Raw genomic sequence first — 72089 nt, 5'->3', positions numbered from 1 at the left:
TCACCAAAGCACATACCCTCCCCAACAAGGCAGATTTGGGCAGTCTGAGCTGTCTGGGCTGCTTTGGGCTAGATTCCAGGGAGATTAGCAAAGAGTGATTAGCCAGACAGGAAGAGGGAAATGGGCTCCTTCGGGAACATCTGGGGAACTGGAGCAGCTGTGTGGCCAAAGCACTTTGGGTAGGCAAAGGCAGATCACAGCCAGCTGGAAAAATGTTGGGTGAGGGATTATGCATCAGACATATACAGGACAATGGTCTGGGTCGAGGTTACAAAGAGGAGAAGAGATGGCCTCTAAGTGCAGTCACCAGCGAGCATTTCAACAAATTATGGTACCGCGTGGTAAGTCCTGTAACAGTTATCTTCAAGGGACTGCTGAGGGACAAGGGAGTGTCCCACTGTCTGAGAAGGAAGAGGGGACAAGGTCTGGGGATACTTTTGGCAGGGAGAAAGCTTGAGCTAGGTCCCGATGCATGAGTTAGGGAGGAAGAACATTCCTGCAGAAGTGAGAACACTTACAAAATAACTAAAGTACCAGAGAGCACAGCTGTCGTAGAGAACGGAAAGGAGCTTCTGTGAAGGGAACTCGGGTTGGGAAGAGGCAAACAATGAAGCCGGATGTCAGAAAGGCAGGTGGGGACTAGACTGGGAAGGCCTGCTGCCTTGTCCTGCAGAACACATGCCCCAAAGACATCTAAGGAGGTCTTAGCCTGGATTGTTCCAATACAGGGCATACAAACCAACCCAAAGCAGATTAGGTAAAAGGGAGTCTATGAGGAAGAACCAAGGATTCTTTCCTTCTCTCCCTTTCTTGTGGGGTACGTGGGCTGTGTGCATGCTGCACTTTTATCCCTGAAGGTTCATTCGCTCTAGTTCTCCCAAGGCATCAACATGTGTGCCATTTGGAGTTTCCATGATGCCAATTAGGACTGTAATTCTGCATGATTTCTATGCCCTACTTCTCAGTTCTTTTGGGCTCAGAATCTCAGTCTCTGATCGTCTGGGACACAGTTTTAGTGGGTCTAATACTTGTACAATCCTGATTCACAGATCTCACTTAGGGACCCTGGGGAGCACCCCTAAAGAAGGGGGCATGAATGAGGAATGCACCCCATATGTATCTACATAATGACAATGTGCCAGGGGTATTCAATATGCCCTAGGGGAGGAAAAAAATGGCACATCTTCTTGGAATGCAAATTTCCTCTTTAATTCAACAAAGATTTACTGAATTATTGTTTGCTAGGCATTGGTCCAGGCTGTAGAAATACAGCAAAGACAAAACAGTCTCACATCTCAAGGAAAATACGTTCTAATTAGGAAGACAAAAATCCACATCACATAAAAATAAGTGTATTATTGGGGGCACCTAGGTGGCTCAGTCAGTTAAGTGTCTGCCTTTGGCTCAGGTCATGATCGCAGGGTCCTGGAATGGAGTCCCACATTGCACTCCCTTCTCAGTGGGGAATCTGTTTCTCCTTCACTCTGCCTCTCCCCTCCACTTGTTCTCTCAAATAAAATCTTTTAAAAAAATGTAATGTAAAGCAGGATAAGGGGGATTGAAAAAAAAAAAAAAACCAAGCTGGAAAAAGTTAAAGTTTCATTTTTGCTTTCATAATATCTGGAGGTGGTAAGTCCAACACTGGAAGGATACCTCATGGTGTCAGGAATTCACATTCCTTTTGGGGTGGGTCTGCCATGTATGCCTACCAGGTTGGCTGTTGGAACTCCAACCATGACGTACAACTTCATCTAAAAAGAGAAGGCCATCTAACCCATCTCATACTACCCATATGCTACTTCCTTTTATATTTCACTGGCTAATCGATTACCTAGGTCCAAGAAAAGCTGGGAAGTGGGTTTTATCTTATGCAGCCATGTGCCTAGGAAAAGGAGTGATGTAATTATTATAAAAGAAGGGAAGTGTGAATATTGGTGGAAACTAGTGTCTGTTATAAGGTCAGTAAGAACACAAAGGGGACAAAGAGGTCATGCACGATGGTTATGGGACGGTCTCTCTGGTAACATTTGACAGAGCCTGGGAAAGAGGGCAAACATGTTCCTAGATGAGGGAAGAACAGGTCGAATTCTGGGCAGACCCTCCTGCTCAATGCATGGAAAGGATAGCCGAAGATGAGGCTGGTTGGCTCTCCAAAAAGACCAGAGTAACTTACTGATCAAGCAAGACCACTGCTTACTTACCACAGTAAGAAATATTATCTAGATAGTCCTAGAGTCCCAGAAGAGAGAAGAGAGTGCATTTACAGGGCTTTAGGGTCTGGGCTTGAATAGTTTTATGAAGGTTTCAATGTGGGGACTTAATTGGGTTTGGACAACATTAGTGATGTAACAGTTCATGAGTGGTAGACACAGGTAGGCAAGGACTTCTGAGCAAGTCTGACACACCATCGGTTCTTGGACAAGCACCCTGTGGAGTAGTTTTTCCAGAGAGGGCCATTTACACAGATGAGCCCTCGGCTGTCCTGAAGAGGGTCTGGCTGAGCAGCCCATTGTCGGTGTCAGACGAACACAGAGATTCGTGAAACAAACAAAAAAGTTACTTACTGGTTTACAGCCTTATCTTCCCGGCAAGAATTTCCTGTTACAAAGAATAAGGTCAGGTTGAGGAGGGTTTTGTTAGGTCACTCACAGCTGAAACGCAGAGACAGGCCCAGCCACCCTCCATGTGGTCAGGAGATGGCTCCTGGGGGCTGGTGGGCCACAGGCAGGACTTAATTTGGATTTCCTTCAAGATGGAGGATCGTGGGCAGAGTAGTAAGTAAATGATCACCTTCCCTGCTGCATTCATTTGCTGGGGCTGTCGTAACGAAGCAGCACACACTGGATAGCTTACACAGAAATTTGTTGTGGCACAGATCTGGGGCTGAAGTCTGCGATCAAGGTGTTGGCAGGGTTGGCTCTTTCAGGGGGTCAGGGCGGAGGAGAACAGGACCCAGGCCACTCTCGTTGGCTGAGAGGACCATCTTTACCCACCGGTCTCTTCATGTTCCCTCTGTGAAAGAACCTCAATATCCCCTTCTTCTATGGACACTGGTCATAATGAATTAAAGCCCCCTGAAGGGCCTCATTTAAACTTGACTATCTCTGTTAAGACCCTACCTCCAAATAAGGTCCTATTCTGAGATTCTGAGGGTTAGGGCTTTACTCTATGAATTTTGAAGACAATTCAAATATAGTGAATAGAAATGTGAGAGGCAAGAATATGAACAGGGAGACTACATGAAGGCTCTCACAGTGGCATAGGTAAGAGGGGGGCATCTTAGATAAGGATGGTCAAAGAGGTAGAGAGAGGGCATGGGCTCTGGGTGTGTTTTGATGGTGAGGTCAGTAGAGATTACTGATAGATTGCATGCAGGATGGGGAAGAAGAATCTAGAAGGACTGTAAGGATTTAGCCAGTGAGAAATTAAAACTGGTACTTACTGTGCTCCTTCCTGCCTCAGGACCTTTGCACTTATTTTTCCCTCAGCCTGAAATCCCATTCTCTTAGATCTTTTAATTCCAATTGTAACTTAAAGTCCTCCTCCTTGGGGAGGCATTCCATGGCCTTGCCATGTAAAGGTGTCATGTCACCATTAATCACATCACATTATCTTAGCTCACTGCTTGCCCTTATAACTCCTTGACATGCGATTATCCATCTCTTACCACAGACATGGAAGGTAACACCAAGACAGGGATCTTATTTGCCTTGGTCATGGCTGTATTACCAGGTCCCACAACAGAGCCTTGGACACAAGCATTCGGTCGCTGGTGGAGTGAAGGAAGGGGGCCCTAGAGCCAACAGTGAGCAGCAGAGACATGCGGAGTAACTTTGTTTCTAGTGTGGAGGACTGGGTAGATAACAGAGGAGACAGAAACCCATATCAACCTGCCTTTCAGGGAGACTTGTTTGCTCCTAGAACCCCAGGGTTGAGGGTGGGTTTCAGAGCTGGTTGGATTCAACAGCTACCCAGCCTGTGATGCTTTGTTATGGCAGCCCCAGCAAACGAAGGCAGCGGCCAACGTGATCCTTTTGTTACTCCTCTGTCCAAGAACCTCCCATCTTGGAGTAAAATCCAAATTAAGTCCTTATCTATTTCTCTGCTGGGGGTCAGCACCATCCTAAAACTGACTTTCCATGAGACAGCAAACTGGCTATGGAGCTCCAAGTGTCAGCCCAGTCGAGTCACTCAGTGGAGAGAGAGAGGAGCAGTTCTTCTGGTAACTTCTTTAGCAGAGTGGACAGGATTGTTTTCCAGAATACCCCAATTGTCTTTGGGTCTCAGAAACCCTTAGAGGTTCATCCCTAAACCAATTTTTGTAGGAACACAAGTAGGCTAGTTATAATAGACTGATGGTGTAAGAAACCATTAGACAAAGCTTAAAAAAAAAAAAAAAAGTTCTATCTATTGATATTTACTCTTTTGGAAATTAAAACAAGAGGGCGCCTGGGTGGCTCAGTGGGTTGAGCTGCTGCCTTCGGCTCAGGTCATGGTCTCGGGGTCCTGGGATTGGGTCCCGCATCGGGCTCTCTGCTCAGCAGGGAGCCTGCTTCCTCCTCTCTCTCTCTCTGCCTGCTTCTCTGCCTACTTGTGATTTCTCTCTGTCAAATAAATAGATAAAATCTTTAAAAAAAAATAAGAATGGAAATTAAAACAAGAAATTTAAAAATATTTTATCCCTTTAAAAACACTTTAAAACCCATTGCATTTTAACAGTATTTTCGTGAAAAAAAAAAAAAATGGACTTCCAAATGTAAATTTAATAAGAGTGGCCAGTTACAGGTGGTCTTGCAAGTCTCTCTACCGTTTGCTTAATTGAATACAGCTGGATTCCCTGCATTCACTGTTGCCATGTTTTCTTGGTGGAGGCAAACGGAGAGACTGCAGCCTCCATCAGATATGTAATTGGAAGAAAGGAGTGTATTAGCCTTTATAGAGAAGAAAGAATACACACATTAGAGTAAAACTCTGCAACTGGTAATTTCTGAGAGGTTATTAGCATCGTGGAACTTAATATAGGAAAGTTTTGTATCCTATTACATTAAAATCCACAGGTTTCCCTTATACTTTGGAAGAACCTCTTGCCCATGCAAGGACTTGGACATGAAGCAGTGGCTTACAGATTATTGGTTCACTTATTTTTGCATATCTTCTAAAATATTGACATACAATATGGAAAGTCACGATGGTTATTACCGCAAAGTTTTATAAGAGTCTGAAGTATTGAGAACGGGTCAGATTCCTAGGAGCAAATTTAAGCTTTCCAAAATTATCATTTTCATTTGAAAGCTCAAGTTTTATTACCAACAATACTACCCATTGTTTTCCTTGAAGTGACATTTTGTTCATTTTTGAGAAAATATGCCAGAATAACCATAATTTGTTATTCTTTCAAGTAAAAAGGATGTTCCTTAAAAAAAGAAAAACAAAAACAAAAAAGGTAGCTATTTCAGTCTGAAAAATCAAAGTTTTCCTCCAGGGAACTACTGTACTCAGTGAAATCATGCATGCTTCACAGATACTCCCCATTTACCCACACACAATGTTAATGGGTAAGGATTTAATAAGCCTGGGGTTTTTTTGTTGCTTCATCAAGGATATTACCTGAAATGAGGGTGTTTTTGCCACAAGTATGTGGAGATGAACACGTGGGCGCGTGGTATTTTGGCTCTGATGCATGCTAGGGTGCTAGTGGAGTTACCCAAGGTCATCACTGAAAATTCGACACAGTAAGAAAGGCAAGTCCCAGTTCACTGCCATTAAGAAACATTTCACCCTGGGGGCAACCTTCAGGGGCTCAAGGTCCACACTTCAGACACCATTGTCCGATGGCCCACCCCAGAATCCGGATTAAAGCCAACTTCCCCCAAACAGGACCTTGGTTGGGGGAGGGATGGACATCTGACTCAAATGAAAACCTTCAATCAGGTCAAGAGGCGAAAAGGACCATAGATGCACAAACATCCACTAACAAGCACAGGCGAAGAGCTAGAACACTTTTACAACTCTAACCTCTAGGCAAGACAGTGGGATTTGAACAGCACTGAAAGAGACATCCAGATTTCATTCTACGTACATATATATATATTTAAAGTATTATTTAAGTCTTTTGGAACAAGGATGCCTGTTTTAGTTTTACAAGTAAAAAATAAAGGCTTGCATGGTAGCTGACCAACAGAGGCAGAGTACTGGGCGATATAATTTTAGGTTGTTGTTGAATTGAAGGCGTTCTTGTTTGGGATCTTTCCAGCACTCACACTGAGACAAGTGCTTCTGTTTGTTTCTAATGGCATCACAACCAAATCAGCACCCTGTTAGCACCTGGACCGTCAACTTACACACTTGATCAGGTTATAGCTTTAATGACATGCCACACCTGAGTTCATGTACGTTCCTCAAGGGCCTCAGGGACACCGTGAAATCTCATAGTATTCAGGATGAATATTCTGTAGTTTGTACAGAACATGACTATTTACTCAACTCTGCTGTCAGATTATTCTGTGGAGATTCCAAGATCTCTTGAGAATATATACTTTAGGAGGACTGTTCTAGGATCATCCAAATAAGACCTCCTCCATCTGAATATTGTAGAAGTATTATCGTCTGTTTTTTCTACTATGTCCATGTTTTTAAATTTTTTGTTAATATTTTTATGTTTCAATACCATCTGACTTTTATTTTGGTGTTATGTTCCTTTACGACATTTTCCAAAAACACAGACAGTTGTACTAACATTATTTTTTGACTAACTCATTCTTTTTACTCTGGTTTTAAATGCCACTTTCAAGAAATACAAAATTCACAGTGCATGGATTTGGGGGCTCTTCATTTTGCTCCGCTGAGTCACCTGTCTGTTCACTGGTGAAAATACTACTACTGTAGCGTTAGAGTAGGTTTGCTATGTACGGGAGAAAGCCACCCCCCTCCCATCAGTGTGTTTCTACTGCTGCTGTAACAAATTACCCCGTAGTAGCTTAAGTAATGTAAATTTGTTATCTCACAGTTTTGGAGATCAGAAGTCCAAGATGAGCCTCACTGGATTAAAGTCAAGGTGTTGGCCGGGCTGGTTCCTTTGGGGGCTTAGGGAGGCGATCTGCTCGGCAGCCTGCCCCCCATCCTTGGCTCCCAGCGGCTTTCCTCCTTCAAAGCGAGGGAACGAATGTAGCCCTCTCCAGCTGCCTCTCTCTGAACACCTTCTCCGCCTCCCTTTTCTATTTGAAAGGGCCCTGCTGATCACATGGGCCAACCTGGATAGCCCAAGATTCTCTCAACGTGTGCTGATTAGTAATCCTCAATTCCATCTGAGTCTCACATTCTCCTCTGCCATGGAAACTAACTTATGCACAAGTTGCCGAAATTATATTGGTATCTTCGGATGAACGTCATTCTATTAATCAGTATTTCTCCTTTAGAAAAATTACTTGTTTGCCTTCATGAGTTTTAGAACAAATTTGTCAATGTCCCACTACACTGTTCTCTTGCTCCTTCACACCTCCCCCAACAAAAACAAAAAACATCTAGTTATATTTCTATTGAATACGCATTAAAGCCAGAGTGTGATGTTGAGTATGTCATACATCCTAACAGTGACAAAAACTAAATTTCTATTTATCGCCCTAGAGGAAAGACGATTTCTCTTGCTATATGTAGCAAACATAAAATGTTTTTCATAATCAAAAGAAACGTAGGGGCACCTGGGTGGCTCAGTCGTTAAGTGTCTGCCTTCAGCTCAGGTCATGATCCTGGGGTCCTGGGATCCAGCCCAGTATCGGGCTCCCTGCTCAGTGGGAAGCCTGCTTCTCTCTCTCCCACTCCCCCTGGTTGTATTCCCTCTCTCACTGTGTCTCTGTCAAATAAATAAATAAAAACTTAAAAAAAAAAAGTTTGCTCTACAGATACACAATATACTTAAATAATGTTATTTTTCTGGATATTTTATTTTTGTGATCTGCCAGCTATTTTTTTCTGATTTCTTTTCCCATTCTAAATAAATACTACTTTAGTATTTGTAAACTTGTGTTTTTTCTTCAAAGGTTCCCACTCTCCCAGCTAATTTCCATACCCCACAGAGCCTGTTTCCACTCCCATCAGATGAAATTCCACCTGGTGACTCCAGCCTGAAACTTGGAAGGCATTCCTCTCTCCTCCCTTTCTCATTTATCGCCACCAGTCAATCAACTCCCGTGGATCACACCTGTCAGCTATCTCTTACTCACCTCTCTGCTTATTTTTATTTGCCCAGGTAGTAAGTAAATCTCATACTTCCTCCACACACACCTCACAAAGGTCATGACCTCCATCCGCTCTTTATCTTTGAAACCCAACAGAGTGGGTAGGATATACGACTAGCAGTGGATATACATTTGTTGAATCAGTATTTCTTGGTAAAAACCTGAAACAATGCAGAAAGTCCTGCTGTACTTGATCTGAGCTTACTCCCCTCTCCCTGCCATGAGATACTGTCATCAGTAGTTTCTAGACATTTGCATGTAGAAATACATTTACTTTAGATTACTCAGCAACCTTTTTTTTTTCCTTTCACCTAATGTGCTGGAGATCTAGGGGAATACTTTTCAATCTGTTTGTTTCTTGCCACCTACAATATAGCATTTCACTTGTCATCTTTGTGAATTCATGTAATCATTTTACTACAGACGCTTATTTAATTAGATTGGGTTCAAAGGCTATCTGTCCACATTCAGCGGACACTGTAAAATTTCCCTCTGAAAAGGCTGCACAGGAGGAATTCATGTCTTGTTCTCCACACGGGGTCACCAACGAAGTCCAAGCCAACATTCTCTCTAGTTGAGATGTCGGAGAGTTAGCAACATCTCCAACCTGCTCCAGATCTACCTGCCAGGCTGCCCAGAACAACTTTTTAAAAACTCCTTTTTAAACCTTTCAGTAGCTTTCCAGACCTTTTGGGAGAAGGTCTAAGATCCTTGACATGTCTCCTAAGTCCCACCATCCCGTGGTTCCTCCCCCATCTTCCCTTTCCTGATTCAACCGCTACCATCTCTGTCACCTTCCCTTGCCCCACTTACTTTCTCCACCAACAGTTTTCAAACGATTTCACGGGGTATCCCTGAGAATATGTAAAGATGTGGTCATGAGTAGTTCTAAAGGACCTGAGTTTCAGAATCTTAACTTTCCTGAAACTGATCTGCCTATGAAGACTCCCGGGAGTCCAGACCCACCTTGCATTTCACAACGGTCCCCACCACTGGGTCCACCTCAAATCTTCACTGCACAGCACTGCAGAGGTGGAAAGGTGTAATAAACTTGAGGACACCAAAAGATAACTTAAAATTTATTTTAATTAAGGCATCATTAAGACAGGCATTGTCAATAAAACTTTATTTACAGTAATTAATTATCAGATTTTGTGATACACACTGATTCATGGTATATTGCTAACAACAATAATAGCTGAATACAAGAAAAATTTTTGCTTTTAGATACTTGATGATGTAGTTTGAGCAATAAAAGACTTTGAATCATAAAAGGACAGTTCATTAAGTTAAATTCTGTGGTACAAATGGAATGAAATGTTTTCAAGGAGAAAAAGAAAGGATCAATGTAAAATTCTAATTGGTTAAAAAACTATATTTAAACAGATGATGATGGGTAATAAATCACCATGGTATTCATAATCTATTCAGACCATTTAAAAGATTTCTGTAACCACTTTATTTTAAAATGCCATAATTCATTAGAACTTACTTTTCTAACTAAACTTATAATAAAAAGAGTTTTAGCTATTAACTTAAAAACGTGTGAGGGAAATACAATTCTTTTAGGTGGCATCCAATTTTTTTTTTTTAAGTGTGGCCCATTCTATGGGGCACCTGGGTGGCTTGGTGAGTTAAGCATCTGCCTTTGGCTCAGGTCATGATCTCAGGGTCCTAGGATGGAGCTGCTCAGTAGGCAGTCTTCTCCGGCTTCCCACATCTCGCATCCCAATGTCCCCGCTCAGTTGTGCATGCTGCCTCTCTCTCTCAAAAAAAAAAAAAAAAAAAAAAAAAATTGTCCCCCATTCCAACACTCCACACAAGGCTTTTCAGGGCTTGGGTACACTGCACTCTCAGCTTCTGTCCTCCAGATATGAAGGTCTCACTGGGAGGTTCTTCCTCTTCCTCTGATCTCTTGCTGTCGCCTAGCTAACTCCACTGTTAAGTTTCACTTTAAGTGTCATTCTGCTGGAGAAGTATTCTTTGTACCCAGACTAAATGAAATCTCCTTAATAATGTTCCCATAGTACTATGCATTTTCTCTTTATGTAAAACTTATCCCGCGTGAAACCCTTCACTGCACCTAACTAAGCATCAGAAAGTCACAAACAGAACCGGTCTTTCCACTGCTCTATCCCAGTGCCCCTGCATGCAGGCTAGGGTAGCTGGACTTCCCTAAAAGAACCATTTTTCTAGAGCGGTAGAAAAGGAAGTTAGACTGCAAAAGATTAAAAAAAAATGTAGAGGTAAAGAGGTAGAAACAGAGAATGTGGGCTGACTATCACTTAAGGAAGTAGTTAAGTGACCAGAGGGGAGAGTGAATCTGCCACTCCTACTAGGAAGGGAGACAAGCGGGGGTCTAACCAGGGAGGCAGGGCTGGGACTGGATATAAATGGAGACAAGAGGAACTTAAGCTCTATGTCTCCACGCCAAAACACTGCACAGAACTCTACTACTTGGTGACCAACAGTAACTGGAGCATAACTCACAGAAAGCAACGTATTTATATCCACCACACATATCTACTGACTTCATACATACAGATCGTGATGTGAACACTGAGCCTAGTTTATCTCTTCAAACATTTTTTCCTAATTGTAGGCATGTCTGGTCTCAAAGGAAGCATGAATGGCACTGGAGAAGCCCACTATCCACACCCAGGACTTTTTCCTTCCAAAAAGGAATCTAGCTCTTCTCACAGTCCAGGCCATTACTTCCCACAGAAAGAGAGGGGAAACCTTGTTGAAAATCTTTCTTTTGTGTAATGCTTCCTGTTGGCAATACACTTGTCCAAGTACTGGTTCCTTGAGAAGTCTATTCACCTGGCCGTGTCTCCTAAGATAAGCATCTACCAATCGTGTTACACGATGTCGATTCCCTACAGTCAGAGAAAGTAGCCACCGTTCTGGCCCTGATTAGAATTTTCCATTAAAATGGCTCCCATCATGTGGCTCAGTGGGGTAAGCCTCTGCCTTGGCTCAGGTCAAGATCGAGCCCCATATCGGGCTCTCTGCTCAGCAGGAGCCTGCTTCCGCCTCTCTCTGCCTGCCTCTCCGCCTACTTGTGATCTGTCAAATAAATAAATAAAACCTTTAAAAAAAAAAAAAAGGCTCCCAGCATAAAGCTACCCCACAGGCTTCCGTTAAAGGGACAAAAAAAAAAAAAAAAAAAAGGAAAAAAAAGAAAAGAAAAATGAAAAGAAATCTTATCACTTAAAGCTTTTGGCATCCTTTGGAAGTGCAACTGTCCCCAGAAAAAGTTACACATTAAACCACTTTTACTGAAGCCAAAGGGCAGGAGAAGGATCCAGAGGTCACTGGATCCGTCTTCACACCCACAAAACAACGGCCCCGCCTTCCTAGAATTTTGTTTCGGTCACAAAAGTGTGTCCGTACTTTATATATCCTGTGTGTACAGTCCAGGGGCTTTTAAGTACGACCCCCACACGAGGCTCCGTATTCAAACAAAATGGGAAGAGAGCCCCAGGCGCCGGGGAGGTGAAGCAGGAGTGAATCCCAAAGGTCTGACAGCAGCTGGCGAGAAGGCGGTGCAGCCGAGCGCCAACAGGCAGTCGCCACCGTTACTGCGCTGGGGAAGAGCGGGCCGGACCCCGAGCCTCGCCAGCGGCCGGGCGCGGGAAGGGAGTCCTGCGCGCCGGCGGGGGAGAAAGGGGCCGAGCGGGGAAGGCGGGCGGTGGGGGCCACCTAGAGACGGAGGGAGCATCTCGCCCAGCCTAGCGCTGGGCTGATAACCCGGGCGGAGCTCTGATAGCGCTCATCGCACCCCCGTCCCTCCCCGGCCCGCCGTGGGTCCGCCCGGACGGAGCCGGGACGGATCCGCCGCTCGCACGGGTGCTCCCGACTGAAGACCGCGCTCCGCAGACCCGCCGTGTTGGCGGACATCTCGGCATGACGGCGCATTCCGGGCCCGGGGCCCACAGAGCGTGCGGGCAGAACGTGGGGCTGCCCTCCCACCAGGCCGGGCCCCCTCCTCCCGCCCGCACCCACCTGCACCCACCGGGCCTGCCAGCCGCCACCTTGCTTCCCGCGTCTGCAGCGAGACCAAACTTCGGAGCATGCGTAGCGGACAGACCCAGGCTGTCCGCGCATTCGACCAATCAGAGGATGTGTTAATTTCACGGAATCCCGCCCCCTACGGGGGACTATGGCAACCGGAGGCCAATCAGACGGCGCGTTGTTGCCGCGGAGCCCCGCCCCCGACAGGGGCGCTGGGTGACGGGCGAGGGTCATGGGGTGTAAACGCTTTTGAGCTCCGGAGTCTCGGAGGCCCGCGGCATCCCCTTGCCCCGCGGCCGCGAGCAGCGCGCCCGGCCCCGCACTCGTCGGCCCGCCCAGCGTCAGGCGGCGGCGCGGCCCATGCGGCTGGGGGCGGAGGCCGGAGCGGGCGCGGGCTGGGCGTCTCAGGTGCGGCTGGCGGCCCGGAGAGGTGAGGGGGCGGCGGCGCGGCCCGGCCCGGCCCGGTGATTGGCCGCCGGCTGAGGGCAGCGGGGCGGCCTGGAGGCGTCCCGGGCGCGGAGCGGCCCCGGAGCGTTCCGCGAGCGGCGCCGGCAAGATGCTGCTGTCCCTGGTGCTCCACATGTACTCGATGCGCTGCGTGCTGCCGGCCGCCGTGCTCCTGGGCACTGCCCCCACCTACGTGCTGGCCTGGGGGGCCTGGCGGCTGCTGTCCGCCTTCCTGCCCGCCCGCTGCTACCAGGCGGTGGACGACCGGCTCTACTGCATCTATCAGAGCATGGTGCTCTTCTTCTTCGAGAACTACACCGGCGTGCAGGTGAGGGGCGCGGCCCGCCCTCCGCGCGCGTCCGCCGCGCCCGGCGCCCCGCTCTCCGCCCGGGTCCCCGCCGGGAACCTTCCAGCCCGCGCCCCGCCCCCCACCCCAGGGTACTTTTGGATCGTTCCGCTCTGCCTGGCAGATCCGGCGCCAAGAACACGTGCCCTCGCCCCATCCTCCCACCGCCGCGGGAGGGTTCATGTTCTTAGGTAGGGTTTGGTCCGATGCTTCCTTGCAGGTACCCCCAGGTCTCCAGGGAGCTGTGGCTATGTTGTTCGGAGGCCACAAGTGCGATCAGCCGCCCCCTTCTCCCCATCTTTTACTGTCTCGGTGCTTAGCTAAGTGGGTGCAGATGAGCACTTAAGTAGGGCAAGCAGTTGACAAGTTTGTCGGCGTCTGGTCTAAGAAGATTGGTAAGGTTTCAAGTCAAAAGGGCGCAGTTGAAAATCGGAGACCTTCTCTTGAAACCGATGAATGCTGCTTTTTGGACAATAATTACAACTCTGTTTTGCATTCTTCCCCAGTATAGGTGAAAGCTGGTCGAGGAAATTAATACGTTTGTTACTGTAGACGCCTTACGGTAGATAAAATTCTTGCCAACTTAAACTGGGCTCAAATGTGTGACTGATGTTTTGTCTGATGACTTTCTGTTACTTTTTCTGTAGAGACTGGATCTGTGGATTAAATTTATATAAAAAAATAAAAAATGTAGAAGGTCCCCTTAATTTTAGTTATTTGAATTCTCTTTTACAGAAATAACGTTTGCAGATTTTCTCTGTATTTCCCAATTTGAATAAAAGAGCTTGATTCTTGGATATTCCTTATATCCAATTAGTCCTTTTTTTCCTCCCCTTTTCTTAGTCGGGGTTGGGTTGAAGGGAATAGGATGGCATTGGTTTTGCCTTTTTGTCTTTTTTTTTTCCTCAAGCAGCTGTTTTCACCCTGTTGTCAACCAGCTACTATTTTCAGTTTGCAGTTGCACTGCTGTGGATCCCTGATGACTCTGAGTTTGCCCCAGTTGGAGGTTGTTTGGGGGAAGGGAAGTAGGAGAAGCCAGGGCCTACATTTAAACCAGTATCTGTAAGTGCTTCCTAGAAAAGAAAGAACGCTCTTTCAGATCATGGTTTCCTGTTAATTGGCTTTTAAAAAAATGGTCTTCATTTACAATTTTTACAAATTCAGACCAATCATTTGCCTCCCTTTGCTCTTCACCGTATTTGTCTAAATGTATGGTTTTGTCATAATTAAATAGTTAATTTTAATCAGATGATAGCTGACCTGGGCTAGGGTACAGCCAGAACATAGGACAAAGTCAGTTACCTTTTAGAAAAAGAATACTGCCTGTGGTGGGTTATTTCATTTTTGTTCAAAGAATATAGCATGTTCCATGCAATATAATGGATAATATACCAGTGTGTTTAGCAAGTTTCTTATTTTAAAAATGATTATAAAATTCCAGTGTTTCTAAATTGTATGTCTTATACCCTGTTCAGTGTAGACCTCCAGTTTAATTTTTGAGTTCTCAGCACTTGGTTTTTTTAAAAAATTGAATCTATTGATCCTCAGTGGGCAATCAGTTCTAGAATTCCTAACAAACTTTAAGGAACACACATTAAATAAAACTTTGAATTGTACTCAAGGGCCATTAGATATCCTTTTATAGATGCATGAATGACAATATCCAGGATAATAAAGGAAAGGAAATGTATTTATAAGGACATTCTATCACCTAATTTATAGTATTACTTACTAGTTTTCATCAGTGAGTGTCATTGTAAAGATTTGATTAACATTTTAGTTTTTCTTCTTTTGCTAGGGGACTTTTTTTTCCCCCCCTTGAATTGTTTTTCACCTTTAGTTTGCAAAGAACAGAGATGATCCTCATCTCTGTTCTGAATATAAGAATGTTGATTCATTTCTGAAGAAGTGTTAGTAATTTTGAGTTTTGGGATGAAAGGAAGTTTGCCATTAAATTATATAAATTGTAGAAGTATATTTAAATTGGAATTTTTTCCACCCCCTCTCATCAGGCAACCACCAGTCTGATCTCTGTGTTTATGGGTTTGTTTCTTTTTTGTTTGTTTCGTTTTTTAGATAACACATGAAGTGAAACCGAATGGTATTTGTCTGTCTGACTTATTTCGCTTAGCATAATATCCTCTGGGTCCAGCCATGTTGTCCCCAATGCCAAGTATTCCTTTTTCTGTCTCCGTGATATTCCTCTGTGTGTATGTGTGTGTGTGTGTGTGTGTGTGTGTGTGTGTGTAGCACATCTTCATTTATCAGTGGACACATAGGTTGCTTCTATATCTCAGCTATTGGGAACAATGCTGCAATAAACATAGGGGTATATGTATATCTTTTTGATTAGTGTTTTTGTTTTCTTTGAGTAAATACCCAATAGTGGAGTTACTGGGTCAGGTAGTATTTCTATTTTTAATTTTTTGAGGAACCTCCACCGTTGCTTCACCAATTTACGTTCCCACCAGCAGTGCACGGGGGCTCCCTTTTCTCCACATCCTTGCTAAGTGTCTTTCTGATACTGACCATTCTGTCAGGTGTAAGGTGATAACTGATGATTTTGATTTGCATTTGCCTGTTGATGAGTGATGTTGAGCATAAATTAGAATAATTTTAAATGAAATTTTTAATGCTTTTTAATTCTAAGTTTTAAAAAAGAACTGGATGGAAGTAGTTGCTTTGGAATCTGTTAAAAGTTAATGTATTTTTTTCCTAAATGTCAGAATTCCTTTCTCATTATTAAAAAAAAAATTTAAAAAGTTCTGCTTTTTTCCCTCCTTCCAATGGGATGAACTAAAAACTGATCATGACATTTGCAGAACAAAAATATCTAGTGATATAATACATGCCTCCTCATTAACATCTAATAAGTATTTTAGTCAGATTTTTTTTCTGCTTAAATCCTTTTCTAACATTTGGAATTTACTTTAAAATGTATTTTACATTACAGGCCCTATCTTCTAATTTGCTGTTCCTCAAATGCTAACATGATAGAACAACAAAATGTGGACTTTGAGATAAGATGAATTTAATTTTTCAACTGACCTACTTCAAATATAAAGTAGTCCAGAAAACACTGGAAACAAGATGACAGAATTTAAGCCTAAAATTTTGATTTTTTAAAAATGTATTCAGTTAGAATACTCTTAACTTCTCTAATTCATACTTTTAATTGAAACATTGTTTCAAGTTCTTCCGGAACAACCAAGGCATTCATATCTGGAGACCATTTATAACTGGTTCTTTTTGTAGCACTGTCTCTTCAAACATAGTTCTAGACTTTTAGTTAAATTTGTGTCTTATAGCTAAAGGCAGCTAAACTATTTGAATAAAACATGTTTATTTAAAATGGGAAAAGGGACCTTGCAAGCCCACCTCCTTTTTACCACATCTGGATTCTGTCTGCATTTCTGCTGAAATGTTGCCCAGAGTCATCTTGAGTATCAGTAGTCCTAAAGAGAATATGAATACTTTGTATCCTTAATTTCATTTTCCTCTGCTTATTTATCATCCATGTGAAGACCTTAAAAGACATGAGAGGACTTCCTTCAGTTTAGCTGGGGCCTGACAGAGCCCGGCAGATTCGGTTGTGCTTCTGCCTCTGTGTGTTTAAGAATGACTCCAGCCTTTCATAGGGGAAATTAAACATTTCCCAAATCAAATAGGATTCCAGTCTAACACATTTTGAGTCTGGATAGGGAATAGACTTATAAGAAAATCTTAGAGGGGCGCCTGGGTGGCTCAGTGGGTTAAAGCCTCTGCCTTCAGCTCAGGTCATGATCTCAGGGTCCTGGGATCCAGCCCCGCATTGAGCTCTCTGCTCAGCGGGGAGCCTGCTTCCTCCTCTCTCTCTGCCTACTTGTGATTTCTGTCAAATAAATAAAATCTTTAAAAAAAATCTTAGAGAACTGTAATTAGAACTTTCCTATAAATAAAAATTGTTGTACTTTCTTATAAATAAAAATCCCTGATTGAGCAAGCAAGTTTTTTGTTTTGGTTGCATTGGTCTAAGATTCCTTTTAATGTCTTATTTTTCTATTTTAAATCACAGATGCAATAAAACATTCATGCACTGCCAAAATATTTTGAGAAAGTTAAAGTTCCCTCTGCCTACACATACCTTTCCCAGGTATGCAACAATTTGGTGTGTAACTTCAGATTCCTTCTAAGAGTTTTTAAATAAACGTAAATTGTGGGAATAGTCGCACCCAATATGTCTGTAACCTGTGGGGACACCGCTATACTCTTATGATGAGGATAGGAAAATATGAATCTACAGGCATAATTTACTTTCCCTCTTCGTGAATTTGTCTGAATTTGTCGAGCCGAATGAACTGACAGCTGACTCTTCCTAAATGGACTAGAAATTGATTTTTCCTGGGACGCCTGGCTGGCTCAGTCGTTAAGCGTCTGCCTGCTGCTGCCTGCGGCTCGGGGCATGATCCCAGGGTCCTGGGATTGAGCCCGGCATCGCATCAGGCTCCCTGCTCGGCAGGAAGCTTGCTTCTCCCTCTCACACTCTCCCTGCTTATGTCCCCTCTCTCGCTGTGCTTCTCTCTGTCAAATAAATAAAATCTGAAAAAAAAGAGAGAAAGAAATTGATTTTTCCTTTAATATTTTCTTGTTTTATTATGGTTTCTCAAACACAGGTTGATAATGTAACCCAAAACTAAGTAGTAAGTTCTAAGGAAGCCCCCAAAACTACTCTTCATTCCTTCATTCGTGCAGTGTCGGAGTGGGTACCTTGTTCCAGATCCTTAGCTGGATGCTGCGGGACCCAGTGAGGAGAACTGGGGGCAAGATCCCTGCCCTTCTGGAGCTCACCTTCTAGTGAGAGACAAAGGATGACAAGAAAACTAAAATGTACTGTGCTCTGTGAGATTGTTAGGCTAGTGGTTGAGGAAGTGTGCCCAAACCGATGACATTTGTATTGAGCTCTGAAAAAGGGCCAGTCGGAGCATTAGTAGTAAACCAGGCGAGGGATGGTGGTCAGAGTTGTGGACAGAATGGACACGGAGAGCATGTAAAGACTCCCCTCCCTCCCGGATCTGTGTTCGAAGTAGCGGATAGGGCTTTGTGACTGGCTGTGGAAGAGAAAGGAGAGGGAGGGCCTGTAACAAACTTGGGGCTGACTGTGTCAGTCGTGTCCTAGCGTGTCAGTCGCGTCCCTGTCACAAGGTAGGTGCCGAACTTCCCATGTTACCGATGAGAACGGAGGCACCCGTAGTTCACCTCTGTAGGAGTTAAGGCAGGATTCAGTACAAGGCTCTCTGGCTTCAGGATCCATTTTCCGAAGATGCTTTGCTTGATGGTGTGATTATATTGGTTGAAATGAGATTCCTGCTCTCAGTTTATTCGTGCTAGGAAAAATACGGACAAACAATTCCAGTAGAGGATAATACTGAAATTGGAGTGTTTGTTAGCTTTGTGATATAAAGATGACCTAACTTCACCTGGATTCTTCAAGAAGGCTCTATCAATTATTCTGAGTTGCTTTGAATCTTTACTTCAAATGGGAGAAAGTATCATGGTGTGTTTAGGAAAGAGGCCATCACCGGACAACTGAATGCAAATGAAGACAACTAAGTGTGGCCTTCAAAGCTGTCTAAATTTTGCCCTGGCCAGTTTTTCTGTTTATTGGTTTCACTGTAGCCCAATTGCTGCTTCTTCCCCAGCCTCTCCAAATCACCAGTGTCTTTTCAAGCATGTGCCTGTGGACTCCTGTGTATACTTTCTTCTAGCGGAAGCCTCAGCTTTCCCTCACCCACTCTCGGTGTCAGCATCACACATGAATTAACATATGAAATAATAACATAACATTAGCGTCTTTTAATGTTTGTATTATCCCTTCTACAAGTTTGTAAACTTGTGGAGATGGCATTAAAGGGGACAATATCTTATTTTTTCCCTTTTAACAAAAGGGCAGAGTACAGGGAATACTGGTTTGAGTTTTTGTGGAAATGTAGATGCATCTCACTTTTAACGGGAGTGGGTTCTTGAATGAGCTTACTGGTTGACAGGTTTTGATTTAATAGGGACTACAGGTCTAGTGAGTCTAATTGTATTTTTTACTTAAATAGATAAAAGGGAAAGAAACGTGAACCGCACACTTAGAAGTAAGACTGTGAAAGAATAAGGTCAGAGACCTTATAAAGGAGGCAGTTCTGCAACAGCCAGCAAAATAGAGAAACCTTTGTTTGCTTGTCCATAAAAACCTGTAATTTTTGCTACTTTTGAACCTATGCAGTTCTCTACGGCTTATTTTGTTTCCTCTTTCTGTATGGGAACTAGCACTGGAGATCCCAAATAACCAAGTGTTGTCTGAGTATTTTAGAGGACTGTATGCTTCTGGAAGTGAAAGTGGTATTTGGAAGGCTGCTTGGTTCTGCCTGGTCTTCAGGTGGAATTCGGGAGGAAGAAATCAGGAGTGACACCTGGAGCATTACCTAAAATGCTAATCATATTCTAGGCGTTCATGTTTTCTTTCATTTTTAAACTTAATTTAATTTTTTAAAACAATTTTATTTGAAAAAGAGCATGAGCAGGGGGCAGATAGCAGCAGGAGGAGAAGCAGACTCTGCGCTGAGCAGGGAGCCCGACTCGGGGCTTGATCCCAGGACCCCAAGATCATGAACCAAGCCCAAGGCAGACGCTTAACGGACTGAGCCATCCAGGTTCTCTCCCTGGGCACTCATGGTTTAGAATGAGAAAATAATCTGTACTCTCAACACACAGTTTAGCAGTGTAGAATAAAGTCAGTTTTATAAAAGCATGTATGAGGTAAGTTACAAAAGAAAGGAATCAAGAGTCATGGGAAAACAAGAGCTCTGCAGCTGAATCCCGCGCTTGGCACGCTGCAGGGAGCTTGTGCGGCTCGGTGGAGGCCCCGGGGACTGCAGGGCCCATGGAGCGAAAGGCCACTGCTCTTCGTGTCCCGTGTATTGCTTTGTTCCCTGCCTTCGTTTGCCTTTCTGGAGGAATATTTTTTGTGTCTATTTAATTTTTTTGTGAGTTTCTTATCTCCTTAGTGTTCAGACTGAAAAAAAAATCACATAAGCTTCTAATAAATGGGAAGTTTCCTCATTCAAAGTTCATATTTGGAATTTGTGCAGAGAATACTTTTGTAACGTTCGAAGGAATTTTGGATCTTGGTGGGAGAAACCTGGGCATAATTCCTAGCTCTCTGACAGAGTATGTGTCAGCTTGAGTTCATCAGCTTCCCAGCTCCATATTCTGCTCCTTCAGTGAATACTTAGTCATGCCGTCTGGAAGACTGAATGAGGCAGCGTGCAGAGCTGCCCTCAGTGACCTGCACGTCACAGGTGCTCAGCGAAACACCCTGTAGGGTAAGGACTGTGCCAAGGGACACACATGAAGAATGTGTAAGAAAGCCTTGTGTTTTGTAAGGTTCCTTTTAAATGTTGCATGGTCCTTATAGCATACTGCTTATTAGACAAATGACTACGTTTCTACTTTAATCAGAGGGCATTGTAATTTTCCTATTCAGTGAAGTGTTTGAGATTGGGCAGAAAAAGACCATCATGTTTGTATGTGTTACAGTAGATACCTTATGCTGGTTAACTTGTGATATATTTCATTGGCATAAAAATGCATTTAAAAATTCATTTCAAATGATTATAAATATCATAGAGTATAAATTATATATCTAATTGTATTAAAACAATTTATAGTTGCATTTTTATGTATTACAGACTTTTTTCCCCTCTTATCCATTAATCACATAGCATAGTTGTGAATAAAAAATTTCAATTTATTGGACAATAATAATAGCTAAGTTTTGGGGAGATGGTTACTATGTTCAAGGCATTGTATGAAGTAGCTTACCTGGTCTCATTAATTAGGAGTAGTTGCCATTAGGACATTCATTTTACATGTAAAGAAATAGATGTGTAGAGGTAAGGGACTTGCTCAATTTCACACAATTAGTAAGGTGATGGACTAGGATTCAAATCCAAGTCTTAAATACTTTAACCTGTGTTCTTGGTGAAATAATTATGTTGCAGTGGAGGAAGAAAAGCTTTTCCTCTACTCTTAGGTTCGTAGCTGAGATCTGCAAATTGAACTGGCAAAAGTCAAATTAACAGCAGAAAAGACACATATTTTACTGATGTTAATATTAGTTTCTTAGCTGAGATCTGCAAATTGAACTGGCAAAAGTCAGATTAACAGCAGAAAAGACACATATTTTACTGATGTTAATATTTTTACATGTTGGTGCCTCACAGAAAATAAGTGAAAACGAAAAGAAGTGAATAGACTCAGCTTGAGGGTTTATATGTCATTTTAACAAGGGCAGTAACTCAACATGACAGAGAAAGGGCTTTTGGCCATTAGGGCTGGTAAATTGTGGGCAGGTCACTAGGGAATGGGTGAGAGATCAGAGCGGTTTAGTAACGTTTGCCATGCAGACTTATCTTGTGCTATCTCTGTTTTTTTCTGGCATTCTAGAAGGGAACACCTTTAGGAATGGGTATTAACATCACCCTTACAAAGGGAAGCTTAGGACTCAGGCAGAATGGGGGTGCAGAGAGGTCTTCCTGTGTTTGCTGCTTCTCACTTGTCTTCACCTCAAATATGCTTATGCCATGTGGCATATTTTGGGGTAGCATATTCTGGTCACCCTGAACAGAGTCTAGATCTAAGGGCAGTGAAAACTTTTAAAAAAAAAATATTTCATTTTGCATACTGAAAGAAAATGGTTATTATTGAGATAAAGAATCTGTCCCCCCCCCCCAAAAAAAAGCTGTCCACTTACGTCCTGGTGGGATTATTAGATACTCTGCTGTGTTAAACACATGGTCACTATAGATTCCATTTTACTCCCTTTTTTCAGGATATAAAGAGTTTTTAGGTTGTTTACATATCATGGGAGAAAATTAAAAATAATATAAAGATACAGTCAACATGAGGTAAAAGAAGTCTGCCTCTACATCCAGGCCACCTTCTGAGAGCCGGTTTGTGCAAGTTAAACAAGTTTGTTTGACGAAAACATAATAGTAACTAGAGGATCAGTTGCAAAGAAGATAATTTATTCAAAGAGCATTTTTATTGTCCCCTTCTGAATTAATAAAATGAAAAGGAAAAATTGTTCTTTTTTCTATAGGGACTTTCTTTTTTTTCCCACAAGATTTTATTTGACTGAGAGAGAGAGTGCACGCACATAAGCAGGGGGAGCAGGCTCTCTACGCCGTGGGGCTTGATCTCAGGACCCTGGGATCATGACCTGAGCCGAAGGCAGACACCTAAACTGACTGAGCCACCCAGGCGGCCCTCTGTAGAGACTTTAGATGAGCTTTTAAAAAATGGATAACCTAAAATTAAACAATTATGATGAACCTAAAATTAAAGAATTAGGAAGAAGAAGAAAAAAAGCCATGTTTTTCATGTGCCTTGTTTTGAAGGAACAAATTATCTGCAGAAGACCTGACTAATGTGATTCAAAATATATGTACTAGAAGATTCACAGAACGCCTTAAAAAGTCATTGGTGCATTTAAAGTGTTTTACTTACATTTATTCCAAAACCTTTTAGTGCTGAGAATGAGATCTAGCCTTATCTACTTGTGAAAAGTAAAAGTGCAAGTTAATAATTTAGTAAACTTGTGCTGAAAGCCATCTGAGTGCCAGGCTCGGGGGTAGAAAAATGAAGACCGTGCCATGGAAGAGCTTATGAGCCCCCCACACGTGACTTGCAGATAAATCCGCACAACATGTGGTTGATGCTCCCATAGGAGTGTGAATGGGTTTGTTCCAGGGCAAAATGGGAGTGTGTGTGTGTGTGATTAATCCCGGGCTCTGGGTTAGAAGGCGGGAACGCTTCAGAGAAGAGGTGAGTGCGTGCTGAGGAGTGGATTTAAGATGATTACACTGAGACAGCGCTGGTAGGCTTATAGGTCATCATATAAAGGTCAGGGAAGAAGACCGTCTCCTGCCCAGTGGTCCTTCTAGCAGGACTAGAACCAGATTGCCATGAGACAGATTCATGGGAGATAACCAAATTTAATGGTGTGTGTATGGGGACTCCACACCCACATGAGATTCCAAAGATAGTCAATGGGAAGCGTGCCTGAGCTAAGGGGAGGGGGTTAGGATACAACAAGGAGAAGGCTGTTAGCAGGAAGGTGAAAGGAGGTGCCTTATGATGTAGTTAAGTTTCTTAGGTAAAGGGGAGTCTGGTTAGAGCTCCATTCCTGGAACAGGCTCTCCTTTTCAACACAAATGTAGGCCTTTGAGAGCCAGGCAGATAGCTTTTCCTGCATCTGCTGGGTTTTGATTACTTTTAACTTAATCTTTATGCCAGAGTGGACTGTCTAGGGGCAGCCTGCCCTTCGTCCCTGTATAATCATTTAATAATTAATATGTTAATATGTATAGGTATTTTGTAAGTTCTTAGAACTCTAATTTAGAAACTACGGCTATCTAATTAACCATGTATTTGTGAATAACGTAGTAATAGCTGTTAAATATTTTGAGAATCTGCATTCTTAAAGAGTAAAAATTTTTTGTTCTCCTCCTTGTTAGTAAATTTAAAAACAGACCTTCCACTTAAATGAATGAAAGAAATTTGACAATTTTAAATTAGAATGAAATGCTTTTTCTTTGAAACCTTTTTCGTTTGTCAACATTATTCAGAATACTTAATAAAGATTTTCAACTATTACAATAAGATTTATAGTTCATAATTTCATTTACTTTTCTTTTAGATCTTTTCAGGTTTTAATTACGAAGGGTGCCTCTTTTCTCACTTACTTCTGATGAATCCCAACCAATTTATAGTGGCAAATGAAAAAAATTTAAATAGGCAATCAGTCCACATATTTACTTTAAGATAACTAAATTATGTTTTGTGAGGGGCCTTACCCTCTTTTTTTCCCTATCTTCGTGCATTTTATTTGGAAATGCCTTTTATTTTGGTGAGATACTATGCATATTGAAGAATAGTTTTTAAAAAGTTTGGAAGGATGCATGTATATATTTTTCCTTCGGTAGCTATGAATTGGGTTTTTTTTTCCTTCAGAGTGATCTAGCAGTAGAACTATGTTTTTGCCATCTGTGTTGCCCAATTAAATTCACTACTGATTTTCTGTAGATACCGTTGAGGCCACTTTTAGGCAGCAGGCTTCAGCAGTGGAAATGTGAGCAAGGGAAAAGAGCCCACAGGGACCACTGAGCTGGATGCAAACAGGCTCATTAAGCGACCCACCTGGAAATGGCTATAGGCCCTCACCTACCAAAGGGCTGCTTACAACCAGGCGCAGTTACCAAAAAAGGAAGAATTCCATATGTTCCTGCACCTATTCTACAGTCCCTCGCCTCTGCCTAGATAGACAGTCTCTCCTTGGCCAGCCTGCCTGCTCCTCTTCTCGCAGTGTATTCTGTCAACTTCTGTCTCCTGTGCTCTCTGCCTTGGGTGATTTTTTTCACAACCAGTGCTGCCGGCCCCAAACAGAGTCAGAACATGCCAGAATTACCACAATCAAACTTAAAAAAAGCCTTTTAATCTACCTTCAAAGACTTCAGCCTGACAGTCTGTTATTCAAACTCAGAGTAAGAAAGGAAAGGGAGACCCTTTTGTTGGATGGTTCAGGTGCTGGCTTCAGCTTGGGGGCAGCAGGTCTCCAAGGAGTGGCCATCAGGTTGAATCAACTAAACTGAAACCCTTAAATGTGAATCTCCCATCCAGGGACCTTAAGCCAAAAAATAGAAGGTCGCGTGGCTGCAGTATTGTCAGCGCAGTGCGTCATACCCAGTGCTCTCGAAGCAGGACGTATTGGCAAGAGATGGGGATCGTTCACGAGCAAGAGCTCCCCTTTTAACCCTGCAGAGATCAAACCGCTGGTTTAAGATTTTGTTTTGTCTTTTGGCACTGATAAGCTTTATTAATAAAAAAAAAATCGAGCAAATATCTAAACACATACTGCACGTGTGTAGCAAGGTATAGTTTTCTGGGAAAGAATAGAAACTTCAGTCTGAGTCCCTGACCTCCACAGTGTTATGTCCTCAAGTTCCACTTTTCTACAGAGATGCTGAGTTAATGTCATTTTCTTTCTTGTGTGAAGATGTTAATGAAGAGTGTTGTGACCAAGAGATCTGTGTGGACATCAAACGACATAGACCTAAAAACCCTTAGTTAATTTATAATCTTGCATAAGCCACGATGACAAGATAAGTAAAAATGCCCTGACTTAAAAAAAATAAAATACCACTATTAGCAGTCCTTTCCTTTAAAGTCTATAAAAATATACTTTTAATTTCTTTATATAATTTGTGCGAAGTATTTAAGACATACCGAACTACATACAGACTCATAATGAACACCTGTTTACCCACCATCTAGTTTAAGGAATAAAACGTGACTGTTAGAGCTGAAACTGCCATGTGCCACTACCATGTCGCCTCCCTCCCCCGGCCCAGTCCTGGAAGTCACCTGTATCCTGAACTTTGTCTGTCTTTCTTTCTTTCTGATTTTATTTATTTTTTAAGCTCTACGCCCAGCATGGGGCTGGAACCCATGACCCTGAGATCAAGTCACACACCACCTGCTGAGCCAGCCAGGCACCCCAGTGAAGTTTCTCTGTTCTTTACAGAGATACAGAGAGTCCTAATCATGAGCCATGTTTCCCTGTTACTTACAAAATCATCTTCAATTTGATATTCAAAAGACTTTTCCCATTCTGGTCCAGATTTCCCAGGGGTCTCCTTGCTCCTCCTTACCAACTCTGCATGCAGCCGTGGTTTTACTGTGAAATTGCAGTGGGGGGCGGGGCGCGGAGTCCACAGGCCTTGGACGCTACCACTCCATTTCTTTGTCCTCATTTTCACGAACATCCTTCATCTGCTGAAACCACACCTAATGGATGCTGCTTCTGTTCTGTGGTCGACAGTTCTTGAATATAAAATGTGTCCTATTTTCTTAGTGTAAGTGTTATGTCTTACTGCAGTTACTGTATTACATGGCTGTCTCTCCCACTATAGGCTTTTTGAAGGAAGACGTATCTTCCAGAAAAAGCTTCAGGTATTGTGAGCAGTCAGTAAATAAAGGCTTGTTGTCTTTTTCTCATGGGGCTGTTGATCACTGTGTTTCACTTTATAATCATTTACCTGCCCTGCACTTAACTACTTTATCAACGTGTCATTTATGGTCTCTGCTGCTTCTAAGAGAAGTCTAATTTTTGTTAATCATGGATGGAAATAGTCATGACATTTTCATTTTTTTGCCAGTCCTATTTTGTTTGTTACAGTGGTGCATGTTTTGAAATATTAATGTTTCTTTTTGTTTTATCTTTTAGATATTGCTATATGGAGATTTGCCAAAAAATAAAGAAAATATAATATATTTAGCAAATCATCAAAGCACAGGTTTGTATTTCATTTCCATGAAATTTAGGTCTTCTACAAAAAGTAGATGGGTATTCAAAGTAATATATTTATTTATTTACATGAAAAAATTTTTTGGTTATTGTTAAAGCATGAATTTTCAATGCAGATATTATATTGTGACCTTGTATTCTTGTGATTTTACTTTTTTGGAAAGTTGGTCATAGGAAAACTATGAATTTTCCCAAATTTGCCTTCTTCCCTCTGATGGGTATAAATGAGCCATTTTCTTTCATTTATTTTGTTTCTTTGAATAGTTCTTTGAAAAAATTGTGCATTCTTCCTTTTGTAAGTTCTGTTTCTGGAAGTAAAATTGGGTCTAAGTGTATACACATTTTACATTTTTGATTGGTAAGCAGAAAGGTTGTGCTAGTAAGTGACTACCACTTCCCTAAAGACAGTACTAATTTCTAATGTCTGCAGTTCCTTTTGCCTCATCAAATGTTTTGGTTTAATTACAGGTTGCTGTTTTGTCAGAAGACTCAGAAGAGTCTGGTCTTCAATTATAGTGCAGTGTATACTTTAAAGTACCTTTTCAAAAAACTTTTTGTTTTTGAAATAATTGTAGATTCTTAGGAATTTGCAAAAGCAGTATATGGAGTCCCGTGACCTGTTAGTCAGTTTTCTCCCAATGATGACATGTTATATAGCTGTTGTACATACAGTATTAAAGCCCAAGAAATTGACATTGGTTAAGGTACTTTTTAGTCATACGAAAAATTCAGTCCAAAGAAAATCCCACCTCACTTTTTTTTTTAAGCCTATAACTGCTTTTGATGCACACTTCCTAAATTCCATTTTTATTACTTTAAGAAATATAGTACCCAGAAGTTCAAAGCTAAAAACAACCTGAATGGATTATAGGATAATGGAAACGTCACTTAAGCCTAGGGCTGTTCTTTATCTTCCTCCTGTCACTTGTGTCTCTTTATGATTTTGTTGCTTTTATTACTGCCTATACTATGGATAAGGTAAAGAAAGTAAAAAGTTGAAATGTATTTTTCTCAGTTAAGCTTATTAATGATTACATTCAGTTTTATGGGGCAAGAGTTGATTCTATGAAGGGTTGATAGGAATTTTGAGTATCTGTGTTTCTCCCTGACTTTATGAATGTGACTGGCTTGGACAGTATAATTACACTTGACTTTAGCAGAGCATGCAGCCTGATTGGGTCAGGGTCTGCTTGCAGCGCTGGCCTACAGAGCGGCCTTCCGTTTCCGCAGACACACTGGGTCTTTACTACTAACGAGTCCTGCTGCTGCAGTCTTGTTGCCAATGGCACGTATTTACCAGGCTTCCGATATCCAGATATGAAGGATTTATAAGTCCAGGGTAGGGAGTGACTCAGGACAACCCAAATTTCCTTTATATTGACCCACTGGTTCATTTTATTGGAGTTTTTTTGTATGTGTTTAAAGAGGATCTCTCTTAAAATTCCTTGTTCAGGTTCTCTGCCAACTTTTTTTGCTGGGTTTCAGTGTGGAAGTAGCCGTATTAACAGAGCTGCAGACCTAGGCTGACCGTGTGGAGTAAGTACTCTCCACGTTGGAGGTGGTGGCAGTAACACTAGCAATAAAAGGAGAACCACTGCTGTCACTGGTGTGCTTACTACGTGGTGACCTTTATATACATTACTTCAGAGTGAGGCCTCTGGGAAAAACATTTGGAAGAAAGCAGTTTTGTTTTCTTTCTGACTTACGTATTTAGAACTGGAAGATAATATGGGAAGTATGAGCTCCATAGTCAGCCCACAACCAACCTGGAAAAGTCTCACTTCTCAGGTAGGAGAGCCATTTCCTCATCCCTTTATCTGACCCCTCAGGGCTTCAGACTCTCTGGGACCAGGTCCTATACCAGTTAGCCTTTGGGATTTGAGAAAGCTGCTTTTTTGAATGCCTTTTAAAAAACCCATAACTTCGGAACAAAACTAGATAGTGATTTTTAACTCACCTTAGAATTGCAGGTTTTAGTCAGAATATGATAGATAGTGATTTTTAACTCAGAAAAATGGGCACATATGAATTTGTGTATAGTTTTAGGTTCCTGAAGCTTACCCATGGTCATGGGTCATTGGCCGGCGGGGTCTGGGTACCCTTTTTTCCAGACCCTTCCGAGATATATTAAGAACCACAAATGAGTATCTAAAAATGTAAGTAGCAGGAAGCATATTTCAAGGACTGCTGTTCAACCTGGACTTTCTTGTTTGTCCTCTAGTAGGCCTGCCAGAATGTAAGTCTATTCTGGGCCTCATGTTCCAAACCATTGATGTTTTAATTAATATCTCTTCTCTGGCGTTTTCACGTGATCGTCCTTGCTGTCTTTCTGTTCTTGGTCTCTTACTTCTCTGCCGAGAGGGTATAGTGGCTCTTATTCCTTCCTCTGGGCCTTTTTAAATCCCTGCTTTTGCCACTGTTACCTTGATCTCATGAAATGAACCCTTTTCTTGGTTTCAGTGATACTCGCCTTAACTAACAAAGCGTGTGGTGAGTAGATCATCATAAAAAGGTGTGAGCTTTGCCATCACACCCTGGTTCATGTGCTGTTCTGCAGTGGGCTCTGTGACCATGGGCAAATTACTTAGCTTCTCTTAACATTATTTGTACGCTGTGAGAAGGTCTACTGCTCAGGGTTTTCAGGCAGTTTACATGGGCTAGCTCCTAGTCTCTCAGTGTGCCTGGTTTATGGGAAGCTTTCAGCAGCAGGGGTGGTGGTGGTGACTCCGATGACAGCGGCTGTGTCCCTACTGGGCAAGTGCTTCCTGCCTGGCATCTCGGTTACATACACAGTACCTTAGGACTTAGGGCCTCTTGTTACATAAGAACGTAGATGAGAAAAGCCTCACTTTTCTTGCTGTCTCTCCCTTGTTCGTGGGAACAATGACACTGCTGTGGCTGTGTGAGTAGTTACTGCAAAGGTGCATATTCTCATGTCAGCTGTCGGCAACCCAGCTGTAGTCTCGTGTCTCCTATCAGAAATCTGGGTGACAATAAACAGGAAAAGTAAAGGTAATTGAGTAGCAAAAATTGATGGCACAAAGTCTGGGTGTTTTAACTACTTAATTTGTTCTTAAGCTGTTCCACTAAAATTTACACAAGCTTAAGGTCATAAGCCCAGGGGACTTAATACCAACATGACACATTTTACACTGAATCTTGAAAGTTTTGGAAGGTGCATTCTAGGCCATGTGTAGCCCTACTTGTTTCAATATAAAAATGTGTTATTAAAAATTCCTTCAAACTTTAAAAAGATAATTGTTCCAAGAAAAAAATACCATATCTTGTTTTTAGACTTGTACCCCAAATATGTTCCAGGATGATTTAGTTCTCACTGTTTATTTACATTAGGTATGGTTGCTACAAGGTAGATCATTTGGTTTCCAAAATATAATCAGAAAGAGCTGTGCTTATCAGTATTGTGGAGGTGATTTGAATGAGAAGGAAAGGGCTTAGGGAGATGGCCTCCACAGGCAGCACATACGGGAGAGTAGAGTGATGGTTGATTGTTCTGTATATAGGTGTCTCCCGCTGACAGCTTTGAGGGTTCTCCGCGTCACTCTACTTAAAAGGAGTTGTAATACATTAAAGTGTATGATTATAACTTGAGTCATCAAGAAAGAATTTGTGAATGATAGAGATTAGAAAGAGATTTGCAGGGGTGCCTGGGTGGCTCAGTGGGTTAAGCCTCTGCCTTTGGCTCAGGTCCTGGGATTGAGCCCCACATTGGGCTCGCTACTCAGCAGGGAGCCTGCTTCCCCCCTTTCCCTCTGCCTGCCTCTCTGCCTACTTGTGATCTCTCTCTCTGTGTCAAATCAATCAATCAATCAATCTTTTTAAAAAAGATTTGCAATAATTGATAAAATGATTTTTCACAAGAATAATTTTTAGTGTTTAACTCTTCTTTAGAATATTCTCTCTAATATGATGTATCGTCTAGAGGATCGCAAACAGCTGTAATCCTGTGGAAAACTGTCCATTTTTGTTTAAACTATTGTTAACTGCTTAAATTTCCAGGCTTTTATTTGCCACAGATCTTATTTTAACATTTTCCCCTCTAATTCAGTCCTTTTGTTCGGGCTTTTATGGCCCTGGATACATACGTGATGGTGAGACTATATTTTTTTCAGAGATTCTTACTATTATTTTCCCTCCAGTATCCCAAACTCCAGTTCAGTTTTCATTGTTATCAAAGAGATAGTTTGTAGCCATTTGCTTTCAGACCCAAGTCTCTGGTCGTCAAGACTCTTTACTATTTTCCTGCTTCATTTGCTTCATTTCCTCAGACTCTTTGGACCTTCTCTCCTATTTGCCACCTTCTATGCACAGTTGCCTGGTTTCTGGATCTTTGCTTCAGCACGGACTAGTCCTTCTGTTTGGATGCTCATGGCTTCTTATTTTTGCTTTTGCGACCCTTTAGTGATGACATACCCATGTATGACTGTTACTCGCCCCCTGGGTACGTGTGCCATGGGGTCTGTAAGGGACGTATCTGCCGAGTGCAGCTGTGAGGCTTTGCTCTGACGTTGTAAGCTAGGATTGTGTCCTGGAATTCACCAGTAAAGATGAAGTGTCCTTGCCTTGTGTGGAACGTATTAGTGTATATACAATATATATGACAGTCTCACTTAGCCATTTTTTGCTTATAATTTTGTTATTTTTTTAGACTAAGAATTAGAGACGCTTTATTCTTTGTTCATGCTACTTTTGTTCGTGCTACTTTCATTTGGCAGTTTGTGACTTTTTGCATTTTGCCTCTGAAATCAAAAGCCCTTCGGAAATGCAAAAAGAAGTTTGCCTGGGTGGCTCAGTGGGTTAAAGCCTTTGCCTTCAGCTCAGGTCATAATTTCAGGGTCCTGGGGTGGAGCCCAGCATCACCGTTGGGCTCTCTGCTCAGCAGGGAGCCTGAGCCTGCTTCCTCCCTCTCTCTGTCTACTTGTGATCTCTGTCAAATAAATAGATAAAATCTTTAAAAAAAAAGAAAAAAGAAAAAAAAGAAAGAAATGCAAAAAGAAAAAAAAAACAACAAAAAAATTTTTAAATGAAATTTGTAATTTTTAAATATCTGCAGTTGATGTAGTTTTAAAATTCTACTCATATTTCCAAAAGTATATTTCTAGTATAATCTTCTGAAGAGGCTTTTTCTGTTTCTGGGAAAGGAGTGCCAGACTTACGCACTAATCGGGTTGTATCTTTGCAGTGGACTGGATTATTGCTGATATTTTGGCCATCAGGCAGAATGCTCTTGGACATGTCCGCTACGTGCTGAAAGATGGGTTAAAGTGGCTTCCATTGTATGGGTGTTATTTTTCTCAGGTAACTTTTTCCATGTTTTCTTCATTATATATGTAGCTTATAAGAATTTTAGATTTGGAAATTTAATATGCACTTAATATAAATGTGTAGGTTGTTTTGTTTATTTTTATGGGTTTAATTACTTATTCCAAACAGAAGTAATTTTACTGGGACATTTTTAATGGTGTGCATTTTTGTGCATGTCTGATCACCCAGGTAGTTAAATAGGAAAAATACAAGCATACAAAAATCAGACAAGTAGGAAAATTTAAAGGCATACAATCTGATAGATGATTCCCTTAAGAAATTAATAGTAATACTGAATTATGATATGTAGGATATTAAAAAATAGTGTGCTGTAATACAGCGTGTTGAGCATGAGTATCAGGTGCATAATAAACATTTAGTGAATGATATTTTCCAAAATACTCTTAATTTGCTTCTGCAGCATACATTTGGTCAGGCCGCTGACCTGCTCCAAGTGTGTGTTTCTCCGCTGTATCACGTGCCAGTTCCCGTGTGTGGCATTCACGCTCCACCGTGCCCTGCCTCCCTACAGCCCACCTTTCTTTTTCCAGCCTGAACCGGTTTCTCCCTCCCTGTCCTTCTTCAGGCTGTTGCTTAGTTCAAGGCAGTAGGCCTTCCTGTCTCCAAGGCTCAGTTTAATTGCGATTAGGAGCCCTTCCTGAGCCTGGCGGTTCCCTCCACCCTGCTTTTGTCTTGGGCTCTCTTTATTATTACACTTACCAGATTCTCCTGGTATAGCACTTGTATACATATTTCACTTCCCCACTAGTTTTTAAGTTCTGTAAGGAAAGATATCTGGCCTTCACTTCCGTGGCTTCCGTATACCTGGCAGGAGCCCAGGTGCTTTTGAATTAAAATAGGCTTTAAGAAGCAAATTCAATGATGGCGAGAACTAACGAGTATGTAAAGAGTAGGCATCACGTCCACTACAGCTTGGGGAAATTTTACGTTGTGGTATACGCATGCTGTGGTTTTTGATTCTAAAGGTTGCGTAAAGAATGAATCTGTTCTTACTTGGGCTAGCAGTGGCATGCCTTCTGTAGAGCACTTGGAGTGTTTCCTCTGCAGTCAGGCACACCAGTTTCGATCTGGAAGGAACCACCACCAAGACGGAGGGCTCCCTTGCTTCCTCTCCTCTTTAGGGTCTCTGTACAGTCCCCTCCTTGTCCCTATCTGTGCATTTCCTTCTATTCATATTCTTGGTTAAGACGAAATCAAATTCAGCCAGTTGGTTTATTTTACAGAGGAGTTCAAATTAGCATAGACAGGTGCAGATAATGGGAACTTGATGCAAAGTTTTGGTGACATACACGTAGGAAGTTTCATGAAGGATCTCTTAATTGGTAGGACCGTGCCTGTGTTAGTTGGCTAGGACTGCCCTAACCAAATACCACAGATTGGATCTTAGATAACAGACACTTGTTTCCCCACAGCTCTAGAGGCTGGAAGCACCAGATCAATGTGTTACTGGCATTGGTTTTTGCCGAGGCCTCTCTTCTTGGCCCACAGTCAGCTGCTTTCTGCCTGTGTCTCTCCTCTGTGCATATGCCTGTTGATGCCTAACCTCCTCGTCCTCCGGATTCAAGCCCACCCTTAAAGACTTTGTTTAACCTGATTACCTTCTTAAATGCCCTGTCTCTGAATACCGTCACACTGGGGGGATTAGGGCCTCAAGATATAAATTTTGGGGGAATACAATTGAGTTCATAACCGTGCTACATAAGCACCTGTAGCTGGGACAGTTTTAAAAATCCCTAAAGACCATGAGTATTGACATTCTAAGGACACTTTTAGTGATTATGTCACTGGAAAAATTGAGAGCTAAGAACTATGTTACTGATCAAGCTTTTTATTTTAAACAATGAAAGCGTTTTTAACTGTCCACAAAACAGAATGTTCATGTGTTTTTCGAGTGTCATGTAGCATGTGGTTTTTATGTCAGTTATGTTGACACCTAGGACAGCTTTCAGTTAAACGTTTGTGAGATGCTCATATTTGAATATATTAAATACAGTTTAATTCCTAAAATGTAATTTTATTCTTTTGGGGAGTAAAGTTACCTTTTTGATGACCGGCCATTGGATGTTTTAATAGTAAATTCTTTCCTCCACCTTTTTTTTTTGTTTTTAAATGCGGCAGCACGGAGGGATCTATGTAAAGCGAAGTGCCAAATTTAACGAAAAGGACATGAGAAACAAGCTGCAGAGGTACATGAACGCAGGAACTCCAGTAAGATCATGCTCCTTCTTACTGTTTTCCTTATCAATTCCCAGTTTTTCGTTTAAGAACTAAATTAGAACTTAAGAATTGTTTTGGAAATGTGTTATCCTGTGGGTGGTAAATGGTTGGGAGCTTTGTTGAGGCAGTACACACCGTCTCCGTGTAGGCGAGCGGCTGCTTTCGGCCCCGGAGGAGGCTGCTGATGGTTCTGTCCTTCGCTGGGGGCCAGTAAGGACCTCCCAGAGGACCGGCGAGAACGGTGGGTGTCTGCGGCCTGAGGCTGGACGTCCAGACCACACCCGCGACCCTGCACTTCCGCTGCTCACTGCCGCTCTCCGGCATCACATGTAGTTTGAGAAGGAACAACTTTTCTGTGTGTCAGTATAAATTTGGACTGCTTGTGTATATTCAGTTATTTTAAAAAAGGTATGAATATCTACAAATGAAGAATCATTCAGTGTAAATATTGGTTATAAAAACTTGCTCCCTGGAAAAGGCACCTTGGTATCCTCTTCGAAGAATGCTAACTGCTGCCCGGTGGCTTTGCCCCCTGGCCCCACTGAGGGCAGAGCACCTGCTTGCAGCCACTTTGGTCACCAGCGCTCAGGGCCTTGGCTTGCGGCTACATTTTGTTACCGCCCCCCGACCGCCCCCCGACCGCCCAGTCCTCTCTCTGCTCCTCCTCCCTTTTGTTTTCTCTCTAGCTGTCCTTGTCTTCTCCTGTCCTTGCCGGCGCCCGGAGGCGGCACAGAGCTCATATTTAAACACGAGTCTCCTACAGTCGGCTGATGAGGTGCCCTAATGGCCAAGAGTTTTGCGTAGGAACCTCGTCTGGCTGTGTCAACCTTAGGACGTTGCATCATTTGGGGAAGAGCTGGTGTAGAATGTGGTGAGATAAACACTGCCCCTTGAGCCAGTTACTGCTTACCCTTGAGAACGCAGTGTAGCCTTTTGAAAGATATGTTTACTCTGAACAATTTGGTGTATTTGGGCAGAATGGGGGCCGTTGTTTATAGATCACCACAAGACAAAATAGATTGGCAATATGTATATTTACTGTCTTTTCAGCAGTGACTTACACATTACAGAGTCCGTCCCTCTGCTGCCTTCTGGCTGTGTGCCATCTCGGGCAGGGGAGCTGCCAGTTGGTTTCTTGGCTATTCTGTAGACATTCGTCTGTGCCAGACAGATGGGGACAGTCCCCTCTTTACACGGATTTCAGCGTTCTATATGCAGTTTCCCCAGCTTCTCTGTTAGGTGTTTTTCTCTCTGGCTCCCCCACCCCACTGCCTCCTCTGTGTTATGTGTTTTTTCTCTCTGGCTACCTTCACAAGTTTCTCTTTGGTTTTGGTTTGCAACACTTTAAGTACTGTACATCTTAGTGTGCTCTTTTTCTTTTTCGCTCCCTATTTGTTCTTCTCGGTCTTCTCTGAACTTGGACTTTTGGCTTCGTGTCTGTCATTAATTTTGGAACATCCCTGGCTCTTATTTCTGTAAATGTTATTCCTGTCCTGTTCTCTCTTTCTTCTCCAATTACCCATCTTTGGGGCTGTTTGTTCCCCAGTCTTTGGAAGCTTTTTTCTGTGTTTTTTTTTTTTTTTTCCACTCTCTTTCACCGTTGTGTTACAGTGTTGATAATACCCACTGACCTATTTTCCTGTTCACTGATGGTTCTCTTGGCTTTGCCTAGCCTGCTGGTGGCGCCAGTTAGAAGTGTTGTTCATCTCTGTTCCTGTTTTTCATTCCCGGAATTTCCTTGGATGCTGTCTCATGGTTTGCACATCTGTGCTGACGGCAGCCGTCTGATGATGAGGATTGACCTCCTTTTCTGCTATAACCTTTATTATGTTGCTGGCATGTACTTGAAATTCCCCATGTGATCATTACAATATCCCTGCTATATCTGATCCTCAAATTTTTCATTGCTCTGTCTCTTCGGACTTACCTCACTTTTTAAATAACTCTTAGGATTTTGTTGAACGTTGGGCCTCTTGAGTAGAATAGTCGAGACTGAAGTAGTCTTGATATCTGAGAATGGCTACACTGGTCTCTTTTCGAGGCTTCCAGAGGGCTTGAACCAGTTTAGTCAGGAGTTATATTGACTTTGGGTTTTACTGTTGAAATAATTTTTCTCAGAGACTTCAAATTATTGTGGCGTTCTTTACTATGTGTATAGGGCCGGAGATGTTTTGCTGGAGAGTTTTTCTCAGTTCCTGTTCCACACTCAGTTTTTGGCACTACACTTAGAGTCTCCTTTTTGCACCTCCCCCAGCGATGTCCTCTGGATTCTCGCTAGTTTGGTGGGGAGGAGGCTTGGGAGGGGAAAGGAGGTGGAGGGGGGAGGGGTGGCTTCTTGTCTGTCTCAGGGAGGTCGTGGGTGCAGCCTTCTCTGATCCTACATCTGTGCCCAGGATGTGCTCCTGCCCCATTCTCGGCAGAGAGTTTTAACCTGCTGTACACATCTCCCAGCCGCATTGGATTTTCATCACTTGAGAGTTTAAGAATGTTCTGCAGGAAAGGTAGAGAAGAAGGCTCTCAGCCAGGCTTCGTGCCTTCCCAGCACCGGCTCTCTCCTCCCGGAAGCCTTCCATCACCATCACCGCTGTCATTGTCATCACCAGAATGAGTGTGCAGGACATTGCCTTGGCCCGGCCTTTTTTTTCTTTTTCATTTTTTCTTTTTGGTTTGTGCGGTTTGTGTGTATATGTGGGGGGTGTGTTTGTGTGTCAAGTGTGGTTGTAGAGTAAATCTTCTGAGTTGTGGTGAATTATCCTGTGTCTGTAGCCCCCAGGGCTTCTTCTTTTGAACTAGCCCAACTTAGCCTTTGCAGCTTAAAATTTTAAATAAATCTTGTTTTTGCCAACTGTTGGCATTTGCCGCAGGTAAATGCGTGCATCTCCTCTCTCTGAATTGCCTTTCTTCTTTTAGATGCCCAGGTGAGCTGTTGCCTTGCAACTTCAACTCTGATGGGTTCAGCTTGTTGTTTTCTGTCCTGTTTGTTTGTTTTTACATTGGAGAGATACTCTTGTAATATTTTTGTCCTAAATGGAAGCCTCGTCCTGTTCTTTTGTTAATGTGTTGTAAAAGTTGGAATGATTTTTAGATCTACAAAAACGTGGCATGGATAGTACAGAGTTTCCCATTTATTCTTCACCTAGTCTTAATGTTAACATTTAATGTTAACATCTTTCCGAACCATGGTACGTTTGTCAAAACTTAGAAAGAAACATTGAAGTAGTACTATTAATTGAACTACAGACCATTCAAATTTCTCTAGTTTTTCTAATGTCCTTTTTTATTTGTTTGTTTCAAGATGCAATCCACTATACCATAAATCCTTTTAATACCTGTTTTTAAACTTTATTTTGTATTTTTCATGGTATGCCATACTGTATGGCTATTATCAAATCTGTTATTTTTGCTTTATTTATTTATTTGACAGAGAGAGAGAGAGACCGGGAATATAAGCAGGGGGAGCGGGAGAGGGAGAAGCAGGCTTCCTGCTGAGCAGGGTGCCCAGTGCTGGACTCAGTTCCAGGACCTTGGAACCATGACCTGAGCTGAAGGCAGATGCCTAACAACTGAGCCACCCAGGCGCCCATGTTATTTTTGATTTAATCTTCAAACTTTGTTTCTTTAAATTTTGAAGGCATCATTTAAAAGTTGGATTGAATAAATATGTATTTAGTAATCTCAGTATGTGAATCCCTGTCATTTTCTGCCAGTTCTTGCTCATGGTACTTTCTTTCCTTATGTGCTTGGTTAACTTTATCTGCTCCTGATTCTATTTGGAAAATTATCTGTAGAAATAAACTCCAAAGAGTAAAAAGTGCCTTCCTCCAGAGAATCTTTGCATTTGTTTTAGTTGGGCCCCTTCAGGCTTCTTCACTGTGAGCCCACCCAGACCAAATTCTGAACTTGAGGTTAACTGGACTAAAGTTGCAAATCCATGTGAGACTGATTGACTTCTGGTTTACTTTTGCCCTAAGAATATGGTCTTCGGTGTTCCTTTACTTCGCTTCACTCTTTTTTTTTGGGGGGGGAGAGAGAGCGAGCAGAAGTAGGGGGAGTGGCAGACAGGAGGAGAAGCAGGCTCCTTGCTAAGCAAGGAGCACAATGTGGGACTCGCCATCCCACAACCCTGGGATCATGACCTGAGCTGAAGGCAGACATTTAACCGACTGAGCCACCCAGGTGTCCCAACTTCTTTTCACTCTTATTAGAAGGTCTGCGGGCTTTATTTTTATCTTTTCAGCTCTTTGATACTCTTTAAATGATGTTATATCCAGCTTTTAAAATTTTCATTAGGAAGGCTTGTTCAAATAACCTGGTCTTTTACTTTGGGCTACCAGAGAACTTTCTGTTTTTCCAGGGCAGAAGTGTAGCTTTTCAATGTTCGTGCAACAGTGCTGAATTACAGACTGGCGCTTCTGTGAGTGCTTGTCGCTTTGAGGCCAGACCAGATTTGGGGTTGTATCTCAGGTCTGCCATGTAAACTTTGTTACCTTGCACAAGTCACTTAACTTCGTAAGCTTGTTTTCTTTATATGTTACAGCTGTTAATAATTCATTCGGCAGCTAGGATTAAATAACATGCTTGAAAGTTACCCATATTGTAGCAGTTTCCAACTGCTGCTGTAACAGTTTACCACAAACTCACTGACACAAAAGCACAGGCGGGCAAAAATAAGTAAGTAGGACCACGCCAAACTAAAATGTTTCTGCACAGCAAAGGAAATAATAACAAAATGAAAAACAACCTGCAGAAAGGAAGAAAACATTTGCAAGTGACATACCTGATGCTAATTTTTAAGATTAGCATGCAGCCCAGCAGCAAAAAAAGAAAGAGCAAATAACCCAACTTTGAGTTATTTGGGCAAAGGACTTGAGTAGACATTTCTCCAAAGAAGACATACAAATAAATGGCCGACAGTTGTCTGAAAAGGTGCTCAACCTCAGTCATGGTCAGGCAAATGCCAGGCACAGCTTAATGAGATTAACACCTCACACCTGTTACAGTGACTGTTCTTAAATAGTTCTCAAAAGTTAAGGGTTGGTTGAGGACTTAGAGAACCCTTAGTCATTGTTGGCAGGACTATAAATTGGTACACCCACTACAAAAAATGGAGTGGAGTTTTCCCAGAAGATTAAAAGTAGAAATATCACATCCGGCGATTCCGCTCCCGGTATATAGTCAAAGGAAATGGGATTCTGTCCTGCGCTGTAGTCACTGCAGCAGCGTGCACAACAGCCGGCTGTGGACATAACCTGAATGTGCATCAACAAATGAGTGAATAAAAAAATGTAGTATGTATACACAACAGAATATTTTTCAGTGTTAAAAAAGAAGGAAGTTCTGTCATTTATGACAATGTGGGTGAACCTCGAGGGCATTACAGTAACTGAAATAAATCCTAGCACGACAAGTACTGCATAGTCTCACTTACATATGGAATTTTAAAAAGTTGAATTCATAGAACTGGGGAGTAGAGCAGTGATTTACCAGGGCCTTAGGGATTGGGGGGAATGGGGATATGTAGGTCAAAGGGTTCCACCTTTCAGTTATAGGAGGAGTAAGTTCGAGGACATACGGTACGGCGTGGTGCCTGTAGGTAATAATGCTATATTGTATACTTGAAATTTGTTAAAAAGAGTAGATTCTAAGTGTTCTTAACACACACAAAGAAATATGGTAACTGTGCAAAGTGATGGGTAGGTTAATTACTTTGTGGTAATCGTTTCACAATGTCTGTGTATATTAAGACATTACATTATATACCTCAAATGTGTGTAATTTTTATTGTCAATCATACCCTTAAACATCTAGGAAAAATAACAACATATATTTATTATTTTAACCATCCTGGAGATAAGCAGTGCAAAATGGATCCCACCGACTAAAATTGTGGTGTCATTGGGGTGGAGGTCCCTTCTGGAAACTCTAAGGGAGAATCCATTTTCTTGCCTCTTTTAGATTCTAGAGGTTGCCTGCATTCCCTAGGTCATGGCTTCTTTCTGTCTTCAAAGCCAGCAATGGCTGTTCTGGTCTTTTTTGCAGCCGTCATTCTGGTTCTGACTCTTCTGCCTCCCCCTTTCATCTTTAGAACCCTTGCCATAACATTGGCCCCACCTAGACATTCTAGGCTGACCTCATTATCCCTCAGTCCAGTGCTAGCAGTCTTCAACCCCCTTGCCATGTTCTGTAACGTATTCACAGATTCTAAAGATCCGAATGTGGACATTTGGGGGAGGGGACATTATTCTGCCTGCTACGTTCATGTATGCATTTGTGTGACTTTGTAATTGTTTTCTGATCATATGTGTAGCACTTCCATACTTAAATAATAATCTCTTCGCGGAAGGAGATTGTTACTTTGTATCCCATCACTTTTTTTGCATTTTTCCCTCTGTAAATGTATAATGGAATTTTTTAATGAGTTGAATGTTTCTGATTGTAATTGTAAACCCTTTTTAACAGTTGTGATTTACTAGACTGGATTAATTTGGGGGGAAGAAAGCAAAGATGAACTATCTTATTTATATTCTGTACGTCTAAATGTGAAACGGTTTTTTATTTAAAGCCAAAGCAGTAATTAAGAGATGTCTAGCTAATCAAAGTATATTAAGTTCTGAGATATCATTTCCATATCAATGTGCCTGCTTTGAAACTCTTTAGTGAACTAGACAGAATTTTTAAAAACTGGAGGGGAAGGAAACAATGTAACGAGACTGCCACACAGTGCTTGACATTTTCACTACTTCCTTTCCTGCTCACAGCTATCTTCAGTCTTCCTCTGGCAACGAAACTGAGGCTCAATTAAAAGTAAATTAACTTATCCAAAGCACGGAGGAAAGGCTGTTTTTAACAGAAAGTCATCAGTTCCATAACTGGTTGCAATATGAGTATATTTCAAATTCTTAAATAGCTCTTTTCTTTCTGAATGAAATTTTAGTATGAAATAGCTTGCTGATTTCCACTAGAGGCGGAAGTATCTACACTTAGAATGGTGCCCCACATCTTAACTAGGGATCTTAGATGCAAAGTCAGCCCTCATTAAAGAAAACAGAATCTCTGGTTCCTTCCAAATGAAAATTTAGCAGAATAAAAGATTCTATGAGCAGTGGCAATAACCTTGTACATACTTCGGTTTGTCGTGGCTGTGTGCCAGTTATTTCCTGTCATCCTTGGGGCCTCCCTGTCCTCGAGCAGGGGTTTTCCTGGATTGAGAAGTCAGTCCAGAGATGTCACACCACCCCGGAGTTCTTTTCTTGCCCCGATTCCTCGTGTTTCGTCCTTCCCCTCCTCTGTTGCCACCTTCTGCATCTCCATGGGAACTGCGGAAGAGTTCTGTCTTTCTGGTCGGCGTGTGAAAGCGGCGGTGAGGAAGTTATCAGGTGCGAACAGCTGAAGGAGGAGAAAAGTTTTACTCTAGAATCGTGACTCTGCGTGTGTGCTCTGTGGCATGCTCAGCTCTCCTTAGGATGAGGAGTCCTGCTTCAGCCGTGTGGCCTTCAGAGGCCGTTCTTGGGAACACAGCGTGCGGAGCTGATTCCGGGGAAGGCTCGAGGCCGCTGCGCAGCTCCTGTCGCTCCCTTTGTCCCGATGCTTCGTCTCACACTGGGAAAGCACATCTGTCCTCATTTTAACAACAGCAAGTTGCAGTATAGTTTGTGCCAAGCGCACGCTAATTAGGCTACGTAAATGATCACCTGCTATCATTACTGTAGCTCTTGGAGGTGAGGTGCGATCATCCTTTCCTCCTGCAGACAAGAAGCCTCAGGCACAGAGAGGATAAGGAATTTATCCCGGCTCTCGGGGCCTGAAAGTGGAGTCTGGAGGTTGAAGCCAAGTAGTCAGACTCTTCTGTCGTCTTTCTCTAGTTGCAGTCTTTGTGTGTTTGATTCCCTGCAGAAGGTCATCTGCTTTGTGCGGTGGCGGCCAGTTTGCGGCTGTTAAAATGTAACCCTCAGAATGTTCCTATACGAGTCTTAAAATTTTTTTTTTCTTTTTTTGACAGAGAGAGAGATCACAAGTAAGCAGAGAGGCAGGCAGAGAGAAAGGGGGAAGCAGGCTCCATGCTGAGCAGATAGCCAGATTTGGGATTTGATCCCAGGACCCTGAGATCACGACCTAAGCCAAAGGCAGAGACTTAACCCACTGAGCCACCCAGGTGCCCCTGTACAGGTCTTTCTTTGCATCAGTGACATGCCTTTTCATATGATAACAGAGTCTTAACAAAAGTTTAAAAAATTTTGCTGATTTATTGTTCTTTCCTAAAATTTCTTCTTTTTCTGTCCTATTGTAAATGGGTTTGCCAAACTCAGTGATACTAAGATTTTCTTCTTTGTTTTTCTTTTGGAAGTTTTAGTTTTAGTTTGCATTTAGGTCTGTGGCCCATTTCAAGTTAACTTTTGTATATGGTGTCAGGTGAGGATTTGTGTGTCCGAATACGGACATCCATCTCCACATACTGAGAAGGTCATTCTTTTCCCCGTTGTTTGAAATCAAGTGACTGCAGACACGTGTGTCTGTTTCTGAGCCATCTATTCTGTTCCACGGATCCATCTGGATCTCCCCCTGCCTCTACCACACTATCATGATTACTCTTGCTTGATTATGATAAGTTTTGAAATCTGGTGTGGTTAAATCTACTATATTTATTCTTTTTCAAAGCTGCGTGGCTGTTTTAGGTCCTTGGCATTTCCTGTATAAATTCTAAAATCAGCTTGTCAGTTTCTGCATAAAAGCTTGCTGGGATTTTTTAATTTGAATTGCATTGAATCTATAGATCATTCTGGGAAGAATTGCTATCATAACAATATTGGATCTTTGGATCCAAAAATACAGTGTTTATTTAGGTCCTCTTTAATACAGTGGTTATTTAGGTCCTCTTTAATGTCTCTCCGCAGTGTTTTGTGGCTTTAAACTCTACAGATTTACTCATCTTTTGCCAAAGGTATCCACATTTGCTGAAATAAATTCTTAATTTCATGTCTTTTGATGCTGTTATAGATGACATTGTTTTTTATTTTAGTTTATGATTGTTAGTATCTAAACATTCAGTTTATTGACTTTTTGTTCTGTAACCTTGCTAGATCTATTATTTAGCAACATTAAAAATAGTAATATTTCTTAGACTTCTTACATGAACAGTCATGCCATTTGTGTATAAATACAGTTTTACTTCTTTCTTTTAATCTGGATGCCTTTTGTTTCTTTGTCCTGCCTTGCGCCCTGGCTAGAACCTCTAGTACAGCCTTAACTAGCACTGGTGAGAGTAGGCGTCCTTGCCTTGTTCCCCATGTGTTGGTGAAAGCACTCATTCTGTTCCCATTCTTTAGGTCTCAGACCCATCATTCACTCCAGTTAACCTCTTGTAATTCTCCTTCATAACATCTTGCTCTTTTTCTTCACAGTCACAGAAGTGTAATTATAAAATTTGCTTAATGTACTTTTTTCTCACTTGTCTCCAAAGACTGTATCTATATCATTATCTTCCCTAGGACCTGGCATGCAGTAGGTGTATAAGAAATACTTTTTGAATGAGCCCTGAAAAAATTGTTCATTCTTGCTTTCCTGTTGACCATCAGTGTTCTTTTTAATGAAATGTATAAGAAATGGGAAAATAATACATGAATTATTAATAACCATTCAAATCTTGAATCACTTTATTTTTGAATGCTTGAACCAAAAGCTAAAAATCATCAGTAATTGCTTTCATGGCTTTGATTACAAAGTTCACTTATTTAAAGATTTTATTTTTTAAATTATTATTATTTTTTTAAGTAACCTCTACATTTGGTGTGGGGCTGGAACCTATGACCTCACAGTGGGGATTCCTATGCTCTGCCGAGTGAGCCAGCTAGTTGCCCCATAAGCTGATTTAAAATATGTTCTCATGATAATGAATTTGTGGGTTTGGGAACTAATTTTAATTTTACTCATTTTTCTACATTTTTATGGCAGCTATGGTTAACCTTTCTTATCAAACATCAGGATACATAGAAATCTGTTAACTTCGAAGTTAGGCAATGATAGTGGGTTCTAAGGACAATTTATATGGATGAATAAAAAATGTATGTATTTTCAGGGAAGTTGAAAATGAAGAATTGTAGAGCTGCCATTAATACAAGTTTTTCAGGTGAAAGTTTGGAAGAGATTAATCATGTTAATCTAATGAAAAAATGTGAACTCTCCCATAAATTTATTATGTAGGAATTTGATAATCCTAGACCATTTAGATAAGGGAACAAGTCTGTACCAGGTATATAGATAGACAGCATCACCTGGAATCAGATGAGGTTGGATAAAAGGAACATAATTTTCTCTCCTGCTATCCTCCTATCCCCGTGTTTCCTGTATTCTGTTTGTATTTGAAAAGATTTGCTACAGATGCCTCAGTTGTGTGTTCTGGCTATCAAGTAACAATGTCGGTGTACTTTGGGTAACTCACTTCTAACGTTAGGAGTTTCTCATTGTATAGTTTCACTGTTTCTGTCTTTATTTTCCCAAGCAGATAAAAGTAAAAACTTAATTGATTACTTAGTAAACATCCAGCTTTCTCCTTTATAAGTGCTTTATTTCAATTTATGAAGCTGCTTAAAAATTGAATTATTTAAAATGCGTTAAGGAAGCTGTGTAAAATAAGAATAGTGGGAATCTTTTGAAATGTGAGTACTTACTACATTTAATATTGTGGAAATTTAGATATTGCTTTGGATGAGATAAGCTTTTATTATTAATAGTTAGGGACACTAATGTCTAAAATTTGCATCATTTAAAAATGTCATTTTTCAGAATCTTAGGGGGAAAAAGCTCTTTAATTAATTGAGGCTTTAAATGAGTCAGAATTTCATGGGCAAATTTTTAATTAATGAATATTGGTGTGTTAGAAACATTGTTAGAGTCTTAATGATTGACCTACCAGTGAATGTTATGACTACATTTTAAATATAATTCATGCTAAGATTTAATTGCATTTTTGCATTTTTTTTTTGCTCTGCTTGAAATGAAGGTCACATGTAAAAGGAATATACATTTTTCCTACCATAGAATGTACTCTCTCAGCATTAATAGGGTTGGCACTGGTAGGTTCACAAGAACAACAAAAAAAGCTCACACAAAACAAACCAAATTTCTTTATGTTTCACAGATGTATCTAGTGATTTTTCCAGAGGGAACAAGGTATAATCCAGAACTAACAAAAGTCATTTCAGCTAGTCAAACATTTGCTGCTCAAGAAGGTAAGTAAAAAACTTGACTGTACTTGAAAAATAATTTTTAAAAATAAATATCTTTTTCATTTTTGTTCCTGGAGAGGATATTTATGTCTTACAGCAATGGAAATGAGTTAATGTGTTTATTTCTTTAGAGAATATATGTGTCATCTCTTTGGAAATGAAGTTTCTTCATTAAATCTTACGTTTTTTTATATATATATATATGAGATTAAATTCAAGGCCTTGCTAAAATACATATTCCAGTGCCATGGATTTAGTGAAAATCTGGCTGGGTACCAGATTGTGGAGCTTTTTCTCCATTGTGGGTTGTGTGATGGAAAGAGTCTCTGTTCTGTGGGCTGACAGACCTGGGCTAAAGTCCCAACTCTGACGTCCGTCAGGTATGTGGGTGCGAGTTGCCTCATGGACTCAGCTTGTCTCCTCATCTCTTGGGACATAGTACCTCAGAGGTATACCTATGATTGCCTATGTATACGAATTACATTAGAAGTATGTCAAGTTCCTACTGGAGAATGTGATGCAAATTTGGTTCACAGTACTTGGAAGTTACAAATGTCCCCAATAACAGGAATGTTCTTAGTATCTGTGTTTTACAAAGTTGGAAAACTAATATACCTATAACCTATTCAGTTTCACCAGTTTGGGATATGAACAGAAAACAGTGGCTGAGCTGTGTTCTCCCTGTTGCCCTTAATGATGGGCTGTGAATTAGTATACGATCTCCGTATATTGATCCCTAAGCACTTCCTGAGCCCATGCCTTGAGGTCTGTATGGGGCTGTCTAGGAGAACTTGTTGCAGCAATAGCAGTGTCTCAATCTGCTCTGACCAACATGGCAGCTCCTACCCACATGTGGTAGTGCATCAGGGGAAATGAATTTTTATTTTTGTTAATTTTAACTAATTCATTGGGATCTGATACAAAATTCTTGATGATTCCGTTATTGGAATTCTTTCCCTAGACTTCTGTAGGGCTTGTCTCCATTTCCTCCTCCCTCTCTGGTGATTCCCGGCAGTCTCCTTTCTAGCCTTCTCGTCTGCTTCATTCTCTCCCCTGTTTCATATGTTGTTTCTGTTATCTGACTTTGCTCCTTCATTCATTTCATTTTCATATTTTTTCTTGTGGCCTTCATCCAGATCCATAGCTGTGGCCACCGTTTATTTGATCGCTGATGGCTCAAAAAAGCTTTCTTCCACCCGCATCTGTTTGACTCTAGACCTGTAGGTGTAGCTGCCCAGAAGAGAGCTTCACTTGATTGGCCCAAAGGCCAGGGATGCTTGACATCACTCACCATTAAGGATAAACAAATCAAAAGTACAATGAGATATCACCTCACACCTGTCAGAATGACTAAAATCAAAACACAAGAAACAACAGGTGTTGGTGAGGATGTAGAGAAAGAGGAACCCGCATGCTCTGTTTGTGGGAATGCAGAGTGGTACAGCCACTCTGGAAAACAGTATGGAGTTTCCTCAGAAAGTTAAAAATAGAGTTACCCCGCGATCCAGCAGTTGCACTACTGGGTATTTACCCAACGAGTACAAAAATGCTAATTCAAAGGGACAAATACACCCGTGTTTACAGCAGCATTGTCAACAATAGCCAAATTGTGGAAAGAACCAAATATCCATCAACTGATGAATAGATAAAGATGTGGTCTCTATATACAATGGAATATTACTCAGCCGTAAAAGGAATGAAATTTGCTATTTGTAAGATGTGGGTGGATCTTGAGAGTTATAATGCTAGGTGAAGTAAGTCAGAGAAAGACTTGACATAATCTTATTTATTTCCTGAGGACCTCATCTCCAAATGCAGTCACTTAGGGGTTAGGGCTTCAAAATGAATTTGGGGGGTTGGAGGATGGAGGGGACACATGAGTCCATAACAGGGTCTTCTATTATCTTCCTATATGTTACTATATTTAATACTAATACTTCTTAATTCATTACTTTTTAAAATAATTTAAGATGAATATTTACCTTGTATTATCCAATCTCACTAAGATGTCTAAGATAGTTCCTAAAAGATACTTAATTTTAAAAATCCACAGTAATTTTGTAATGCTAGATCAAGTATTTTTAAGTAATTTTTAAAATAGCATAATCATGATATATACTCTAGCTTTTTAATCTGGTAATAACCCACTCACCTATAATTAATTATTCATCTCTTCTTTTTCTCTGAGTTGTAGATCTTTTTAAAGTTACCAGAAGGGGGTAAAATGAATAATTTGTCTTATAGATATAATTTTAATTACTGATTGTTCTTTCTTTAAATTCTACAATTGGAGAACTGTTGCTCTCTATCAAAACTGTATTTTCTCATGACTATAAGGTAACTATTTTCCACCATACACAAAAGAAATTGATTTGTGAACCATATATCTAGAAAAAGTGTTTCCTGTTTTCTTTCCTCTTAGGTCACAACTATAATCAAGATTACTTGAAAATAAAAATGAAAGAACTTGTTTCTCCATCTGTTAAACTAATTTTTCTTCAAGAAAGTTGAAACTTAGTAGCACCTTTTAGTCCGTGATAGTCACATTATTAATATTGCTCCTAAAATACCTTCCTTTGAATCTGACTTTAAAAAATAAATAGAAAAACCCAAACCAGCCTGTTTAATTTAGATTTTTAACATGTGATATGTGTTCATGTGTTTAAATAATTATACCTTCTACTCTTTAGTTTTTCATGGTAATTGGTACTGGCTGGCTTAAGAAGTATGAGTGATGGATATGGGTGTGTCTGTCTTAACTCTAAATATTTTAAGGTTCTGGTTATTACTATTTCTTGGAAGCGTTTTACTTTAAAAATGTATTAGCCACAGACTATGGCCATTCGGTATTAGGGTTGTTATTTAAGAGAATATCTGTATTACCATGTCATGAATTCTATTAAGAATATTAATATTCTTAACAATATTAATTGTTCCCTTCAGAGGTTGTCATTGTAACGCTTTCTAAATTTCCTTCTCACTTCAAACTGAATGTTAGTTACTTCTTTAAAGAAGACTTACTCATATTTCTAAATAAGTTAGTCAAGATTCCGTTTTTAGTTACAATCTCTCCAAGACAAAAATTAAGATTTTAAAAGGTCTGAAATATAAGTAGACTCTTCAGGAAACTATTAAATGTCAGGTAAGCAAGGTATATATTGAAACTGTTTCACTTTGTAATAGTAAATTAGGGAAAAGGGAATTTTATTTTTAGAAAGGCTAGCATGCAACTTGTCATTTAAAAAAATCAATGGTGAGGAGCATCTGGGTGGCTCAGTCGGTTAAGTGGCCACCTTTGGCTCAGGTCATGATCTTTGGGTCCTGGGATTGAGCCCATGTTGGGCTCACTGCCTAGCAAGGAGTCTGCTTCTCCCTCTCCATCTGCCTGCTGCTCCCCCTGCTTGTGCTCTCTCTTGTCTCAAACAAACAAATAAAATCAGTGATGAAACATTTAGTAAGAAAAACTGCAACAGAATATGTAAATATAATAGTATTATATGAATATAAATAAAATAGTATCAGATAAAAATGATCATTCTAAAATTGTGTTTATTAAATGTTTGTTTTGTTACATGCCCAATTAGATCATTTTAATTTAAATCCAACAAACTGGTCAAGGAATGACATCTTCCTCTTCTGACTTCCCATGGTAGTTCATTTTTTTATCAGTTTTTGAACTGTTAATGCAGTTTTGTATTGTCAGGTATCTGTCAATCTTTGCAGTGATTTGTGAGGTGTAGGATTCTGCCTGTTCCTAGGAAGGCTACAACATAAATCTCATGGGCCTCAGTTACTATTGAATGAAAGATCATAGATGGTTCAGGATATAAAAATAGAAAAGAATCACATTGGACTTGTATTCCCAGTCTAGAATTCTTTATTCTTTGTATTTATTTATTTGTTTGTTTGAGACAGAGAGTAAGAGAGAGAGAGAGAGAGAGAGAGCACAAGTGAGGAGAGGAGCAGAGGCAGAGGGAGAGGATGCTCCCCGCCGAGCAGGGAGCCCGATGTGGGGCTCGATCCCAGGATCCTGGGATCAGGACCTGAGCCGAAGACAGACGCTTAAGCTAACCAACTGAGCCACTCAAGCACCTCTAGAATTTTTTATTCCTGTATGCAAGGCGTTTTTGGAAAAGAATAGGGATGAATAAAGGGAGTAAGATAGCTTTTAAATTATATTTATATTTATAGTGCTTCCCAAGAAACTGGTTGTTTCACTTTGCATAGCAGCCTCTCCATCACTGTCTGAATTACAGCTGTATCTCATTCTCATCCTTTGGCCTGCTCTTCCTCCCCGGTTCTGTAGCATGTTTCCGCCTGGCCCCAGGCAAGTCACAGCCTTGGGGAGCACCAAGGGGAGTAGTGTAGAGAGGATCAAGTCACCACTGCATGCTCGTGCAGGGCTTTGGACAGAGCAGATGTCCAGGACTTTTGAAAGTTTGGTTTTGCTTCTTTGAGGCCACTTCCATACCATTTACTTACAAATTTTTACCAAAATAAATATTATCCCTATTCCCCTAGCCTTTTCACTCCTTCACTGGCTCATTTGTGATTAAGAATTCAGCTGTTCAGGCCATGGCCCAAGTTCTGAGTCAGTGGTTATTGAAGTGTTGTCTGAACCAGCAACATCGGCATTACCCTGGAAATGCCTTGACATCCAGATTCTTGGGATCCACCCCACATCTGCTACATCAGACATTCCAGGGGTAGCGTTCTGCCTTCCCCACGATTCTAGTGCCTCCGAAAGTTTTAGAACCACTCGTTTAAATAAGATTAGTCATGTGCTCAGCAGGTTACTTGAGTCAGATTTTTGTGTTTTCTAGGACATGTGGATCTAATATTTATTGGTGAGCGAACCTTTATTTTATACTTAGGCCTAACTAAGAGACAGGGGAGTTTGGTGGCACTTACGTACCCACTGTAGGAGACTTGGAGGTGGGTACTGGGAGGCTCTCCACGTGGGTCCTGGAAACATCCAGACACTGCTGCTACTGTAATAGCTCCTACCCTTCTCTTATGTGAAATGTTTGATTTTGACTGTTCCCGTAGTCATTTTAGATATATTGCTTTTCAGAGGTTACTAAGAAATTTGGAATCTTAATGCATCTTAATCCTCCTGAACCTGTTAAAGTGAGCTTCATGTTGTTTTGTTTTGTTTTTTACTATGGCAGCTGGCAAGGTGACATATTTAGACTTAGTAACCCTAGTAATAATAAAAAAGATGAACTTAGGGACATATCTATAATGGCAAACTGAATACCTCGAATTTTCGTATTATTGGAACAAGTTAAAAAGATCCTTGTAGTTTTAAAACTCCTTAGGCTTAATGGCATTTGCTTTTATCCTATGAATAGCACAGACTGTTGTGTAGGTTTAATTGTCCTTTTAAAACAAAAAAGGAGTTTTTTTCCTTTGTAGACTAAATAAAAATTATTACACCTTGCAGTGTCGTGTTAACAAGTTTAGGTGGCAAATGGCAGGCAAATGGTAGTATTTGCAGTATATGGTGTTAATCAACTCAATATTAAAAGAGCACATGCTAACCTAAGAAAAAAATATAAACTGGAAAAATGGGAAAAGCGCATGAATGGGAAGTTTAAGAGATATGAATGATCCACACACGAACAAATGTCAACCTGGCAAACATTAAAAAAGAAAGTTACTGCCCAGTGTCGACCCACATTTGGTGGAGCAGGCACACTTCTTTAGCAGGGAGCGGAGGGGGCGTGTTTGCTCCTTGTGGAAGCACATTCGGAGACCTTGGTGTCTTACAGCGCTACGCGTGTGTTCTTTCATGGGTCAGGAGGCCAGAAGTCTGATGTGGGTCTCCCTGGGCTGGAGTTGGGGAGGGGTGGGGTGGTGGGCTGCGGTCCTTTTTGGAGGCTTTTAGGGAAGATCTGTTTGCTTGCACAGGATCCTGGGCTTGGTCCGGTGCTGTGTTTCACAGTCTTGAAATTGTAGTGGGTCCTGCAAATTCTGTCAGCTTCTGCCTCTTGCTCGCTCTTCCTTGCCTTGAGCCTGTTTTCGGCTTGATTCTAACCTCGCTTTCCTTGGTTCTTCTTCGGCTTTGGGCCTTGCGTAGCGCTCGCCTGCCCTGCCCGGCGGCCTGCTGCCACCGCCCCGCAGTTCGCACTCCGTTCCTGCTCCTGCCGGTGTGACTGGACCCTGCCCGTCCTTAGCCCTGCCTGATCCACTTTGGCTCCTCCCTACGTCGAGCAGTTCTGTTTTCCTTTTCCCTTTTGAACAGAACTGTCTGTTCTTTTTTCACCTCTCATCTCAGGGTGTCTTTGCCTTGAAGGAGTTTTGTTTCTCTGACAAGATTGCATCATTGAGTCATGCATATCCTTCTGTAGTTCACGATTTTAATGTTACTGCTCTAAGAGCTGCCTTTTGCACACCTCACCAGCACGCTCTTGTCTACTCGCTTTGCCCCGGTTTGCCGACGTCTGATTCTCATATAAGCAAACTGTGTGAGTGCGTGCATGTGTGTATCTGTGTGTGCGTGCGTGTTCACGCACCCACGTGTAGCACACCTGTGGTGTCACTCTTCTCCCTCTCTTTTGTGCTAAAGGAGAAGTTTGGCCCCCTGTCATTTTCCTATTTGACTCCACCCATTCCGAAGAGGTCTATTCCCTTCCAGTTTCCCAGTGACCTCTCGCTTAGTGGCATCCGTTTGTTGGACGGTAAGGGGGTCCTGTGGTTTTCTAAGCTTGGAAGAGCAACAGACTGGGCGTTAATAAACACATGCAGGACGGAGTGGGCTGTTGGTGTTTTCTCACCTCACTTCACCCCTTCTGTAAGCTTCCATTCCCACCCCTCCTCAGAAAGTACTCCTCCAGGTAACAGGTGACCTGTGTTTGGCCAGGGGGCCACTTCTCAGTTCTGGATCTTTCCGTGTCTTATGTTGACTAGTTCCTTCTTGAGATGTTTTCTTCTCAGGGCCTCTGTGTCAGCCCATTCTCCTTGTTTTTCTCCTTCCTCTTTGGCTGTTCCCTTTCAAGAGCTGGAAGATAAAAGGTGGGAGCTGCAGAATGTGGCTCGGATCGAGAAAATGTGTCTGGGGCACTCGAGCTGCTCCTGGCGCATTCCGCAGTGAGAAGATTTTTTTTTCCTTAGCTTTTCTTACATATTAATGGTGGGCATTTCTTATTCATCTGTCACAAAACTGATTTTTCTGACTTTCAGTATAATTTTTTAAAATACTACTTTGTCTTTCTGTCTTCTCACTAACTTAATGAATTCTAGCAAGTGTTCTTACTGAATACCACAGAGTGATTCTGTGGAGCTTTGGACTTATTAAAATTGGGTGAGCTCCAAAAGCAAAGAAGGATGTATTAACTAATTTAATCGACAAATGAATGTTTCCCAGCCTTGTATACTGTTCAGCTTTTTGTTATAAGTTTTTGAATAAATTAAGCTGCTTCTGCCCTGGGGACTTCAGTCAGATATGTGGTTGTGGGAATCTTCTTCTTTCCCACACCGCTTTGCATTTTAAAAATTCTTCTGCAGGAGGATCCCAACATACTATAGCTGTTCTTCCTTGTGCAGCTGATTTTCCCTGGAGAGAGGCAGGAGAAGATCCAAATTAACTTTTGTCTAGTCTGTTTTCATGTTACTTCAGAAAGCTACTCTGTTCTGTTACACGGTCAGTAAATATTCTAATCAAGAGAAAGAGAGGCCGTGGGGAGTATGAAGGGTAGAACAAATTCTTAACAGTAGTGGGACACTCAATGGATGTGATTGATTATCCTGTATAAAGTACAGTGTTTTCTCAATTACAGAAACTTTGAGAAGTATATACAATGTGTGTGTGTGTGTCTGTGTCTATGTCTCCGTCTCCAAGAGAACGGAGAGCCTGTGTTCATACAGAAACTCGTTGAGCCCTCACAGTTCATATGAATGTTCACAGCAGCGTTATGTATAGTAGCCAAAGGTTGACAACAACTCCAGGGTTATCATCCAAGCAGCAGATAAACTGAGTGTAGCCGAGCCATACAGCGGAGCATTACTCAGCCACGGAAAGTAAGGAAGCACTGATCCCTGCCCCAGCAGGGATGAGCCTCAGAAACACTGTGCTCAGTGAAAGAAGCCAGGCACGAAGGACCACAGTACTGGGACCGCATTTGTGCGGACTGTCCAGAACAGGCAGGCCCAGGCAAGGAGAGCCCTCCGTATCTGCAGGAGGGCCGGGGCGTCTGTCTGGGGGGACAGATGTGGTCTGGAATTTGATGGTGGTGATGGTGGCTCAGCTTTGTGAAGCTACTAAGAACCACTGAATCGCAGTTTGGAATGATGAATTTTATGGCATGTAAATGGTATCTCAGTTTAATTTTAAAACAACAACAACAGTGTTCTAAGCATCAAGCCCAGTGTGCCACATGAACTAGGACCACAGCAGCTTTTCCCGTGGGCACTCGATGTGGCAGGGGTCTTTCAGGTACTGCCTCCCTCCTGCGTCCCTATTTGAATAGAAATAAAATTAAATCGTGGACTAGGAGTCAGAATTACATATTGTACTCCTGAATCTGCAGTGACCCTGGGCAGGATGATGCACCCTTGATTCTGTGGCCAGAGATAAGGATGGTAGTACCTGCCTGTGCCCGGGGTTAGCAGATTGAAGGGTTTCTGATAGGTCATAAGCTTCCTGAGGGCCAGCGTTCTGACAGCTTTCCCCAGCGTCTCGTACCTGAGATGTTGAATAAATATGTAATAAATGAATGTTGATTTAAATACATCAAGTCTTAAGAGTGCTTTCTAAACCTCAAGCCCTGTCCATGTATATGAGATATAGCTTTAATATATTTAATATATTTTGGTCTATTCCTAGAAATTTAAAGACAGTCTGGATATTATATTCTGCTGAGATGTTTTGTAATTAACTCATGGCCACAACCTCTCTTTTAGGCTTTGCAGTATTAAAGCATGTACTGACACCAAGAATAAAGGCAACTCACGTTGCTTTTGACTCTATGAAGAATTATTTAGATGCGATTTATGATGTGACAGTGGCTTTTGAAGGGACTATTGATGATAAAGGACAGCGGAAAGAAGCACCGTCCATGGCCGGTGAGTTGATATTTTCAGTGATGTCCTATATCGGCGAGTGTGTAATTAGTCTCTTCAACGGGTACATGTACTTCATAATATTTACTTGATGTATTTTCTAAGTGTATGCTTGATCTGTTTTCCAGGTATTTTTTTATTAATCCATAACAGTTTGAATTTTACAAGTCTTTACTGGTTGCCACAGTAGTCCTTTAGACTTCCCCATTATCATTCACTCAGTTTCCTTCTACCCAGAGTTGGCACGTAAGGACGGAAGGCTGCAGAAATCCAAGAGAGGGGATGGGGGGGTGAGTGCTAACCTAGCCGTATGGAGGTCTGCTGATGGTCAGCGTCACCTTTATATGGACTTGTGAAATTTAGTATCTCTTTGGCAAGAAGAAACAGTTAAATATGACTCTCTCTTTTCAAACCTGTGCTGAGTTTTTTGTGGGGTTTTTGTTTTTTTGTTTGTTTGTTTTGGTTTTTAAGTAGGCTCCATACCCAGCGTGGAGCCCAGCAAAAGGCCTGAACCCACGACCTTGTGACTGAGACCTGAGTTGAGATCAAGAGTTTGACACTTAACTGACAGAGCCACCCAGACATTCTAACCTATGTTGGGTTTTAAAGACTTTTTAGCTATTGCCTATATATATGTCAGATATAACGAGAAAAAATAGAATTTTAAGTGGGCAGAATATTTTAATTAAATATAACCAAAAAAACACTCTTGACTGGTAGAGAAATTTAAATACAGGATTAGGCAAACAAGGAAATGGGAAGTGTTGCCTTACCGAAGTGTCCATTCGAGCTGTGATCGAGAGAGCGAACCCGAACTTTGTATGTCACATGTGATACACAAACACTTGTGTTGAAGAGTGAAATACCAGGCCTGTCAAGTGTGTGTGTCAGTGGGACCTCCTGATGACTGATGTCCAAAATACATCCAGAAGACATAGAGAGTAGCTTCCCAGAGCAGGAAGTTGGGAGAGAGGTACCGAAGGATGAAGCACTAACTGGAGGTGAATGGGGTGAAATCCGTCACAGTGACTGGAAGTACAGATCTGAAGTAGTAGACTGATCGCTCTCACATTGCCTTTGACACAGAGCAGTTGTCATGTAGGAAGCTGAAGATTTTTTTCACTTTTTTTTTCTTTAAAGATTTTATTTATTTATTTGACAGAGATCACAAGTAGGCAGAGAGGCAGGCGGGGGGGGGGGGGGGACGCAGGCTCCCTGCCGAGCAGAGAGCCCGATGCGGGGCTCGATCTCATGACTCCGGGATCATGACCTGAGCTGAAGGCAGAGGCTTTAACCCACTGAGCCACCCAGGCGCCCCAATTTGTTTCACTTTAAATGAAAATTTTTGGAATGTATCCTACATCAGATAGTTTAAAAACCACAACTGTATAAAATGTCAGTGAAATGGCTTGCTTTCCACCACATCCCCCTTCGCCTGGGTCCACCTTCCCCTGCCCAGAGGTAACCACTTTTCATGAGTGTTTGTGTATCACATGTGCAAAATTAAATCTATATTCTTAACTCTAGAAATTCTTCCCTTCTTGTCAAAAAGTCAATATTTTTCTTTTTTTTACCATCAGAGGAGTCATTGACCTATTTTTACATTTGAAAACACATTCATTTAGTTCAACAATGTTATCACTAGTTTATCTTTAAAAAAAAGCAGAGATTGATTGAGCATTGTTTTATTGTTTATGAGAAGCAGATCTAACCGTTTATGAGAACCTTCGCAGACTGCTTTCATTATGCCACCGTCCCCGTCATAAGGAACTCCTGGCTTTGGCAGTGCTCACAGGCCAAGTCCCGCCCTCTGTAGCCTGCCCTGCGAGGAGTCAGTATCCTAGCTGTCCGCTCTCTTCCACTCCACTGCCTTCTGGAATGGAAGGCTGTGAGGGCCAGGATGAAACCGCTCTCCTCTGGTGCCCCCCCCCAACTTGGCTGTTACCACAACATTCCTCTTCCCTCACTCATTTGCTTTCTCTTGCTTTAGAGGTCCTGTGGCACTAAGTGCTTAAGCCACTAGGTTAGCGCTCAGCATATGGCAATCGTTTACCTTCCCCCGATGGGTGGGAAGCCTTGAGGAGGAAACCGCGTCAGAGCTGCGTTGTCTAGATTGCAGCCCAGCACCCTCCTACTGCTCTGCTTCCTCTACTGCATACACATTAGTGCCAGTGGCTTTGTGTTTTCCTTACGAATTGTCTCTTTGAGAAGGTTGGCCTTTCTAACTATCACACCCCGAAACCATGTGAAAAGTAAATCTGTCATTTCAGTCAGTTAAGGGTGAATATTCCCACAAGGAAGAATATTCCAGAGTAAAATCAAAAGACTGAAGACGAACTGGGAAAATATTTGCAGCTTAGATCAGAGGAAAAAAGTTGGTTTTCTTGATGTAGAAAGTGCTTCTACAAATTGAGAAGAAGGTGATCAGTAACTCAGTAGTAGGTTACAGAAAAAAATGCTCCATCTCATTCATAGTAAGAAAAATACAAATTAAGATTTTTAGCGAGGTATCATCTTTACTATCAGATTGGCAAAAATCCCAGTATCGGGTTTGGTAACAGGCCCATGTATGAAACTCAAGTACAAGAGTCACGTCTGTACTTTGCTGTTTGGGGTGCAGGGCTGTGCAGCCTCCGCAGAAGCCGCCCTGGCAGGGTCTGCCAGCTCCACAAATGCATGGACATCGCCACTGCTGCCAGTGTGCCTGTGCACGTGAGAGGCGACATCTGGTTTTCCGTGTCACATGTTGATTTTAACTGTGAGTTTGGGACCTGTGGCTTGAAAATCCCCACTCTCATTATTATATAAATTGATTGCTATTCTGCTCAACTTTTAATTAGAATAGATTAAGATGCACTTTAAATTGATGATGTACGTTGAGTTAGGTATAAAATGCCATAAGTTAGAGTATCATAAGTACCTGGTGGTTCCGTGTGATTAGTATTAAATAGTATCTCCATACATACTATCACTTAGTACTCATATTTGATAGCCCAGTTAAAAAACATTATTTCCATAGTTGCTAGATTGTGCTTTTATATGCCACAGGCCAGTCTTTCTCAAAGCGTACTGAGTGGCATTATACTCCGAAAGTATTGCAGTTCCCTCCGAGTCACCTGGGACGACTGCTGACTGCGCAGGCCTCTGCTCACCCTAGACTGCTAGTGTGGATTGGCTGCAAGGGAGGGCAGAACCTGCAGGGTTAATGAACTGTTGTGATCACGAGTCTTACAGTTTGGGCCTTAATGAGGCCTCATGTTAGAGAGCTAGGCAGCAGGTAGTGTCCCTGGTGCTTCCCGTTTTGTGGTGTCTTTGTTATAAGGTGAATACTGATCGCCGCCCACCTGTGTGCTTTGTGATTCATCTGGGCTTGTCATAAGGGTCTTTGTCTTCCCTGAACAGTGTTCACTAGGCAGAGGAGAGACAGGCCAGTCTCATTATAGACTTACTTAAAATCCTTTTCTATAGTAGGAGGTATACCACAATAAATTGTGAAGTTAAAGATAACGTTTGGTGTTCTGTTTAACCACTTAGTATGGTGCTAGGCTGCTTCTTCCTATTAACATTTTCTTATATGAAAATAAAACTTACTGGGAGGGGAAAATTACAGGTAGTCCAAAAGAAGAAGGAAGAAACTCCACAGGCTGACCTGTCCAGATGCAGTTAACAATTTGAATATTTTCCTCAAAATCTTCCTTTTTATAAAGTCACTGTATTGGAGTATGTGCCTTCGGATATTTTTAGATAAGGTCATTTGTATATATTGTTTTCTTTATGTCCTGCTTTTAGTCATAAACATCTTTATCTGTCAGTATATACACTTCTAGAATGTCTTAAAAATGCTACATGATGTCCATTGATGTGACGGTATACTGGCTTATCTACCTAGTTTTCTACTCCTGGATTTATGTCATTTTTCCCCAGAGGCAAAGGGGGCGGGTTACGAGCCAGCAGTGTGGGAGCCAGGTGAGGCCCAGGTGTGTGGCGGTTGTCCCCAGGCGGCACACGGACATTCTCTGCTCCTGCTGTTGGAGCTCTGCTTTTCTCTCCTGTCTCCGCCTTGCCTGGCTCCCCAGGCACAGACCAAGTGGAACTTAGTTTCTCCAGAGACTAGTCCTTGTGACAGGTTTGAAGACTTGAAAGACTCCTATTACCCTAGCATATATGTCCTCTAGGGCTCTATGAGGGCTCCACCGGGAAAGTTCTAATTGGAAAAAAATGATACCTTGGAGCACCTGGTTGGCGGGTCCTGCTTCTCCCTCCCCTCCCCTTCCAGCCCCGCCTCGTGTTCTCACTCCCTCCTAAAAAAATAAATCTTTAAAAAACAAAGAAAAACGTTATACCTTAATTAAAATACTTTTTCCATATATTTCTGAATAGTATGGGAAAATTTTTGCTTATACAATAAAATAAGCACCAACTAATGTAGTTTTTACAAGTATAGAGACACGAGCTTTATTAAATTTGGAAGAAAACATTTATGTCACTTCTTTCTTGTCTCCTGAAAGTCTTTTAGTGTTTTTCTGATGATTCTCTCCTAGTTTTCATTTGGGTCCCCACCCCAGGAACTGGGCTGTTGGGGTTCCATGGCCGTCCGTGCTGGGTCTTGGTCCTCTCCAAGCCCGACAAGGGTAGTAGCACTTGCCTACACGGACTCCTGCAGGTCGAATGAAATAGTGTAGACGAAACTGGGTTGTAAACACCAGGGTACCATGTAGATTTTACTCCCATATGAATTTGGGAGTCCTTCTCAGTATCCGTGTGTCTTCCATCCTTAGCTGTTGTCTCGTGAGAGACACTGCTACACTTCCCAGGCACCACAATTACAAGTTCAAGGCTGCTCACTTTTTTTTTTTTAATTTATTTTTTATTTTTTATAAACATATATTTTTATCCCCAGGGGTACAGGTCTGTGAATCGCCAGGTTTACACACTTCACAGCACTCACCATAGCACGTACCCTCCCCAATGTCCATAACCCCACCCCCTTCTCCCAACCCCCTCCCCACAAGGCTGCTCACGTTTATCTCCAGCCTGCGGCCGTGGGCTAACTACGGGTTGGCCTACCGTTGAATGACGGCGATGCTGAGCGGGGGATGTAGATGATTAGGTGAAAGTCAGGGACTTGATATCAGGCGCTGCATTTTTATGGATCAGAAATACAAATGAGAGGGCAAGATGAGAAGTAATGTGCAGCCAGAAAGTTGGAATCGCCGACTTGTAGGGCGTACGGTGTGCTGATGCTGCTCTCGGAGCTCGACATCCAGACTCCTCACGGGGGCCCCATCAGACCAGCGCTGCTCCCTCATCTCTGTCTTGCGGACTGGGAGACAGGCACCGACTGCGAGCCGCTCTGCCCGGGGCTGACCAGGGAGCGGGACCCAGCCTGCCTGGCTCCCTATCCGTGCTCCGAACCTCTGTGCGGCTCTGCCGCTGAGATCCTTCGACTACATAAATGAGAGCGGAACTTGAGAAAGCAAGGACAAAAACTCTGCAGAGTCGGGTCTTCCCCCTGTGCTTTTTGTGCCTTTATCTTCAAAGCCAGTTCACTCCTGAAAGTATATAACAGGACAGTTTTGATGCTGGAGATGCCTCATGCTATTAAGGCTTGACACCGGTGGTTAAGAACCATCATAGAGAATCCAGAGCGAAAAAGAGATGCCTGTGGAGTCCCAAGACTCCTATTGAAGCAGAAACGTCCTTCAGTTGCAGACCATGTGAGTCACCACTTCTTGGAACCCTGTCTTTGAACGCATTTCAACTCGAGAAAACAGGTCTAAGCCTCCTTGCATTCCCACCTAGGGAACGTAGTCTCCTTTGAAATCTCTTCGGACCATCTCCTCATTGTCCAGGGAATTTAATCTGTTCATGATCTCAGCTCTTCACCGAAAGGCATCCATGAGCAGAGGAATTTCCCAGCTCCGAGTCCTTGTCTTGGAATCAAGCCTGGCCTCATGGCTTGTGCAGCGCAGGCTGAGAAAGAACTGCCTGCTTTGTTCTAATCAGCGTGTCTTAGGAGCTGTAGTCACTTCAAAGCTCATAGCTATTCCACAGAAAGAATTTGGTTCCTAAACCGAGTATGAATGTGAAAATATGGCAAAGGCAGGAGAGCTGGGGGTACCAGTGAGTAGAAACCAACATCAAGCCCTAGAGGAGTGGAGCCCTCTTTCCCACGTCTGTGCTGGGTGTGTGACCCTCCGTGACAGGCTGACGTACCCGGCCGAGGCACTAGGGACTCAGGGGGTTAAGTGCCTCGTGCTCCCAGTGCTCTGGCAGAGTGAACCTGCCAGACTTCACCTCTGCCCTTCGGGGACTCACAGTCTAGTGGGAAGAGCAGTGACAGTGTGTGACGAGTGATACACTTGGACACAGCAGCCTGGTGTGCTCATGCAGGTGATTAGTGAGCCTGAGGGTGGTTGGCATTTGGGGACAAGTTTCTATTCCTGGGCCACGTACGGACTGGAAGGCTTGTGTATGCAGAGTAACATTTGGTACTTTTGATTTAACTGAATGACTTCAGGTAATTGTGGTAGACTAGGACATTATAGCACTCTTCTACTTCAGCTTGAAACCTAAAACCATCAGTATATATTTCTTTTTTCTATTAACTTTTTTCTTTTTTAAGCTTAAGAATCTGCTTTTTCATCTTTTAAAAATATATTTTACCTCATTTTCAGTTGTTTTATATAACGAGTTGTAAAATAACGAAAAATGAATTTTCTTGTTTCTTGTTAGAATTTCTTTGCAAAGAATGTCCAAAAATTCATATTCACATTGATCGTATAGACAAAAAAGATGTCCCAGAAGAACAAGCATTTATGAGAAGATGGCTTCATGAGCGTTTTGAAATTAAAGATAAGTGAGTAACAGCAGTTCTCCTACTTCAAAAACTTGGGTTTGGCTACATTTCAGTGTAGTAAATAAACAATTTTAAACTAATGTATGTTTTTTTGTAAACTCAAGTCCAGTCTGTTCATGTTTTAAATCTTACTGTTTTGTTGTCTGTGAAAGAACTTGTTTTAGGAGGCCTTCCTGTTTTCATTCTCAATATTTTCTAGAGGTACTCTGTGGTGGGATATAAAATTAGAAAACACACACACACACACACACACACACACACACACCCCACACACACAGCTTTTCACTGTGAGATGCCCCACGTCTGCATTCCCGGTGGTGGTGTGTTTGAGAACTAGCTGGCAGGCCCGCGGTGCCCAGAGAGCGAGGCTGTGGGATAGAGCATTGTGTCCAGGGTACGTGTAGAAATGACATGGGTATACTTGCTGGAAGAAGGGCCAGGTGACATTCTGACCAGAATGTCTTTTGCTATTAGTGTTTTGGGGCCTAAACAGTTTCTGGGGTTGAGCTTGTGTTCATCTGTGCTATTCACATCACTTCAGAGCAGGACAGTAGTGTGGACCCTTGAGCGTTGGCTGCCGGTGAATTACGGGTGTATTTAGACACCGCCTGGGTGAGGTGCGGCTTAATGAGGTCAAACCGAGGGAGAGAGTGTGAAGTTCTGCTTACCCAAGAGCAAATCTGGAAGGACCAGGGGCCCTCCATAGGGGATGATAGAACCCCTTGGATTTAATACAGTTTTCTAAAGGAAAAAATTTTAGAATTTTCTTCTCTTTTTAGGAAGATAAAAAGTGGATGTCAGGTTTTGATATGATGCTTAGAAACTGAATTCTCTTGGATGAAAACTTTAGGATATATTATTTGTTGTTTGTTTGGTGTCAGTGGGAGTTTTATCCTTTGGTGCATATCCTGTTTTTTGGAAGATATGTTTTAAACATCTTTACTTTTTACCCTCTTTTTGAAAAAAACAGATCCATTAGTTATAGTATGTATGGTTTACTAAAACCCCAACTGTGGCATTTTTACAGACTCAGAAGTAAGATTTCCAAAATTAGGCTTGTGTTCAGAAATTTGACCTGTGTTTTATTCTCCTGATACGCTTCTCAGCAGACTGCTCTGGTCCCCCTTTCTTTGTTGTATTACAATAAAATTATTTCCTCAGTTAACCCTTTTGAGTTGACTTTAGAAAATGAAAATTATTAAAAGTGTGCTGCATTGAAAATGAAACTTTATGAAGTTTATGGACAAGTAGCTACATTCCCTTATTTCGTGTACCATCAGTTGTACGTGACAGAATTCATACCACCAGCCATTCACTGCCACCCACGTGGGTTACGGAAGAAATTTCAAAAGTAAAATATGTGTGTTTTGACATGAAAATCAGTTCTCAGAAAAAAACCCCGAACAATACGCTTAACATCCAATGTATTTCATGTTATAGGCGCTAATACATACTTAGAATGAGCCTGGACCTTTTAAAACAGTGGTTATCTCTGAGGAGTGTGTTAAGGTAGTAGAAGGGTTTTCTGCTTTGTATTTGTGTTTGAGAGTTTTTTGCTGAGTCTCTCCTGCTGTTATAACTTTACATTTTTTAAATAAGATAGGAAAATGAATTAACTATGCCATTTTTTCCTTCTTACACCTATTTTTATAATCCCATGCAAATAAGGGCTTTTTGAGGGAAGCTCCATTATCCGTTACAAGAACTGCTGATCTTGTCTTTGACTTCTGATGGATCGGGAGCCACAGGAGGGAGGAGCGGAGACGGGGGGTGGGGGGGGTGGGGGGGGTGGAGACGAAGTGCGGTTGGCTATTACCCGTGTGAGTGAGTCTGGTGGTCGCAAAATTATTAAAAATCTGGAGTTTAAAAAAATCATCCCCACAAAATTACTTAAAACTATCTTTTTAGAAAAATGACATATAATACAATTCATCACTAATCATGAACATATAAAGCTGTTTTCAAAGTCTAGAAAGCCCAATTAAATCAAGTCTCTAGGTATTTCCTTATCCCAAGGACCTGTAGCTTCTCCAGCATGTAATAGGCAAACAGAGCTATTTGTTAAATTAGAATATTAAATGACTAAACCTGAAACTTTAATTTTTTTTTCCCCCCATTCTGGCCATAGGTTGCTTATAGAATTTTATGATTCAGTGGATCCAGAAAGAAGAAACAAATTTCCTGGAGAAAGTGTTAATTCTAAATTAAGTCTCAAGAAGACTTTACCATCATTATTGATCTTAAGTGGTTTGACTGCTGGTATGCTTATGACCGAGGCTGGAAGGAAACTCTATGTAAGAACGTGGATTTATGGAACCTTAATTGGCTGCTTGTGGGTTAGTATAAAAGCTTGAGCAGTAGCTGTCTGCAGGCAGTGGGATGTGCTCCGTGGTTCAGTGTTGGCAGCCACACCTTCCGTCACATTGTTTCCTGATTTTAATAAGAAGTGTAAATAAAGCCTTGTTGATTGAACATTGGGTAAAATAGAATTTCTGATTAAAGCCGGCATGCAGATGGTCTTGGGCAAGCATACATGGTTTTACAACTTTAGAACAGAAGCTGCTGGAAAGGGGAAAGCTAAACAGTTTATGCTATACTTGGCATTTCCTATGAACTAATGTCATCTTCAGAAGACTATTAGGATTGTATAATTTGTTATTGTTTTGTAATTCAGATAGCTGCATTCATGAACATTAATTCGCGTATTTTTCACTGTATTTGTTACTTTTAGTTTTTTACAACTTTGACTAGTCCAGCATTTATCACTAAAGTATTTAGTATCTTGGAGCTATGTAATATTTTGCTTTCTGCTTAATTTCTCCAAGTGAGTGAAAGAAATTGTATGTAAGTATCAAGAGAGATACCAAGGAAAAGGGCAAGAAATTGTCCATGGGGAGGAAGCTCTGGTTAGCGCATGCTTTTGTTGTACTGCATTATTAGCTGATTTTACTTTATATTTGCAGAGTAATTAACATTTCTAATATTTATTGAAACAGCTAAATTTGCACACCCTGTATTGTCTACAAAAGAATAATGTATAAAATATGAGAATTAAGTTTAAGTTAGAATCGTGACCCTGATTCATTGTAGCAGAACTTTACATTGCCCGGCTTTTTGAAGAGTTAAGCTAAGCTCTTAGTACTTCCCAACATCTGTGCCATAACTACTTGAAAACCTTCAGGTTTCCTATTATTTTTTATATCAAAATAATCAGTGTGAACCTTTGTTGGACCTGAGTCCACAGATATCTGAGGTGATGGGAGCCTCCAGACGTCTGACTAGATTTACTAGCATGTGCCTTTGCTTGTTACTCTTGAGTTTAGCACAACATTTAGGTCGGAAGTCGTTTTTTTTTTTTTTCACGTCATCACAGTCAGTTTCCACTGTGTTTGGATTCTCTTCCTTTGGACGACTGTCCGCGTGCTGCCCGGTGCCTGGCACAGGACACGCGCAGGAGGGCTCTGAGCCAGCCAGTGTCTGTCCCGCCACAGGGCGGGCCCGTGGGAGCTCTTGTGAGCGGCCCTGCTGGCTGCGCCACAGGCAGTTGGCGCTGGTCTCATGTCAAGAGATCGACCTTCCACGAGCCAGGAAGATTGAATCCATCACCTGAATGAATTTGTTTAGTTCTCAGTACTTTTAATGGGGCTACACAGTTAATCCATGTCACCTCCGAACAAGAGCGCTGTTTCAGGAAACAGATCACCCAATTCAGTTTTCAGTCACGAAATAATGGATGTGCAAGAGGATGACCTTTTTTGGATCTGCTCAGTGTTGATGTTACAACTTCAGCTTGATTGCCTACCAGTCCTTTAGGATAACATTTCTGCTTCATGGATTTTTGTTGCAAAATTGTATCTGTGCCCCAGATGAAAAACACCAGCTGAATCATGATGAACAAAATGAAAATAATAAAGAAAGGAAATTTCGTCCAAGTTTTTCTCCAGACCCAGAGAGCAGGCCATGTCAGACAGCACCTTGCACCGCTGGGTAGTGTGAGTTGTCCGTGTACAATAGTGTGAGTGTGTGTACACACATCCCCACAGGACACAGCGGCCTAATTATGCATGGCAGTGTGGGTCACAGTTCTGAAAATTGTTCTCATGCCAAATTGTCATTTTCTCTTACTTGTAAAGTGAAATTTAAATCCATCCCATGTCTTTGTTAATATTTTTTTTTTAACAATCCTAAAGTTAGAACCTGTTTCTAATTAGATCAAAGTATATGTAAGTTGGGCAACTTACTTTGAATATCATGGATATGCTCTAAATTTCAATTTTAAGTAGTAGTACATTGGAATTATGTTGATTATAACTGATTTTAAGAAGTCACAGTGAACTGCATAAGATCACTTTGAACATCTTATTTCTTATGAACATACTTATATTCTCATAGAAGTTCTATAAAATATATTTGTTAGTTTAAAAATTTTGTATCAAAATATTTGGAAAATTAGAAGCTTCTTTTTAACATGTGCTGATATGACTTGAATTATTATTTTCTAAAATTAAGAGCCCTGGATCTACCTGTAAATCTCTTCACATATCATTTAAGCCTATGTTTATGTTATTCTCATTATTGATTTGCAGCTTAGTTATTACTTGTTTTCTTTATAAGAATGCCATCAATGTGCATGCTTTTATGTTTTCCAGAAAAGGGTGTGTTTGGATGGAAGTAAAAGAAAAAATAAAATCTTTCACTGTCTCTACTGTCTGTGCTATTTAACATTTTGCGACCCAGAAATTCCCCAACACTCTTCAGTTATATCCTAAGCTTTGTGACTGGCCCTACATTCTGAACGTATAAAATTACAATATTTTTTCATAAATATTGAGCAAACTTTTAAAAAAATACATTACAATACTCAAAATTGTGAAGCAATATTTTAGTTTCATTATACAAACTCATCTATGCCTCTTACACAATGTATATCGCAAGTGTTAGTTGTTTGACAGTTCTGTAATCATTAGGGTACCTTACTGAGGCTTGTCCGGGGCCTCAACTTAGCCAGGTTGGTAAGTGAAGAACCAATCTGACTGATCCCTGCCCTGTACATACTAATGGTTTCTTTCATGTCTTCCATTCCCATGTGATTTTGTTTCCTGTACCGTGGTCCCAATTTTCTGTTATTTACATATAAAGCTTTATTTTTCCTTTGCAATGTTACATGGTTTATTATTACATTCACTGAACAGATCTGTGTCAAGAAAGTGATCTTTTAAATAGATGGACCATTATAAAAATATGGTATATATAAAATTTGCCCAACAGGTGGAGACACGAAATAACTGCCAGATGCCTATTGGACACACCTTTAGGAAGAGAAATGTTAATCATAATGATAATTCATGTGTACAATTGCAGATGTACTAATAGATTTTAACCATAATAGTATTGTTTTTGATGTATTAGATTGAAGAAAAGGCTGTCCTGGCAGATATTCCAGATACCACCTTGTAGTGAGTTACGTATCTTTGTTAAGTAGGATTTCTGGGGGGAGAGGGTGGGGTTAGACTGGTTTTTATTATGGGTTACACATAATTTTAAAGATTGGCTTACTTGGAATGTGTTACCATTTAGTATTTTGGCATTATACACAGACTAATTTAACCTAATAGTCAAACATTAGAATGAAAATTGGTACTTAGTCAAACTGACAATTTGGAAACATTCAGATATTTGATATTATATGGGTAAGCTCCTTGTAATTGAATATACAACTTTGCTCAGGTATTTTGAACTGCTAGATATACAATTACTGACTTAGTTTAGAGTAGTTATGACTCAACATTATCCCCAAGATTTCATCATTTGACACCTTTTCCAGTTTGTGGACAAGAAAGTAAATCTGTTACTTTTACCAGCTGGGGAGTTATTCTCAGGGTAGTCATGCATGAGGTCAGAGGGACAAATACCCTACCCCGAGCTGGGGGAAAAGTGATTGTTCGGAAAGCCACTCCAAATAGGAAGCTCAGTTACTTCTGTATTAAAGAAAATATGATCTGTAGAGCAAACCCTCAATACCTATTTATCCATGGTCACTTATTCCATCTAAATTAGTAGTGGTTCATGACTTTATGTGTGAATATGTAAGAAAGACCTATTCTGCTAATTTTATTTTTATAAATCATTGCGCCTTAAAGAAAAAAAATAAAAAGATGCCACTGATATTCTCTGTATGTTCAGGAGCAAAGGATATTTGCCTAACAGTCTTGTCTCCTTATGGTATGTTCAGAATAAATTCTGATTTATCTTGAGTTTATTGGTGCTTCATTAATCCAGAAAAAAATAATATATATATAGATATAGATAGAAAAATCTCAAAATCTGCTTGGTGATATAGGATGATAAAATATCTGTTGGGTGATGGTTATTTCACATATTTATAATAATGTATATGTTTTATGTACGTTTATGTTTTATTGCCAGGTAACTGCTATAGGATACGTTATAATTTTGCTTTTTTCTGATACTTGCCAAGGTTTGTTGAGTGCTTGCTGCGTGCCGGGCCGCGTGCTCACATCCCAGCGAGTTGTCTCATCTCCGCACATGTGACCCTGGGCAGCAGGGTCGCTCAGCCCGGAGGCGAGCAGCCGCGGGCCAACCGCCAGCTAGTGAGTCCTGGTCCTCCCACTTGGTGTTCCACCTTGGATGAGTTCTTTAAAGTTTCTGTTTCGACCTGATGTTTCTGTTTAAATGCTGTCCCCTGTAAATTACTGATGATCGTCGCATTTATCTCAAAGGGTGGCTAGTGACTCAGTGAGTTATCCCAAGTTATCCGAGCCCTGGTCGTAGCCCATGGAAGGTAGCCGCTGCTCAGTGAATCTTGTCCTTCAACTTCTCTTGCTCCCAGTTTTACAGATGAGGAAACGGAGACTCTGAGAGTGTGAATAAAATACTCCGAAATCCCACAAATACTTCTAGCAGGAAAACGTGTGCCCATGCTTTTCTGCTTAACAAAGATGTACTGCAGTATTTCCTACTACCTCGGTGCCTTTACAAGTAGTTGGTCTTAACTAATCATAGTCACTTAAAGAGGCTTTGTTTAAAATCTAAGTCAAACACAGAAATTACAAAAGGAAAGATTCTCCATCTTTGATGAGGAGACGTCGTGGTGTCCAAACGGATTCCGTGGTGGGCTTGAGGGCTGAGGGGTGCCTGTCCCTTGTGTTGGTAGCACGGGGTCCTCACGTTGGCAAAGGGAGATGTGGACCGGCAGAGTCGAAGGTCTTTCCTTGCAGAGGCACAGAGTACAGTAATATTCGAAATGGTCCTGAGGGTCGCTTCCCGTGGGAAACGCCCCGTTATCAGATGGTCTGTGCTTTCTCACTCCACAGACGTGTAACCTTCAGCGCGCGACGTCCCCTGTTGGAGCCCTCCTTTAGCAATAAGGGAACCGCTTATTTGCCTCCTAGAGCCTAGAGTCAAAGGAGATAACAGTTGTAAAATCCATGTTTAAATAAACTTGGACATAAATGTGAGAGATTATCATAATTCTTCCTAGACCATCTCGGCTCTACTTCCCGCCTATGACGTGTGGATAATTAATGGTCCGTTATATTCGGGCGCACGACGGTTGGCAGTGTTTATTGCTGAGCGTGTTCCCCGCGGTGCCGCGTCCTGACCTCGCGTCCCGAGTTACTGTGGGTCTGGGTCCCAGGTCCGCTGAGTGATCCCTGGGCGGTGCCCCACGTCTCGCTCGTTCCTGGGCGCCTTCTGTCTGTCCTGTCTCGTGCCCCGTCTTGTGGACAGACGGAAAGATGGCAGAGGGGATTTGTTCCTCCCCTCGACGCCTCGTGCCACTGTTTTGTCACTGGCTCGAATGGGACGTGGCGGGGACCATCCTGGGAGACGATTTCTTGGCTAACGGAAAAGGGGATGAAGAAAACCTAGTGTGGAAGGAAGAGCGCGGTAGGCGAAGGAGAATCTGGTCACCGGGCGGCGGCTGCGAGGGCGCCATGGCAGTGAGTCCGTCTGTGAGACGCCTGGTGGGGCGGTGTCGCCCCGGCTGCCTGGGTTTTATCCGGAATGGTGGCCGCTGAAGGCTGACCCTTTAGTAGGTCAGGCAGAGTCGCGGGCAGCCGCGCTCGTCCCTTCTGACAACGTCGGGCTGCGATGCCGTCACTGTCCGCGGCTGCTCCCGTGCTGTCCCTGCAGGAGCCTGGAAGGCCGCGGGGGCTGCCCGCCCGGGACCCTGGGGAGCCCGCCGGCCGGGAGCGGGGGCCGGGGCCGAGCTGGGTCCCGCACGCGGACTGGACTGGGCGGCCCTGCCCCCGCCCTCCCCGCAGCGAGGACGTGATGCCAGGCCCGGTGGGCGAGGGCTGCTCCCGACGCAGGCCATCGGGGGCTGTTTCTTTGCAGGAGGCGACGCCCCGATCCCAGACCGAGTACACGCACGGGCCCCTGACTCCCGTGCGCCCGACGGCCACACCACCGACACCACAGATGCTCATGCACCATGTGGGTCTTAAAATCAGGGCCTTCTGCGGTGCAGGTGGTGGAAATAGGTTTGTAGAACTCATTTGCCCTCTTACTCTTTGTGAAGGACTTTCGGGGAGGAGTGAGAGCGTGGATTCCGGTGCCGCGCCACTGGCGTTGGGAGTCCCTCCCCCTGGCCCCCCGCCAGCTGAGGGGACTTGGTTTAGTCCCCAACCTCTGATTCCTTAATTACAAAACACAGACGGTAATAATTGTCTGTGAGGAAGAACCAAAATGACACGTGGATCGTACGGGTCCGTGCCTGCCACGTGGTAGGCGCCCGGTGCCCGGGGTACCAGTGTTCGTGCTCTGGCGACCTGTGCCCCGGTGAAGGCGGTGACCCCTGTTCCCAGAAATCCTAGTACTGGGGAGGACACTGGCTCAGGTTCTGCTACACTCCCGTGCCTTTTGCTGTAAACCCCTCAGACACTTCCTACGATGTCGACAAGCAGCGATGTCGACAAGCACGTGCTGCTCACGCTCGAACCAAGGCCGTTTCTGTTGTGGGTTTGTGATCTGTTGCTCTAGGCTGGCAGAAGACAAACACAAGCGTGACGCTGTGAAATAGAGTGTGTTTAAAACACCCGTATCCCTCTGTTCTCGTGTGCTAATATCGTTATTTTATGTTGTTGTCTCTCTGTGTCCTCTCCTCTGTTTCTAGAAGTTGAGATAAAAAAGGGATTTTAGATCAGAAGTAAGTCGGGTACAGAGCAGCCTCCATGTGTCTGTATTCTTGGCTCTGGTTGTCCTCAGCGGGCTCTTATTCCCGCGCCCACTCTGGTTCCTGGTTCTCTGAATTTCCCTAGCGTGTCGCTCTGTTCCCGGATCTGTTTTGTCACTGACGCGAGCGCTGATAAAACCGAGAGCGGCAACAGGCCCAAACCGCACTTGGCGTGGAAGCAGTGCAGGGCACAGAAACGTTAGTCTGAGACAGGAGACCTGCCGATGTGGGCAGCCAGGTCCCAAATCTGTGACAGTGGGTCACTTCCACGAATCGAGTCCCTCTCCCGCAGACTTTGCACCTGCCCATCTGTCGTGCCCCCCTGTCCAGGCGGCCTCCCAGCCCCCCGCATCTGACGCATGGCCGGCCTCCACCTCTCTCCTCGGGCCAGGCTGCCTGCGGGTTTCTCCCTCCTGCCCCCAGTAGCTTCCTCTCTCTCAACTTTCACCCCATCACGGCCCCTTAACCCCCAAATTCCCGGCCAGGACACCGCTTCCCAGTTCCCCTCTGACGATGTGGGAGTCACGCCCCGCCTCCACACCTGCTCCTTCCCATGTGACCATAGTCCCGTGTCCCCCATATGCGAGCTGTGCTGTAAGGGTAGAATGTATACCAGACTGTTTTTTGGTTAGTTTAAAAAATGTAGTCCATTAGTATTTTTGTTGGTTACAGATTGTAATAACATTGGATATATTGTGTTCAATAAAACATATTAAAATTTCACCTTTTTCTAACGTGGTTACTGGAAAATGAAAGATTATATTGTTGCGTGGCATTATATTTCTATTGGACTTTTCTATCCTGAGACTCGACCACAATTCCGAGCTCATATCTGGCACTCAGCAGGACGTGTTTATTCAACAGATAGACATCTGAGGCTAGACGTTGTGTGATTAATTGCAGTATCGGATTCAGTGATTAAAAGCTGAAGAGTCTCTAAAGCCATTATATTTTGACTTTACTCCCTGAAGCCAACAAATTCCTTTTTAAAAGTCAATGGTATATGCAGTAAATATTTAATAAGTGATATGGAAGGTATGATTTGGAAGGATCCTCTAGAAATTATTGGTGTTCAGGACAGCAAAGTACAACCAATAAACAAAGTCGGAAGAAATACGACCGTACCGAGTCATGTGATTTTGGATTGGGCTTGCAGTGGTCACTATGTCATACTATTCTTTGTAGTTTTTGTATCCTTAAATTTTAACAAATTAGAAAATGTTAAATTGAAGCACATAGGTTATTGTTCAAGCAATATTATCTGAAGGTGATTCCATATTGTATCATGATCACTAGTTAAATAAGTCACCACTTTCCCTTGATCACGTGTCCAAGTATGAATGCAATCAGTAAACTCTGACAATCTGCAAATAATTGGAAGTTCCTCTGGTGTATCTAAATGGATGTAATCAGTTAATGGTACCTGGTACTACGATACCAAATAATTAATGGAAATATTTGCGGTTGCATCTGCTTGTAATAAAGACCTAAAATTTGTTACTTCTGTCTGCTCCTTTTACTCTTCCCAAAGGAAATTATTTGAGATGAATTGTGTTGAAAAACAGAGTGTTTATGGTGGCCTCAGAAGACACATTAAAAATGGGGACAGTGGGGCGCCTGGGTGGCTCAGTGGGTTAAGCCGCTGCCTTCGGCTCAGGTCATGATCTCAGGGTCCTGGGATCGAGTCCCGCATCGGGCTCTCTGCTCAGCAGGGAGCCTGCTTCCTTCTCTCTCTCTCTCTGCCTGCCTCTC

The 72089-nt window shown here is 42.1% G+C and overlaps 1 protein-coding gene across 1 annotated transcript; it reads left to right on the top strand.

Annotated features, from left to right (window-relative positions):
* The first annotated feature begins 12708 nt into the window (after nt 1-12708).
* On the top strand, nt 12709-65842 carry AGPAT5 (1-acylglycerol-3-phosphate O-acyltransferase 5). The gene is made up of 8 exons (XM_032328858.1): nt 12709-13026; nt 26357-26426; nt 31638-31753; nt 33899-33988; nt 45132-45222; nt 54124-54285; nt 61018-61141; nt 63270-65842. Exons 1-8 carry the CDS (start codon nt 12808-12810, stop codon nt 63493-63495), a joined length of 1098 nt encoding a protein of 365 aa, XP_032184749.1. The 5' UTR covers nt 12709-12807; the 3' UTR covers nt 63496-65842.
* The last annotated feature ends 6247 nt before the right edge of the window (nt 65843-72089 follow it).

The sequence above is a fragment of the Mustela erminea genome, chromosome 21 (assembly GCF_009829155.1).
Source record: "Mustela erminea isolate mMusErm1 chromosome 21, mMusErm1.Pri, whole genome shotgun sequence".
In the NCBI taxonomy this organism is placed as follows: domain Eukaryota; kingdom Metazoa; phylum Chordata; class Mammalia; order Carnivora; family Mustelidae; genus Mustela; species Mustela erminea.
This window is presented reverse-complemented; position numbering and strand designations above follow the sequence as displayed.

Bases quoted from the DNA above. Each gene is read 5' to 3' on its own strand.
- AGPAT5 (XM_032328858.1), top strand. From the start codon at position 12,808: ATGCTGCTGTCCCTGGTGCTCCACATGTACTCGATGCGCTGCGTGCTG. The intron at 13,027-26,356 runs GTGAGGGGCGCG...TTTATCTTTTAG, and splicing joins AGAACTACACCGGCGTGCAG to ATATTGCTATATGGAGATTT. The intron at 31,754-33,898 runs GTAACTTTTTCC...TAAATGCGGCAG, and splicing joins ATGGGTGTTATTTTTCTCAG to CACGGAGGGATCTATGTAAA.